This window comes from Photinus pyralis, unplaced genomic scaffold (genome assembly GCF_008802855.1).
Source record: "Photinus pyralis isolate 1611_PpyrPB1 unplaced genomic scaffold, Ppyr1.3 Ppyr1.4_LG1, whole genome shotgun sequence".
In the NCBI taxonomy this organism is placed as follows: Eukaryota; Metazoa; Arthropoda; class Insecta; order Coleoptera; family Lampyridae; genus Photinus; species Photinus pyralis.
In genome coordinates this window covers 2,917,143-2,984,475 of record NW_022170249.1, presented here as the reverse complement: position 1 = coordinate 2,984,475, position 67,333 = coordinate 2,917,143, and the positions used below count along the sequence as shown (strand labels likewise).

The following is a 67,333-nucleotide window of genomic DNA, read 5'->3' as shown; positions in this document are numbered from 1 at the left end:
TACCTGATCGTGTCGATGTTTGTATTCTGTTTGTGCAAGTCGTGTGCATGCCGATATTATATGTTGGATTGTTTCTGATGTTTGTGAACAGAGTCGACAAGAATCGTTTGTCACTGTTTTGTCTTTATGTATGTGTTTTTTTATAGTTGCGTGTATTAATGACCTGGTCTTGTATTGCTAACATGAAACCCTCAGTCTCCGGGAAGATATCACATTCAGACAACCAAGTGTGCGTTGCTATAGAATCAATACAATCCTGACTAACCTCTTGCGGAAATCGTCCATGTAACGGCTTTTGGTTCCATGTCTGTATGTTATTTGTGATGTATGTAAGTTTGGATTGAGGTGGGAGTATATTAGTTTCGTGTAGGTTAAGTGGTTATTATTATGGTCGGTGTTTCTTGTGAGAACTCAGGTCTAGCCTGGTTAACTAATCGCACGGATTAAAATCAAGTAACGATCAGTGTCTGTGTCTGTGTCTGGTGAAGTTATGTAGGGTCAGAGTTGTTTAGAGCGGATGTATTATCTTGTACGGTGAGTGTGTTGTTTGTGTTGAGTAGTGCTTCAATTTCGTGCCTGATTTGTTCCTGTGTGTCTAATGTAAGGAGTGTATTTTTAATAATAACTCTACGTTGGTCTGCAATGCGTTGTTCTGTTAAGTGTGCTAAATGTGGGTATTGTGTAATGAAAGCGTGATATAGTTTACCTCTGTATGCTGTCCTGTCCGTTTCCATCTTCGTGATCTCCAGATACGTACCAAAAATGAAGCGATTCATCCCTTCGTCCCATTTCATACGTCTTTTGGAGGTTTCCTTTGCGCTGGTCCCATCCACAAGCGGCTGAGAAGCAGGCACAAAGGTTTTTATAAAGGTTATTATTATTATTATCGGTGTTTCTTGTGAGAACTCAGGTCTAGCCTGGTTAACTAATCGCACGGATTAAAATCAAGTAACGATTAGTGTCTGTGTCTGGTGAAGTTATGTAGGGTCATTAAAAAAAAAAAAAAAAATCACACACGTACATTGGACATCTAGGGATAATGTAATTCGTACTTACCAACATACCTATTGATGGGCACAATAGCCAACGCTATCAGGAAAGAGGAAAACAAAACAAAAACAAAAAATCATTATAATAATTCCTGTAATTTTATTAAATGGAGTTTATTGTGTAAGTGTTTCTTTGGCTTTGCGTTTGGGTTGAATACGAGTGGGTTGTGATAACGTGGTGTGTTTCTGTGAAGAAGGAGTTTTTTGTTTTTTAATTGTATTTATGGTGTTTCTTTGTTCCTGAGGTCGTATTTGTGAGGTTGCTTGGGTTTTTGGTGGAGATATTGCAGTATTTTGTGAGCCTGTGTTAAGGTTTTTGCGTTTCGGTTGTATACGAGTGGGTTGTTTCTGAGAAGAAGGAGTATTGTGTTTTTTAACTGTGCTAGGGCGTGTAACTTTATTGGATGGACCTGTCTTTGTAGTACATGTTGCGTTACTTGTGTTTATGGTGTTTCTTTGTTCTTGAGGTTGTATTTGTGAGGTTGCTTGGGTTATTGATGGAGATATTACAGTATTTTGTGAGCTAGTAGTGCTGTATAGGTTTCTGCGTTTGGGTTGAATACGAGTGAGTGGGTTGTGATAACGTGGTGTGCTTCGGTGAAGAAGGAGTTATGTGTTTTTTAATTGTGCTAGGGCGTGTAACTTTATTGGGTGGATATGTCTTTGTAGTGCATGTTGCGTTACTTGTATTTATGATGTTTCTTTGTTCTTGAGGTTGTATTTGTGAAGTTGCTTGGGTTTTAGGTGGAGATATTTTAGTATGTTGTGAGCCTGTAGTTCTGTTAAGGTTTTTGCGTTGCGGTTGAATACGAGTGGGTTGTGAAAATGTGGTGTGTTTCTGTGAAGAAGGAGTTTTGTGTTTTTTAAATGTGCTAGGGCGTGTAACTTTATTGTATGGACCTGTCTTTGTAGTGCATGTTGCGTTACTTGTATTTATGGTGTTTCTTTGTTCTTGAAGTTGTATTTCTGTTGTTGCATGGGTTACTGGTGGAGACATTACAGTCTTTTGTGAGCCTGTAGTGCTGTTAAGGTTGTTGCGTTTGGGTTGAGTACGAGTGGGTTGTGTTTGTGATAACGTGGTGTGTTTCTGAGAAGCAAGAGTATTGTGTTTTTTAGCTGTGCTAGGCCGTGTGGGTGAGGGCGTCTTTGTAGTGCGTGTTGCGTTACTTGTATTTATTGCGTTTGTTTGTTCAGGAAGTTGTGTTTGTGTGGTTGGTTGAGTTAAGTTTGGAAATATTACAGTATGTTGTGTGTCATGTGAGTCTAAAGTGCTGTTTAGGCTTTTGCGTTTGGGTTGAATACTAATGGGTTGTGATAATGTGGTTTGCTTCAGAGGTGAATCTCTGATTGTAGTATATGTTGTATCATTTGTTGTACTTGTTTGTTCGGTAAGTTGTATTTGTGTGTTTGTTTGGGTTAGAGGTGGAGATACTACAGTATGTTGTGTACCGTGTTGTGAGCGAGTACTGTTGTTTACATGTATACGTTGTGGATCATTTCTGTATGTAGTATCTTGTGTTATGTTTAGAAATTTACGAACAATATGGCATGTGTTGATAATGCCTGCTTTTTGTAAATGTTTGTATGTGTTTTTGTCTAAACCTAATAGTTGTAAATTGTGGTGTATTGTCTTTGGTATAACTCCAGTAGCACTAAGAATAATGGGAACTATAACATTAGATTTCATTCTCCATTGCGTCTTAAGCTCGATAGCTATATCGGTGTATTTGCGGTGTTTTTCTGCATGTGTTTTAGTTAAGTTGTTAGTGTTGGGTATGGCAATGTCTATAATACAAATGGATTTTTGCGTTTTATCAATAAGTGTAATATCTGGTCTATTATTGTGGATAGTTTTGTCTGTGAGTAGTGTCCTGTCCCAATATAATTTGTGTGTGTTGTTTTCAAGTATGATCTGTGGCGTGTATTTGTAATATGGTGTCTTATCTGTTATGAGATTGTGTTTAAGTGCTAATTTTTGATGTATGATTTTAGCTACCTGATCGTGTCGATGTTTGTATTCAGTTTGTGCAAGTCGTGAGCATGCCGATATTATATGTTGGATTGTTTCTGATGTTTGTGAACAGAGTCGACAAGAATCGTTTGTCACTGTTTTGTCTTTATGTATGTGTTTTTTATAGTTGCGTGTATTAATGACCTGATCTTGGATTGCTAACATGAAACCCTCCGTTTCCGGGAAGATATCACATTCAGACAACCAAGTGTGCATTGCTATAGAATCAACACAATCCTGACTAACCTCTTGTGGAAATCGTCCATGCAACGGCTTTTGGTTCCATGTCTGTATGTTATTTGTGATGTATGTAAGTTTGGATGGAGGTGGGAGTATATTAGTTTCGTGTAGGTTAAGTGGCGTGTAAGATTTGTCTGCATATGTTACTGTTTTGTGTAGGACTGAAGTATCTGTTTTATTATAAAAGTATTGTCGCAAATTGTGTATTTGTGTTTGGTGCAAGAGTTTTATATCTGTAAGTCCTCTACCTCCTTCCGAACGAGGAAGGTAAAGTCGTATAGTAGAGGAGTGAGGGTGATGTATATGGTGTTTTGTTAATAGTGTACGTGTGTTTCTCTGTATTTGTTCTAAATTTGTATTTGTCCAACGTATAATCCCAAAAGAGTATGTAAGCACTGGTGTGGCATAAGTGTTAATAGCTTGATTGTATTTCTACCGTGTAATTTTGTTTTAAGTATACTGCGTACTCTTTGTAGGTATTGTGTAATAAGTGTTTGTTTTATACCCGTATGTTTAATGTGTGTGTTTTGCTGAAAACCAAGATACTTGTAAGTTTCATTCTCGTCCATGGAATTTATTAAATTACCCTGTTCTAGCTCATAATCTAAAAGTTGTCTTTTACCAGCTGTGATGTGTTGTGTTTTACATTTATCGATTCCAAAGTCCATTTGTATGTCACGTGAGAATGTTTCGGTAATGTGTAGAAGGTGATTAAGTTTTATGCTTGTGGAAGAGTATAATTTAAGATCGTCCATGTAAAACAGGTGTGTAATGTTGTGATGTATTTCGTGGTTGTGTTTAATATTGTACCCAAAGTTAGTAGTGTTTAACAAATATGGAGCAAGACAAAACCAGAGCGGACTTAAAGAATCGCCTTGAAAAATTCCTCTTTTAATTTGTATTGGGTCGGTAATAAGTTTTGTGTCGTTTAGTGTAAGTGTTTATTATTATTATTATTATTGTAAGTCGAATTATTTATATAATTTTTAGTTACAAACTGTACCATTATTTCCTTTCTTACAATTTTTTTAACTAAAGTTTCTCAAATGCTCCGCACTGTTTTGATATCTACCTTGTGTACTCAAATCAGAACAATAACACATGATTCTTGCCGACTCTATTCATAAACATCAGAAAAAAAAAGGAAAAGGAAAAGGTCGTCGTGTTTCATTCCTTTGACATCCTTGACTATAGGGACGCCGGAGGCGGGCTGCTCAGGACTCAGGAGTCAGGCTTGCAGAGCCTCTTCAGCCAGAGAACGGGAATGTAAGGATAGGTAAAGTTAGGGATGGGAACGGAAGCAACGGAGTTAGGGTGCTGAGGGGGCGAGTACTGCTCCAGCATTCGCCTCGTAGTTTTCAACATAATGCTAGCATTATGCGAAGCTACGTATGTCTGAGGAAAACCCCCTGACAAAACCCCAGACAGAGCAGTCGGCAGCGGGATTCGAACCCACAACCTCCAGAATAGCATCGGTGAGCGCAACCACGGCGCCACGTGCCTCGGTCATAAACTTCAAAAACAATCCAACACAATATATTGGCATGTGCACGACTTTCACAAACGGAATACAGACATCGACACGAGCAAGTAGCTAAAATTATACATAGAAAATTGGCTCTTAACACCCTGTATATTCAACTTACGAGGATGCACACAATTTTGAGAGTTTGCAACCACGCAATTTTTAGGAGGGGAAAAGCTGTCTGCGCAATCTGGAAAGCACAAACCTTAGACTATGAAAGAAAGGCACAAACGCTGGTTACGTTTGGCATCTTGTTTTCAATTGCGATGGCGAGTAATCTTTGCATTTCTTTATATCGTATCGTATTTGTGTTTTGTATGCAGCATTTGATATTTTTGTGAGTTTCAATCTTTGTTTTTGAAATTGATTTGATTTAACCTTAATGCAGAATCACATAAAAGAGTCGTTTTAAATCTTAAAGACACAAAACCATACCACAGACAACATATACTATATATGTATATGTTGTCTGTGTCCATACTAATTTAATAGAACAATTGTAAAAACAGCGACTAGTTTCGACCAACGGTCATCTTCTGGCTATAATATCCGTTACAGATTTATGAAATTTGCAGGATTAAATTGCCTTCTCACTATTATGTAAATTACATATAACTTATTTAAGATTAGAATATAAAACCCAGGAAAACCAAGATATTTTGAAAACTATCAGAGATAGGTAAATAGGACATTATTATCAAAAGTTGAAGGTTGTTGGAGGGGCTAAATGATGCCTGAAAAATATACAGGGTGTTTTTTAATATAAAGTTTTGCGACTTTGGGCCTACCAAAGAAAACACCCTGTAAGCTATATTTTTAATGTTTCATAGTAGATGTATTAATTTGAGTTTTACTTAATCCAGGATAAAAATTATAAAACGTGGAATCAAAATTTAAGTAATAATTTTGATAATATATTTTACTGACGCTTGCAAATGCCCATTTTTTTCTTAAAAATCGAATTATCTTTAAAACTACTAGCTTTTTGGATATTAACAATAGAATAAAAAGACGTACAATTACACGTAGAATTCAAAAATGCGCATTCAAATACAGGGGGTTCTATTAAAAAAGTACCATTTGGGCGCCCTACTTTGTGGGCGCACCCTGTATAATTCCAAATATTTTTAAAATGTGGAGAATATTCAACCATATCATAATACAAAAGCACTCTATCGAAAAATCTTACCTTCAAGGCATTAAGTTACTCCGCGCAATCGTTGACTCACCCTGCACAATTGATAACCATTACATTTAAAACACAAGTGCGTATTTAATTATTTATTACCTCGATAACGATAAAACTATACAATTCAATTTGATTATATGGCAAACAAAAAAAGCTTCTAGAAAATCTCGAATCAGCATATCATATTTTATACGAAAAATGAGTTACATTCGCTTTCATTCCGTATCGTCGGTGACTATCCGGTTGACTTTATCATTTTACGGCGTCTCGATAACGATCAAGTAAATTCCCTACATTATTTTCAACTCATAATATATGCATTGTGTTCATATTTAAATTTTCAGAAGAGAACAGTGAATGGGGGTCAATAGCTAGGGCAAATACCCAGAGTACTTACGCGATTACCAAATATTCATTATTAGGTAGTTCAATGGAGAGAATTTACGTTTTTGTTTCACCAATTGATCCTAATTAATTTAATACAATCCGCCTTTAGAAAGAGAACCCAATGCTTCGAGGGTGAACGCAACCAAATTCATGATAATCTCCGAATATTTTCGAGTGCGCTATCGATATCTCACGAGCGCTCCATTTAAACGTCAGAGACTGCGGAAAATTATGTTAAACGCCGGGTCGCAGTCGTAGCTGTACGTGGACGCGGTTTTTCGAATTTTAGTTTACGCACAGTAAATTAGTATAAGATCGTTTAAATAAATTTAAGAGACAATGCCAAATATAGTTAACGAAATTAAATTAGACTTTAAAGATGTTATGCTTCGCCCAAAGAGGTCTACGTTAATGAGTAGAAATGATGTGAGTAATTTATTTTTGAATTTTTATTTTTAAATGCTAGCTAACGATTGTATTACTAGTTTTGTTAAGGAAATAGTAATTACCTTTTTTTGAGAGTTATCGTTGTAATTAATTAACGTGTGTGCGTGTATTGGAGCCCTGAATAATAATTAGTTACGTTACGATGCAACTTTTCTGTAATTCACCAAAATTATTTTCAATTGAATGTATATTATAGTCTTGCAGAATTGGCAGTCTGCGAATCCACTGCGTTTTATTTTGGCACATGCGCGAGTAGCGACTACCCTCACGCTATTTACACACTGACATTTTTATCACAAACCCAATACAATGAGCTAATTATCCTGTCTGCCCCTGATTTTTTCCGTGTTTCACGGCTATTGAAAAGCATGAGAACAACGTGCGCACTTCTATACATGCCAGTCTGAACAGTTGATTGGGTCCCGCCAAAATCACGCAAACAAATTTATTTCCCGTGGCAGCATTTTAATTGGTTTGCCTTCATGTAACGTAATACTGTAGCCTTCAGATTCAATGCTAATGCCTCATATCGCAAGGACATGAACACTAGCTTATCATTTCTAATATTACTATGCCATAGTGCAGAAAAATAATTGGAGATTATCTGCCGGCGCCAAAGTAGGACTGCAAATTAATCGAAAATTTGTCACACCTTAATGGCGTTAGTAGGCGTGGATGATTTTATGATTTTTTTGTTATTCTGAAACGCATAGTTAAGGCCGCTTTATGAATAATTGAAAAACAACGGAAAACTAAACCTACATTTTTCAAATAAAACTGATGTTCAGTGACACAATGGTAACAGATGTCTGCTTCCGTTTCTGCCAGTGCGGAAGTTCTGCATAGTTTTTCACTTTCCGAGATTTTTCAAATATCGCAAGGTGCGCTGTGCGCTTTGATTGGCACCGAACGGAAGGGCGCGGGCGGGGTTTGTCGACCGTCAGATGTTTTCTTTCCCAGAATATCTAACGGTCCCCTTTGTCTTTCGGTGATCTTTAGCGAATGTCACGGCTTAGTTACATTGATAAAGGTTTTCGCCCTGAGGTGATTGATTAGTGCATTTTCCAAAATGCCATAGCCATGCGAGCTTTGTTTTTCTTTACGATCTATGGTTAAAATGTCAAAGAAATGTCTCCATAAATAAGAAGGTAAGTAGTGCGCAGTCTGCCCATGCGCACATCTGATTTTTCGTATATGCGGTACGATTGCCTTTCCTAGAAGTATCTGTTGTTACAATATCAACAAAATATATTAATAAATGAGAAAGTTGATATTGCGCAGCCTGCGCATGCGCACATTAATCGTCAAGATTTTTCTTTGCTCACGAGTTACAAGCTACCGAATTCAAAAAAACTTGAAAACTATTGTAGTCAAGACCTCTGACGGTCAGACGGACAGAAAGTGTGCAATAGCCCACCCAACTTCGTTGGAAAATGCGCTAAAAAATTTCAAACCCTTTACTTTCCGAAAGTTTGGCCCCTTCTCCCCTTTTAAAATCTGAGATTCAAAACATAATGCTCTGGTTCGATTGAAATCTAATAAATATGCATGTGAATTGCTTTGATTGATTATATATACAGGGTGTTAATACTAAGTCGTTACACCCGAAAACGGCAGTAGAGCTCATTAAAACAAACCACTTTTGTTAGTTCCAATTTTTGATTTGGTACCCCCGAGGTGCCCCGGTTCGAAGTTATTGGCATAATTTTATTTTTCGAAATACCGTTATATGTAACTCCCTTATTTTAAGGACTATTGAAAAAAAAACAAAACAAAACTATCTTTCAGCTCTCTAAAACATATTTTTTATTTTTTCAATTAGCGATCGATCAAAACCAAGACTAAACTCGAGACCTAGTTCGAGACTAAACTTAAAAAAATACTTTTTTTTGATAACCACCTTATCGATTTTTGAAAGCAAAACATTTATAAAAACGTCCTAAACATTTTTTCAATTTTTTTAAAATTTCGATTTCCAAAATGGCCCCCCTTCGCAGGATAGATTCAAAAAAATATTTAGGAAAAATTTTGTAGTAGATGTGTAGGGATTTTATAAATGTGTGGCTTTCAAAAATCGATAAGGTGGTTATCAAAAAATGTCACCAATAACTTCTAACCGGGGCACCAAATCAAAAATTGGAACTAAGGGTTCTACTGCCGTTTTCTGGTGGAACGACTTAGTATTACCACCCTGTATAGTTATTATCGAGGGTATTATAATTATACAAGTTCATAATGAGGTTAATGTAACGTTAAAACCACCAGGCGAAGCTTGTGATAATTCCAATTTAATTGTAAAAATCAACAATTCTCGCCAAGTGACAGACTTATTATTGAAAATACAACCACTAAAAAATATATTGTGCTGGCCTTGTAGGAGCTGTGACGCTTCGAATAACGCAGGATGCTTAGAAATCAATATCCAATATACCAATCGGAGTTTTGGCTAACCTCCGTACTGTACGAGTACCTGTACCTACTTGGCACTGGGTCACGTCATGGTGATGCAGGTAACTAATCAAAAGGCTACATCATTCGCAATTTCAATAAAGAAATAAAAACGTGAGCACGACATCGTTCATTAGAAAGGTACATTTCTCTGTTCGCAGCAATTTATTTATAATCTTAATCGATATCAAGTAGGTGCAGCTTTTTATTCGAGACTCTAATAGTTTGTGAAACTGTTTTCAACACAATTCTCTATGTCCATGAACCTAGCAGAGCAAGGTCAGCAGAACACAATCAAACATATTGCATAATTAGGTGCTAATTAAGTGCCCTATTCCCGAATTAAATGCTCCTTTTTTTAAAAAATTATTACATGTTTTGCCAGGTTCATATGAACTCAGCAGAGCACTAACTTCAAAACCCAAGAAAATGAAAAGTGAACTAACTAATAATTAGGTGCTGATTAGGTGCTAAGTAAGTGGCCTGTTTTTAAATTCTGTGTTCTTCCTTTTTTTTAAATTTTACTTCTACTATTTACATGATTTAAGCAGACAGGCACTGTGTTTACAAAAACAAATACAAAAATTGTTCGTACAAATTTTACAAAGGCGTACTTCGAAAACAAATTGCTATATTGTGCGTTGAATTATGAAAAGTGCAAGCGTAGCACGGGCACGGGACGTAGGATGCTATGTGATACTTGATAATTAAGATAAAACCTAATTATTATTTAGTTCACTTTTCATTTTCTTGGGTTTTAAAGGTAGTGTTCTGCTGAGCTCATATGAACCTGGCAGAACATGTAATAATTTAAAAAAAGAGAAGCATTTAATTCGGGAATAGGGCACTTAATTAGCAGCTAATTATGTAATATGTTTGATTGTATTCTGCTGACCTTGCTGTGCTAGGTTGATGGACATCAATTCGCTTGTTATTTTATAGCTATCACAGTGATTTCGCGTCTTTTTTTATTGATTTAGCTTTAGGTAGATTTTGATTAAAATATTGATCATGATTGTTTAAATCAAAAAGAGAAAAGTGAAAAGAAATTTGATTCGGTTCAAAGGACCAATATCTTAAAGTGCTCTTTTTTAAAGTTCATTAAATCACATTTTAAGACTGCTCCAATCCATTCGATTTGCGCAAAATACGTGGACAGTAACTCCGCGGTCAGTTTCGATGGTTACGTCGCATATTATTTTAGTACAATGGGTGCATATTAGTACGAGAGCGGTATAGCATCGACTTTGGCGAATACACCGCATCCCCTCGCATTGTCATTACATTTTGTATTGTAGGCGACATTTCGGTTTCGGCGATTGTGCTGCTTTACCTCGCTTTAACATAATATGGATGTGCCACGGCGCTGGTCAAGAGATTTTTTCTTTGGAAAAATCGATCTTCAGGTGTTGAATACGTGCTATTGAGTTATTGTATTATTTCCCTTTAAAAAATTATACAGGGTGGAAATTTTCTCGAAAATTAAATGTATTTTCAAAACAAGACTTTTTTAAAAGAAGCTTTTTATTGTATCCAAAATTATAAAAAGTTTGCTACTAATTTACGTACTTTTAATTTGTAGCTCGAGGTGTAGTCAGTAGTGTACTTCTACAATCTACATGGTCCAGGGAGGTATATTTTTGAATAGCAATATTGCACCCTTTTTATGCGCCCTATCCAAAAAAGTGTACGTTTTAATAATAAGCAATAAAAAATAGTGATTGCTATTTAAAAAATGTATGCCCCTTTGAACTTGCGGAAGCACGCTACTGACCACAAAGTACGTAGATTGGTAGCAAACTTGCTATAATTTTGGATACCATAAAAATCTTTGAAAAGAATGTTGTTTTGAAGATATAGTGATCCAGACAAAATATCCACCCTGTATAATTAAACCGAATTATATAATACTGCGTCTAAAGTCTAATGTAGAAGTACGAGAGAAGGAATGCTAACTTTATAACTGATTCACTTTAATTGATTTAGGTACGTAAGTTCATAGGACGGTGCAATCGTCCACAGGCTAAAATTAAATAACCTTGCATTTCTAAATTACTGCAAGCGACTTTCACATTAGCTCGTCAATTATAGTGTGAATCCAAGGTCATATAGTAATGCGGGTAACTTTTGAGGGCATTTTTCAGCAAATACGTGTATGAATTCCATCCGTCCGTTCTTTGGAGAGTTTGAATTCTTAGCAGTGAAACCACAGAAAAAAGCTACGATGTAATAATTTGTCCTGGCTGTTTTATAATAACAAAGAATATAATTATAACGTAACTCTTTGATAATTATAATATTCAACCATCTTCAATACAAGGATCGGTGTGGCTGTCTTATAGGTACGCTACATATGCCACAGCGAGGACCGAAGGGAAGAATTCATGAGCAACATTGAAAGTGCAAAACGGCCCAATGAATGATATGAGGCATTGTGTCCACAACGAAACTGCTATGTAAATGAAAGGGTTTTACACTACTACTGTGCGATTAAAAATGAGTTGCTGTCGAATCACCTTTGGAACTTTTGTTTACATGGGAAATCGTATTTAACTTGAACTTCCAAAGGCGACTCGACAGCAACTCATTTTTGATTACTACTACTTATCCAAAATGATAACCAACAAGAATAAGAGGCCAATATGCACGTATTTAGCTACTCTACTGTGCATAAATGAACATCTTATTATTCTTATTCTTCTCAATGTTTGACAAGGTTATTTCTTCCTGAGTTAAAGGGGGACGTATACTATCGAAATGTGGACATTTATTTATATGGATAAACATGCGGATGTAACGGACTGGCAAAACGCTATAGTTTCATTGTTGAATGTGTTTTTCATTTGCTTCTATCAAAAGGACCTACTTTTGAAAATGGAAACTCGGAAAAATCTATGCGGCTCGTTTAGTGCAAAGGAGTCCACCTTCGGACAGTCGCCATATTGTCGAAATGGAGTGCGAGGTGAGGCGGCGCGGCCGCCGAAATCAATCGTATATCCAAGAAAATGAGATTTCCCAAAGGGGGTACGAAGTTCGCCGGGTCTGCTAGTAAAATATAAATACAATTCTATACGATGAAAGTAGCGCTTCAACGACCAACTCGCCAACGACTACTAATGTTGTCTGCTCAGTGAAAGTTAAAAGTCTCTACCGTCAGAGCAACCGTCGAGAATCTTGTTCATCTTGTTTATCAAGCTATTTCGAGTCCATTTTGTTTTAAAGACGAAGTGAAAACTAGATTATTAGGATTATTGAAAAAGAAATAAAAGGTGTAAGCAATTTTAAAATTTTCTTATTTTTAATTATCAAGTATGTCTAAACAAGATAAATACAAAAAATATGTTTACATTTTTTACTGTAATTAACAATACCGATCTCCCTGGGTAGTACGATTCGAGTACGGACTATCCTGCCTTGTTGTTTCCTCGGTTGTTTCCAAACAAAAATTGACGAGAAGGAGTGGATGGAAACGTTCCTACCTTCGTCAATGGAGGCGGTTCCGGCTTTTCTTTAAGTTTCAAACGATTGCACCAAGTTACGCAATGGACAATGAAAATGACATTGAACAAAGTTATCTACGCACAAATAGCGAAAGGCGATGCCGGGATTTACGTAATTCGCGAATCATTTCTTCCTGATGATAGGGCTTGTTTAAAATCAATAAACTAAACAAATATAGAAAACGAGCTCCTGGGTGTGGCTATAAGCATGTGCAAAACCAAATTTTAAATCTGATGTTAGTTTCGCTTTTATTTAAATTAAATTTCATTTAATTGCTTCCATAAATAAGTTCTATTGGCACTGCACGTCCTACACAAAACCAAATTTGGAAAATGGCGCTACATTTGCTTTTTTTTCCAAGTGGCTATGTATCGAATTTCATTTAAATACCTTCATATTCACGAACTCCGATCTACAAATTTGATAAAGAATCCATCTACTAAATTTTATCGTAATCGGTCCATTCGTTATCGAGATATCGTGTTAACGGACGGACAGACGGACAGACGCCGCAAAATTATAAACTCGCTAGGAGCTCGTTAATAATGACAAATTTCATAAAGCAATACTATTTGCTTTGTAAATTCCCTAAGAAATGAAAAGTCATGTTACAGAGAACCTATTTCACAACAGTACAGCGTATATGGCACACTAATTGATAGTTATAAACCCACCCCTAATGGATACGGGACACAACTTTTAGACAGCAGATGTTTCGTCTTTTCATTCAAATTGCCAGGTGTGCAGTTCTGAATTATTCAAGGTGTAAATTGCGAATTCTGTCGAAACTTAGATACCTAGAGTTTATAACGTCAATTCGCAGAAAAAAACGGTGGAGCACCTTAAATTTGTATTGAAAGAAAACCAAATATTATTTGAACCCCTTACGTGGGGTGGGTGACCCTTTAAGAATGTTAATGACGCATGAAGCCGTGTGATACGTAATTTGAAAGCTTATTCAATCCTCTGACAAAACCTAGCCTAGTTTTGCAAAAACCGGTGAAAATTATTTAGTATCCGCCTATCCGGATATCAGCTACTCTCTTGCACCAAAGATTCACCTTCCATCGCCATATTCAGTGTCTGTACCTTTTGACGTATTTCTCATAGCGACGTAAATTTGTGAATAAGAGGAACCAACCCATCCAGTACAAAAAGTGGAGCCTCGCAGTACTGCTGAAGCAAATACGATACTCGACATTAAACTTAATCAAATTACCTACCTTCTTATGCAGAGTGAAGCATAATAAGAAACGCATGACCAAATTTTGTTGACAAACCTCCCTAACACGTTTTCCTTTTTCCCCTACGTCGGTCCAAATCGGTCTAGTCGCCTGGTTTTTTTACATACTCATATGTTACACCGTCTTACCTTTATAAACAAGTGTTTGCCTCTGTTGTACAAATTAGCATTAGGAATTCACCCACACAAATTGGCAAAAAGGCAACCTAAATGTGAATTTGGACAACCATAACGTTCATTCTTAGCACCAAGTGTAATTCCTGATTATTAACGAGCTCCTAGCGAGTTTATAATTTTTCGGTGTCTGTCCGTCCGTCCGTTTGCACGATAACTCATAAACGAATGGACCGATTACGATGAAATTTTGCAGGTGATATCCGCATAGCTTTAGCCGTATAAAACGCAATTCCAAAAATTGAGCCTAATCGATCAGCATTCACAGTGCCCTTTGCGCATCTCGACCATATACTGACCGAATTGCAAACTTTCTTATTTATGGAGGCATTCAAATGAAATTTGATACATAGCCGCTTGGAATAAAAGCAAATGTAGCGCCATTTTCCAAATTTGGTTTTGTGTAGGATGTGCAACGCCAACTTTCTTATTTATGGAAGCAGTTAAATGAAATTTCATACATATACACTTTAAATAAAAGCAAAACTATTTGGTTTTGCACATGCTATAGCCATACCCAGGAGCTCGTTTTTGCTATATTTGTTTAATTTATTTACTGAATTTAGCGATACCTAGCAGCGGGAGCGCCTTAATGGATTTTATACGATTCGATTTTTTGTTTAATTTTTTCCGATTTTGGGCGAGTGGTTCCGGAATGCGGACCTGCCATTTCAAAATGCGTGCAAAAATTGACGGCACCAGTGAGTCCTGTGAGTAACGCGTTTAGTTCAGATTTCATTAATTTTGCTTTTGGCGGTGACCTTGAAAGGTAAATCAAGGTGAAACAGAAGTCCGTTCGGTGATTCACTCCTAAGCATTTCCCCCTCTAGTGTGCTATGGGGTGATTTCGGAAAATCTCGTTCGGTCGTCCGCTCTGGAAAATGGAGGTAATTTCGATCAATGTTTTGATTCAATATTGCCTCCATTTTCCGGAGCGGACAACCGAGCGAGATCATGATCTACTTCTCTTGGAGAGAGGGAGAACCAATAACTTTTGCATACCCTTAAAATAATGACCTTGAAAAGTTATACTATGCTGCCATCGAAAAATAGACCGCAGAATAAAAGGCACAATAAAATTATTGCGCATCCATGAACTTATATTGTTTATTTGTGACCCCTTACCGAGATAGGTCACAATTCCTCATACGTTGTAAACGGAGTGTCGGGAGGGGGTACTTACAAAGCACGAGTGGAACGTCTGGACGAGACATATTTAGCTTTAAATGGAGTCCCGAATTCTTGTAGCGGGCTTTAAATGTATAAAGAGCTTCCCTCGCCATTAATTATTTACCAAGTGGCGAAACATCAATAACTTTTGCATACAGAGTTGTGCACAACAAATTTTTAAACATTTATTTTAATTTACGTGAGCCGATTAATTGCAAATAGATATATAAATCTATCGTCCACTACAATGTATAAGGTAAATAAGCAATGCTAAAAGGTATACCTACTATAAACGAATAAATATTAGTGCACGCAGCACGAAGGAAGGTGGTAAGTAATCTAAACAAACACCAATGCCAACTGTGTAAAAATTTGAAAATGGGCCAAATTTGATCTCTGGGGTCTCTGACTGTAACAAATTATAAACATTCTGCTTCTTACTTTGCTCCTAGGGTATTTATTTATCTAATGGTCAATGTAAGCTCTCCTCTACCCTCGAAAGTACTTGGCGCCCCTCACTAATACAGGTATTTGTTTCAGGTGGACTTATATAGAAAAATTACCTTTAGAAATTCGAAACAAACCTACCATGGAATACCAATCATGGCGTCTAATATGGATACAGTGGGCACCTTCGAGATAGCGAAAGCTTTATCCAAGGTAAATATTTGATGTTAGTCTTTAGTTTGCGCGATTTTCTTATCTCCGTTGTAAAGGTTTCAAATATAAGTATATGACGCAATAGACTACTAAACATACTAGATGAACACACTTTTACTTCGATAAAATTATTTCCAATTGCACATTTTCACCTGCGCACGGATAAATGTTACCTATGTTGCATTAGTCTACGTCTTATACTTATTTATAAAACCGTCGACTTTAGGCGTATGGTATGTTAATGTTATACGCAAAGAATTCAGACCGAGTCGTGGAATTGCCCAATATACACGGTGTTCCTTTAACAAAAATTATTGCCGACGTCATACTTTTAAGCCACCATGTATATAGGTATATAAAATGTTTAATGCAAAACGCATAAGTGTCCAAGTGAAAATTATATAAGGTCAACCTTCACAATCGCATATTCTCAGCCACAGGTAATTAACATATAGTAATAGGTAGTTTGTATAATTGGCGATTCAACAAAAAGTAGCAGTGAGAATACAATTACGAATAAGCAATATTAATGTTCAAAGTAATAAAAATTATTGTTCACATTAAATGTAGGTACTTACGAACGGATTGAGTAGGTTATAAAAATTTGCCGTCGAACAGCAATAATCTATCCCACATCCATTTTGATCATTTAGGAATTGTTAGTCTCTAAGGCTTCAGAAGCTGTGTCAGATCTGTTGACTATTTCATATATACTGCAAAATTTCCTAGTTAATGAAGTACTTAAAACTTAAATAAAAATAAGTAAGTTTTTTTGTAAGCATTGCCCGCATTGGGAAATTTTGCTTTGTATTTGAAGCTACGAATAAGTGGGTTAAACTGACAAATTGCGATTAAATTTTAATTTTAAATAGGCTTGACCAGGCAAAACCTGATTGGGGCGAGGGTTAAGTCGCATCAAAATATACCCCCATAAAAATTGAGGTCATTATCGAATTTATTTAATTTGTTCGTTACTGTTTAAGTTGGTCTGCACCAGAAATAAAAGTATTTCAACCAAATCCGTAAACTTTTTATAGCCGCATCCAGGTCCAATAATAAGAAAGTTAGCATTAGTGCCTGCTTTAGTGGGAACCATGGTCTATAATAAAAACTATACACCATGGTTGGAACATACTGTAAATTATGATGTCAATAAATGGAAATAAAACTATAATTACTTTGGTTTTTTTTATAGCACGGTCTATTTACAACACTGCACAAATATTACGGTGTCGAAGAATGGAAGAAATTTGCGGAGGAAAATCCCGATTGTTTATCAAACATCGCCGTAAGTGCCGGTATGAGTAACAGCGACTACGATAGGCTCTCTCAAATTCTGAATGCGGTTCCCGGGATCGCATTTATTTGCTTGGATGTCGCAAATGGGTATTCACAAGGATTTGTGGAGTTTGTGAGGAAAGTTCGAGCTGCGTTTCCCACGCACACTATAATGGTAAGCGGTTAAAGATTTAGCAAATAAGATTGATTCTTCCTTCCCTCGCCCTTTCCTGTCATGAGTGGTGATGTTTTTTAAGGATTTGTCGTCTAATAGTTTTAAAGCAAACCTCTAAAATTGTCTTGTACTAACAATCCGTAATAATTTCGTAAATTACCTAATGCTTGGTAATTAGCGCATTTTTTAAGAATGTCTGCCGTTTTGAACTACTTCTAGGGGAATGGTCCTAGAGTCCTGGAATGTTTTGCAGCAGGTAGCCTCTAGCTATACCTTGAAGGTGTACCGAATGGCCATCAAATTTCGCTGTCTAAAAGAGCCCCCCCCCCCCCACGAATTATTTTCCTGAGATGCTGTTTTTGAAAGTAAAACGTGCATAACTTTTACATACGACAACCAATTGATCTCAGATTTGCATACCCATGCCTTTAGTGGTGCCAAGTTAAACTTTATCAAATTGGGGGGGGGGGGAGGGGCGCATGTTCTACCGAAAGGTCTCGTCGAAATAAATTGGTTTGTACAAACGAGTACTTTCCCGTGCGACTCTTTTTCGAGATCAGTGAGCGAGGGGGCTTGAGGGGGGGGGGTTCTACCAACTACTGCCCTTCTTTCTGTCCTCTTATCAAACTACGGGGTGGAGGGGGGGGGCTAGTTTTATCCTTCATTCCTTCATGGTACTCTAATGAAAGGTCTCAACGAAAGCAATTAATTTCTACCAACCATAGCCCTCCTACTCGACCTCTTATCGTGATCGGGTATATTCCCTTATACCTCAAGAACGGATTGAACGGATGAAGAGGGTACTCACAAAGGGCGATTGAGACGTCTGCAAGAAATATATCCATTGGTGATGTCAAAACAAAAGAATAAACTATAGCGACTTTACCTAGGTGTTTCAGTAAGTATTTCGTTTCTTATTTTACAAAATTCCTAGTCCAAGATGGCGCACTCTACAACTGATTTCAACAAAATTTGGGAGGTATGTGGGGAATTTTCTTCAAGAAAATGACGAATGCAACTGCAACGCAATACCTACTTGTGAACGGACAGCAAAAAATGTTAAATATTATTAAAATTTGCTATGTGCACCGTGTCCAAGCTAAGGGTGTCTACCATGTGGATCACCGAAACTATAGAAGATGCGACGATGGTCAAGTTAGGGAAAAATTGCCCAATTAAACGGTTATTATCATGCTTTAAAGAAAACCAGAAAATTTCGATTACGATTTTTTTATATGGTCCGAAAAAAAAGTATACACTGTATTGTAGCATTTTTTATTAACAATACAACGATGTACACACAAAAAAAAAAAAAAAGTTGGGAACTGTTGGTTTCAACGAGATGGTGCGCACGACGCTCTAATCGTGCGAGAACACCTATCTGACAAATTTCCTGGAAAATTGGTAAAACGCTTCCAGAGCGAACTCTATGTATAATATGAAACTACTAAACAATAAACATTCCAAAATTGTGAAACCTTACCACCTCTCGGGGAGACAAAACCACGTAGCAGAGGGCTTCGCTCGTATAATGGTTTATTACGAAAGTTCACTACAAAGCTCAGGAGTGAGCACTTCCAGGGTGATTTTTGTTTATGTTTATTAGGTTTTTGTGATTCATATTTAAAGCCTGTAGCGGATAGAGGTCTAGGGTTGAAAAAACGTTGTACGTAACGTATGATCAAATCTGAGAAATGTTAAATAATATGAACTTTTTGAAAAAGAGAATTTTTTCATTCGGCTAGCTTACGATTATTAATCTGAAAAATAAAAATACGTCCCACTCCTAGTCAACCACTTACATGCAATTTTCAATAAAATTTTAAAAAAACACCTACAATAATTACAGGGCACCCTGTTGGGTTATTTCATTTGAATTTAGTATTATTTTTCCTTTTGGTTTGTTTGTAATTGCATAATTTTGTGTAAATTGTTTATTTAGATTTGCTGTAGGTATTTAATTGTGTAACGTGAAATTGCGTGTTAAAATGTAGGCACATCTGGTTGGTTTGCAATAAGAAGTTTTGTCATCGGAGTTTAAATAGCGCACATGTTATGGTGCTGATAACAAGAGATGCAGATGGCCAACGATGTGCCCATTATTTTCGGCGTAAGTGGAGACGCATTCCTCCGCAGCCGGTGTTATCTAACCTAATTGTATTGGCGCATTATTTGTAAATACTGAAGGAAGGAATTTATTCCATGATGGGGTTCCCTTAAATATGCGAGACAAGGTAAAAATGAGGCTGCTGTTGTTAGCGACGGTATAAAGAGCGTGTAATTTGAGGCGTTTGGTGCTTTTAATTTTTTTGAAGATGCAAGTTAGTCAGTTTCGAAATGTGTGTAAAAGGAGTTAATCAGTCTTAATAAAAGATTTAAATTATCGTCCAATGAAGTGGTAAAAGTTTGTGTCCCTATACAGAAAAAGTTAGAACGACTGGGAGTAATCAAAAGCAGTTTGCTTAGTGAAAGTTCAAAGGTTCTACCGTCAGAGCAGCGTCCGAGAATCTTTTTCACCTTGTTTATTAAGCTGGTTCTAGTTATCGAGCCCAGTTTTTAAAGACACAGTGAAGTTGCTTGAGCGAGTGTTTTTGTGTCTTTGATAAGTGTGTCTGAATATCGCTAACCATTCACGGCCAGATTAGTTGGATTCAGTGGCGGCGCGTAGTGGTGTGTCTTGGGGGTGCACAATTTAAAAATGGGGCCACGGGCAAAAAGCCGGAGGCGAAAATTTTTTGAGTGTCACTGCAACACGAAGTTTTTTGGGCCTATTAAATGGCATAAAAAAGCGTATTGATTTGATTGATTTGAATTTTCTCGATTTGTCGATGGCTGCGGAGAGAAAGTTCCAAAGCACCACAAAATTTTATACGGTCTATAATTTTGGATAAAACATACCTGTTCTTTTTTACTTCCTCATTACGTTTTTCGATACTCAAACGGTATGCACTATTTAACTGCTGCCTTATATCTTGCTTACCTAATAAATTAAATCTCAATTTAGCAGATATATGATGTGCCTTTGAAGATTGATATTTTTTAATTTTTTCGGATAAATGCGCCAAGTCTGTAAAGCAATTCTTTGTCCATTCTGATGCCTCATCACCGAGCTCATCACCAAACAACAAACACGGAAAACAATAGACTATTGTTAAAGGTACAACCGCATAACCAGTCAGGTTTTTCATACATGTCTATTTTAAACGATCGTTTATTCTTCCTTTATTGATTTTCGATATTTCCAAACTCGGTTTTGGGCGACCCGCATTTTTTATTTTAATTTGATCTTCTAATTTTAGTAAATTAAATTTAATAATTGTCTTTAAATAATGAACGGTAACGTCGCAACGTTACTTGTTAAAACCGAAACGATCAACACGCTCTACTTCGCAGTCCAGCGAATACTGGTACACAATGAGAGTGTGCTCTTGCTATACTTTACAACTTGGACCTTCGCGGGGCGCACGGGGAAAGGCGACGTAGCGTTTGAACGAATCAGAGATCGTAGCTAATCGTGCACTGCACAGGAAGGCGGAATGGGAATAATTCTTAATACACGTTCAGCGGTGTGTCAGTGTACCGTTAGGTTTTGCATTACAGATAAGATAAGTGAACTATTTTTATTGCGAGATACGAACGTGCAAGAATGTTAAATACATAAATAGAATTGTTATTGTTTTCGTTTTTTTAAAATGATTTTTGGGAGTGCACGTGCTCATGTGCACTTATTGAGAAACCGCCACTGGTTGGATTATTTAGAAGAAAAAATACTGTATTTAATTTTTTTTAAATTTATTGAACGCGTGCGTGCGGGGTAATGTGTTTAAATAAGCTTTGTAAGCTTCTATTTCTAATCTAGGAATTTATTTTAATTTTTTTCATTTAATGTGTTTCGGAATACATTTTGGTTATTGTCAGTCAATTAATTCTGTTTATTCGAACTCATTGTGCGACCCGGATAGAATGTCAGATTTTTTCGTACTCCTGATTTGATGAAAATTTGCGTAGTAAATTGTGTGGAATTTTCGGAAGTTCTTAGAGAACACTCGGATCTCCAATTATTAATTTAGGTCAATATTGGGACTTTTATTTGTAGCAGATACCGGAAGTGTACCTACGAGATAACAAAAATTCTAAGTTTCAATTTTTAGCGCATTTTCTAAGAATTAAAAAAAATGTGCTATTGTTTGCGTTTTGTCCGTCCGTCCGGACCCACTTCTGCCGTTTCGAACTACTTCTAGGGGAATGGTCCTAGAGTCCTGGAATTTTTTGCAGTAGGTAGCCTATACCTTGAAGGTGTGCCAGACGGCCATCAAATTTCGCTGTTTAAAAGGCCCCCCCCCCCACGAATTATTTCCTGAGATGCTGTTTTTGAATGTAAAACGTGCATAACTTTTACATACGACAACCAATTGGTATAAATTGTGCACAAATCTTGTGCAGATAAAGCGCATTTTTTTTAACCCTCTTCCGACAATCGTTGTTGAGGTATACGGGAATGTACCCGATCACGATAAGAGGTCGAGGAGGAGAGCTATAATTGGTAGAAACTTTCGTTGAGACCTTTGATTAGAGTGCCAAGAAGGATAAAACTAGTTCCACTCCCCCCTCCCTCCCCCTCGTACTTTGATAAGAGGACAGAGAAAAGGGTAGAAAACGGTTCCTTTCGTTGAGACCTTTAATTAGAGTACAATGAAAGAAAATAATTTTTTAACCCCCCCCCCCAACAAATTTTTTTAATTCTTAAAAAATGCGCTAAATACTAGAACAGATAGTACTATAAATGTGCGCTAAACTTGCGAATATATTTAAAACTCTTTAATTTTCATTACGTAAAAATTGCCTAATGTAAACAAATTGCCTAGGAGAGATTTTAGATTGTTTACCCTCTGAAGGCCCCAAACCCACATTATAGTCGATAATCTTGGCTCCTCCGCGCACTACATTATCATTCATCGACTCTGTTCCAGTATCTAAAATATGGAAGAAAACCGGACATCAAGTCAAAACTAAATATTAGAATCACAATTTGTTTGATGCGTATCGAACATTAATTTGTTATACTTTTAGATATAGGAGCCACAAGATGAATATTTATAGCCACCATTTTAAATTCCTGATATTTTTTGCAAAGGGTGGGTAGTTTAAGGACTGTACACGTCTAAATCGTTTTACTTTTACCAAAAAGGAAACTACGTAAAATTAATCTCAATCACTAATTAAAGATTTTGATTATGGATTTCTAATTACCTACCGGATAAATTTAGGTGACCAGCTTGAAGATTATCAGCAAGATAAAAGCAACGCTCGAATTACGATCGCAATTAAACATTAATTAGACAGGGTTAACCAGCTAAAGATGTCATTAATTTGGGTGATGTGAACCATTTTCACCAATACACCCTGGAACGGAAACGCTTCCTCGCGCAGCTAGGGTTTCCTGGAAATAATTGCTGGCATCGGCGCCCGATTGTCAGGCAACACATAATGCAGAAGGAAGATCGTAGTAGGTGGGCTAATGGGCAGTGATCCATTATGAGCGCTCTTAGTTTTTAGCGCATTTTCCTTTGAACGATATTGCCCGCACTTTGTCCGTTTGTACCACTACTAGTCCTCCAGTGTAAGTGTTGTGGTTTCTTTCTTATATACAGTGGGTAGCACAACCCCAAGACCAGAACGACAAACGATTTTTTGAATTGGTCACTTTCTTCCCGAGTTATTACTGATTCTGTGCGGAGAGTATTCCATCTAGCCCCCTGTCTTTATTACCTTTTAAAATATGACAACAATAAATTCTTTTATTGCCACCTGTTGGTTGTCTCAGTATTATACCAAAATGTTACCTAAGTAATAGATAGTGTAGTGTGGTTTTACAACAGAATTCTTCTGCTTTCAGGCAGGAAATGTAGTAACTGGTGAGATGGTAGAAGAACTAATTTTGTCCGGAGCCGATATAATCAAAGTGGGAATTGGACCTGGCTCTGTCTGCACTACCAGAATGAAAACTGGTGTCGGTTATCCTCAATTATCTGCCGTTATTGAATGTGCTGACGCCGCTCACGGTTTGCAGGGACACATAATATCCGTAAGTTCATTTGATATATTTTTAGTCATTGCGCATATATCTGGTTTTAGGACGGAGGCTGTACATGTGGAGGTGATATTGCGAAGGCGTTTGGTGCCGGTGCCGATTTTGTAATGGCGGGTGGAATGTTTGCCGGTCATGACCAATGCGATGGGGAAATTATAGAAAAGAACGGCAAAAAATACAAACTTTTCTATGGCATGTCTTCAAGTGTTGCTATGGAGAAACATTCTGGTAAGAATACGCACTTGTATAACTCTACTTAGTGTAGTTGTTTATAGGTGGCGTAGCAGATTACAGAGCGTCGGAAGGAAAGACTGTGGAGGTTCCTTATAAAGGCAATGTAGATGCTACAGTATTAGACATATTAGGTGGACTACGTAGTGCTTGTACATACACCGGCGCAGCAAAATTGAAGGAACTACCTCGACGTGCAACTTTTATACGTTGCACACAACAGCTTAATCCTATGTACAACTAGCTTATAATTGAGACTGCCAAAAATTTCACATTATTTGTGTAAAGTAGCAAATTGTTTTACCAATTGTGGTTCTGTAAACTATTATTATTAAACTGTAACGTAGTGGGAGTGTGCACTATGATTGAGCACAGTTTAGAAACAAGAGTGGAGAGCTATGGCTGTGTAAAATGTTAAAAGTAGCCTAATGAATTGTTAAAACTCATTTAAATCATGCCTAAGTAAAAATTTGTTTGATATTGTGTTCTAATAGCTTTATTTATATGCCTTTATCCCCAGGTACTCGACTCACAGTCCTTGTACTAAACAGAGGTGTCCCACTCAGTCATTCGACACAGTTTGTAGATACTGTAAATGTAAGAGACTGCGCTTGTGACATGGAGAATGTGGAATAATAAGCTACAAGTCCAAGGATCAATGGTGAAATGTTTAATGTTTAATTTGATAAGGCAGGATCTCGCTGTGTTTGGTGGCGTCATAGGGATGGTGTAGAAAGGGAAAAGTTCGATAAGTGTGTGTCAGCCTTTAAAGCATGGTTGCGGTTCCCATGCATATAGTCGAGAACAGTCCCGGCATTAGGTGTCATAACTCAATATGGTTACAGTTATTTACCACCCCCCGCAACCGTCTCAAACATAAGTTGGGTAAAAATTTACACCAAAAACATTAACGATACCAAAAAAAAATAACGGCATTTGTTTATACACATGATGCATTGAGGTTAAATCATGTCGTTTTCGAAAACAAAGATGGAAAATTATAAAAAAAACATAAAATGTTGCATATAAATCACAAATAAATTACAAGGAAATGCAATAAGATTACTATTCTCATTAAACAACACAAAAATATACAAACTTAAACTGGACAACGCTTTCGTGACGAAAGCTAAAATGAAAATGCCACAGAATATAGGGTATACGCTATGCTATAGCAAAGAGGCTATAGAGAAGTTTGTCTTCATGTCGCACCTTTGATGTTGTTCCTAAATAAAACTCGCGCAGCGTCTTCGCGCATAAAAATGTTTCACATCACAAGTAAGCGCAGAGCGAAAAAACGTGTTAACATATACAGGGTGTCCCTAAAAGGTCTGTACAACGCGCTACCAGGGGTTCTTAGTATCAAAATAGGACGATTTAACCCAACTTACCTCTATCCAAAAGTGCCTCGGTAAGGCGCTATCTACCGCCAAAGATTTAAAAAAAAAAATCGATATTTTTATTTTATCGGAAAATGGTTTTGCCGATTAAAATGAAATTCGGGATGTGAATGTCTAATGTAAAAAGGGTCTTTGTGATATCATCGTTTTGATTGAAGTTGCTATGTAGGTGGTAAAATACTGACCATCCACATCTGAAGAGGTCTAAAACTTTTTAACTACTATTTTGACGGTTCTGAATTTTTAGACACTGATAGACGGTTTACTTGCAAGCATTTTTTGTCTCTTGATGAATATCGCTATCTGTGATGTGCGCATCGTCATAAGTTGTATCTACAGGGTGGAACCTCTCAAGCATACACATTTACTCAGTCGCACTTAGACCTCAGATTTGGCCCTTTATACTATACGATCAAAAATTAGTTGCTGTCGAGCTTTGATTATATACTTTGGATAACGCATTCTTAATGATAGAAGAGTACAACCCGTGTTCCAATTCGTGCAACCCAGATAGCTATAATTTTTCAGTGAAAAGAAATGAGATAAAAGAAGAAGTTTGTACCAATTCGAATTGCGAATGCCAGGCGTTAATAAACCGGAAACTAATGGTGTTGTCCGTATAACAACAGCTGATTCTTTGCTTTGCTTTTTTATTTGCTTTATACGTTATTTGGGCTCTACCTTTAATTAATCGTGGTAATTCTACGTAGTTTTTATGTTTGTAAAGAGAATAGTTCATAATATGCAATTAACGTGAAGGTAAATGTTTACTCCGAAAATAGATGTAACGATTTCAACAGTCCGTTTATTCCCGCGCGAAGTTTATACCGTAAGCATGCGCATGATTTGGTACAAACATAATATCTCTTTTTTTGGAACATACATTTTAAGTGAATGCGCTATCCAGTAGTATATAATCATAGCTGTCGAGTCACCTTTGGAATTTTTGTTCCCATGGGAAATCGTACTTAACTTGAAATTCCAAAGGCGACTCGACAGCTACTCATTTTTGATCGCCCGTTACTATACTCAGTGGCATGGAAATTGCAACACCAAGTGAGTAGTAATTTTTTGACCAAATCTCCAGAAAATCGGAATCGGATGCTACGTCTCTTTTTCAAGCTACGAATTTTTTTTCAAAATTATCGATTTTTACGAATGTGTTCAATCTCGCCGAAAGTTCCGCCAACTATCCCCCCCGAGCCGGTATAACTCGAACCGTATAGATATGGCGAATGTTTAACCGCATGCGCGCACCTCGACGATCACGCTCCCCAGCCGCCCAACGAAATCTCCCACGTCCCCTTTTTTCAGAATCGATGCGAAATCGCTTCAAGAACGTCTCATAAAAATTTCAGAATATCAGTAGTATTTTTACCGAAATGAAAAATGAAAATTGGGAACTTGCCTGAATTGAATTTGCTATTAAGTTTGGTGGCACTTTCAAATCTCGGTAACACTCGTGTAGGACCGCGTAGCAGGAAAAGGTGCTACCGTTGAGTGAAGGATCTAGATCCTTCACTCAACGGTGCTACGTTGCGTAGGTATATGCTTCTTTTATGTATTGGTGCATGAAACATAATCGGGAAGGGAATTGAATAAAATGCACAAGTTTGTGCGTAAGAAATGACAAGAACAAATAAGATATATTACAGTCAGGTACCTAATCCAATCAAATGCAGTTAAACAAATTCATAAAAACGAAACACATGGCTAACGAGTATATAATGATGTTAAATTACACTTTTTTTTACAGTGCGTAATATTACGTGTAAAATTACCAATTGTTTATGTTTTTTATGTAATTTACCATTTTAAAAAAAACAACCGCAATTTTACAGTAAAATTACCAGTAATTTATGTTTTTTACGTAATTTACAAATATTTTTGTAAAATTATCTGTCATTTATGTTTTTTATATTTTTTTAAATATTCCATAAACCTTTTTGATTTTGTGAGTGTTTGAAAACAAAAACACTTGTTAAATTATATATTTTGGTGTATTAAATAAAATACCCAAGCAGTAGGTATTTCGCAATCACGCGTCGTTTGGAGGAAGAAGTTCCAGATCGCGTCAATTAGATGCTGTATCTTCATCATCAAACCAAAGTAGATTCAACGGTGCGAATCGTTTACGTTGGTAGTACCGTTGATGGTCTGTGGTAGTACCGATCAAAATGTATCAAATAGGTATTACATTTATGTAACTTAAAAAAATTACGGTTTTTTAAATAAAAAACGTAAGTTACGTAAATTTCATAAAAGACATAAATTACATAAAAAACCGACCTCGTGTAAGTTACGCGTAATATAACCGTTTTTTATGTAACTTACAAATCGTTATTTTACAATCCACATTACTACAGTAACGAGACATCATAAATGCAAGTGGAAAACAGGATTTAGTACAAACGCACTTTAAAACACATGTACGATTGAGATAAAACAACTCGTAAAATGATAAATTGCATGTACATAAAAAACATCAAAATGGCGTGACTCAGCCTCGATTACCATACTTTAAGACGAAAAGTACATATGAGGACGCCAATACAGTAAGTATTAATGTTAAAGTCTATTATTATCGCACAAGTAAAACCATATTAACTAATATAAAGAAAGGCTAATTAAAAGACCCCCTTTTCTTACTGTTAAACCAGAAAGAAAGCAACTGATACAGCAAAGAATCGGGCTGTATTAGGTCCTCTTTCGCGGAAATAATTAACTACTCATATAGAGAAACATCAAATTAGATGACCCATATGCAGCCGGGAATCAAACTGCATGCGGTACTCGCCCTCCGAGGAATAGTTAAATCGAAACATGCAGAACAACATCACACAGGCTTCAAAGGCCTCTGCGCCGTCCCGGAGACCAACTTTGGTTACGGTTGTGATCTTGATTTAGGCGGTCAATAAGAAAGCATCGTGTTGTAGTTTGTTTGTTGTTATTTGATGTATGTAATAATCTTTGCATTGCTTTATATTGTATTTGTGTTTTTTATGCAACGTTTTATAATATCCTTGTTTTTGAAATTGATTTGATTCAATCTCATTGCATCACGCGTATGAGAGATACCGTTAACCTTGATTGTTTTCAAATCTTTGTCTTTTGATGTAAATGTTATCCAATTTACGTTTATGTTTTGATTACATGGTCTTGACCTGAATCATATAAATTTTGATCGTTCTTTGAAATAAGTGGAAGTCATCCAATTATTTGATGTGTATATGATGTGTACTTGTAAACTAACATTTTCGCCGTCAATGAGGCGATCACAGGGGTGGCAACTAACTGTATAACCACATTAGTTGCACCACCTAACGCCTGAACTCACCTCTATTCTCAACTGTAGGTTTAAACTCCCTGGACGAAGGGCAAATTACCTACCTCGGGGGCGAGATCCTGCTAGCAAAAACTCTCCGGTTTAGAATCCATGTGCGATTCACTAATTTTCACATATGACATGTTGTTTATGTCGAGTTTGCTCTTCAAAGCCATGTAATTTTCCATCTTCCTTGTAACAGAAGGGTTTTATTGCACCAAAGATGTGTCACAAATTGCATGATTTGAGCCCTTCCAGTATCCTTAGGTTCGTCAGGGAGGCAGTAGAGGGCCCAAATTTGAGGCCTAGGACCGTGTCCACCCTCCTATCGTAATCCAGAAAGTACATCGAACACAAACTGAGTCAAACATTTCATGTAATGAAGTGTTTTTTATTGAACAAATCTTTGTGCAAAAAATACAAAGTAACAACAAATAATTTATATTTCTTCTAATTAATAAAGCGTATAACATATCAATATTGTTACATCAAATCTATATCGGTCATAACAACATAAACATATGCAGTTTTGAGCATGACTTAAAATATAGTTCACAAAATTCACGTAACATTCTTTATTGAAATCACAAAAACTCATCTATGCGATGCACTATGGTAAAAAAATGCATTTTATACTTATTAAACCATTATTACAAAGCCCAAATTGTACTAAAAACCTTCGATCACAATGCATACGTTAATCCTGTAAGCCAAGAAGTGAGGAGAGTCGTGCACACCATTACGAAAAGCGAGGTAAAGCTTACAGAAATAACGTTAGCCATGTAACTGTTGGTTCTTCCTCTATAATAATCTAGTTAGAAAAGTACATCTCAAACCTAGTAAGCCACCAGCAGTGTGCGTATCAGTTTTCATGGTACAAGGGTGGTCATTGAAATGTTCTAATTTTTCAGAATATGCTTTAGAAAAGAAGCGTATATTCTTTGATCATGTTTCCCACAGTCGACCATTAAAACATAATGCAAACACCCTTGTGCCATTTATTACGAATGGTGCTTTACAACACTTGGAATATAAAACAATGGCTTATAATCCTAGATTTGTTATGTGCTTAGATCATTTAAAATTTTTGTCATTATAAAAAACATTAATACAACATCCTTTATGCTTAAAATAGTCACGGAATGGGAGTACGATGTTATTTAAATTGCAAGACACTTGTTTCATACAATTAAAAATATCAATAACTTTATAAAAGAGACACAGTTTTAAAACGAGGAATGTTGAGTGCCGTGGACTTAATTTAATGACTAGTAAACATATCTAAAATGATCAAGAGCCAAGACGTAAAAGAAATATTAGAATATCATTTTTAATCTCTAAATTGGCGCTTCGGTTTCCTTGAAACCTTCACTGTGAATTGTACGACCGGCCATCTTTAACATCGCTTTACTTTCCTGATTACCCTCGAGAACGCTCATTCCGACACGTTCGCCTCTCTCCTGAGGTGTCGGCGGGGGCGAACCTAAACCCCAAACTTCCAAATGCCGGTAGTTGAATTCCTTCGAATATGACATTTGGGAATAACCGGAATAGGTCGTGCACGTCTCGCTAGTATGACCAACGCCATAATTTTGATCAAGCCATAGTCCGCAGTAATTATGTTGACCACCCATAGCCTATAATTTAACCTCCTTTGATTGATGATCAGTAATATATCATTCAAGTTCTAAAAATGACCACCAGAGGGCGTAACTGCCATCTTAAATTTTAAAATTGCATTTTCTTTAAATTTTGCATAATAAACTAAACATTCTTTTTTCACATTTTTAAAGAGAACCAGTTTATCTATCATTTTCGTAAAAACAAAAACTCAGTTATTTCAAAAACAAAGATGGCGTGGGGCGTTCAATTGTTTTTGCAATAACCTGCTTTAACTTCTTAAACGTTTGACCGATTGTAACAAATTTGGTATCGTTGAAGAGCATTCCTTGGCCAACGAGAATCAACCAAAATATAGTTAATGTAGTTGAATCCGTCTCCGCCAGGGGACTAGTTTTGACACTATGATCCAAAATCCGATGGTCGCATTTTGAAAACACTCAAAATATATCGTCAGCATATTAAATGCTTCTTGGTTTGAAATCGGCATTTTAATGGTGTTCATACGACTACTTTACCCTGAGATTCACATACCCACGACTACAGTGCCCTGTATCCATGACCACCCAAGCATGGGGCTAATGGCAGTCCATGTACTATATGGTCTAAGATGTAAACACAACAGAATAATTTACAAATTACGGCTGTTATTATTTTATAATGCATCGTGTTTCATTTGTTTAATTTTCCAAGGCCTATCTAAAAGTGTAGGGTGTTTTTCTTTCGCGCCATCGACAAATACCGGAAATACGTAAAAAGTAAATTTAAGATACAATTTAAGCATTTTAATTAATTAATTAATCTCATTTTCCCAATATTTGAGGTTAGGAACGAGATTTTGAAAAACGGAAGGGTAGAAAACTGGATTTATTCGAGCGTTGTACGTATAATTTATGGTATAACCGTCTATGATCTCTTGTCAACTGACATGCTGACTACTGAACGCACTACAGTTGTTTTTGTAATTTGGTCCTGCCATTGAACTGTCTACTCTGTAACGGCATCGATAACCAAAATCGCGTGCCGCGTAACGTAGGCTGTGATAGGTATCCTCATCCTTGTTTGGCACGTTGTTTGTATAATCATCCTTGTCTGGCACATTGTTTTGCAAAACGCATAAACACCACGTGAGTGCAACACGATGAGGTATACCTACATACCTCTATCTATCTCTCTTGTCACGGCGCCCTTGCATCGTTTGTTTACGGGCGATGCCATTCCAGTTATGAGTATCTAGTTCAATGGATCCTGCACATCATTCATGGCAAACTGTATCTGCGGGAGTCGCTAGTCCCAATCCCTGCCCTCTTAATCTTCATACATTGTCGTTAGAGCTGTGAGTAGTTTGATTTTGTCGTTCTACCTGCCCATTTGCACGTGGTGTTGCAGTCGCGTTCCATGATTTCCATGAACATTTTCAAAACTGGGGTCGTATTAGTGGCCGGAACTCACCTAAGTAACACATACTTAGTGAAATTGTCTTGATACACTGGGACGTACTGCTGTTTTCTTGCACTTTTCACGAAAGGACTAATGTGATCCATATTTACAGTACCATGACTCCATCCACCTTTCGGAATTACCCATTATTCTCAATCTTAGTAGTTATTATATATTTGTTTATCTTCATTGGTTTTAGGACGTTAAGCTTCTCTGCCAATTCCTTGATCCTTTTGTCTTGTAGTTTCATGGTTAATAACCATTCGCTTTGTTCAATTCTAATACTATTTATCTTCAGACTAGCTTCTTCTACCTCTCTACTCTCTTCGGTGTTCCAAGTCTTACGTTTTACGACTGGAATACTTACAATTGGCCCTTAGGATTATACACTGTGTCCAAGAGAAAGATGTCTATCATGGGGATCTTAAAAAGGGATTACTTCCATAGTGCATATTGTATTTAATAGCATTTGTTATTACTAAAACCATGATGTACGGCACACACAAAAAAAATAAATGTTGAAAACTGTTGGTTTCAGCCAGATGGTGCACCTTTGCACAACGCCCTAATCGTGCGAGAATACCTATCGAACATTTTTTCATTTCCTAGGAAAATTGTCCAATAGATATTCGCACACGATTAGGGCATTGTGCGTGGGAAACTTTTGCCTTTTTGTGTGATTCCTTTTTCCTTTCAAATTTACCATCCTCACAGTATTTCTTGATAAATCTTCTTCGTCTTCAGATACGCCGTCATTTTCTTCGTTATGATTATCACTGGTTTCAACAATTGTGTTTATCTGACGTAATCTAACAGTCTTCCTTATCAATTCGTCCTGTGTCAGATTCCCTTTAATGTATTCACTTCGTTTTGTTCTTCCTCAGAGTTTTACTAATAAGTAAATCTCGAAAACGACTTTATGCTCTCCTGATTTTTACAGTTGGGATGCTTTCAAAATTTCAGACGACCAGTACCATTGGCGTATATAGCGACACTGCTGGAGATTTACCCAGCTGTCATTTGACAACTGCCAGATAATATTTATATCAGCAATTTTAAACAATGTTAGAGCGGGTTTATGCAACTTCTTTATGTTTACAGTTTAATGCTTAATTCTTTATTTCTACTCCGTTATGCACAGATCTTAACTCTTAATTTCCCAACACAAGTTTACACAAGTCGGAACAATCGTGCATGCGCCATGTGCAGATTTCTCAATTCTCAATTATTGTTAATTCAAATTTGAAAGTTAGGAACTTTCAAGGTCGTGTACTAAGAATATTACATACGAATTAGCAATTAATAAATTGGAGAAACGCGATCATTAGCCATTCTACTTTTATCTTTTTAATTTATAAGAATTACGAATTAAGATTTAACTATTAAGTATAAAGAAGTTGCACTCGCCCTTTGTCTCTATAGGAAGGAAACTGTCTTCAATTAGCTTTTTGCTTTTGCATCCAGTAAGTTCAGTTCAATTTGTTCCATCTTTGTCAATTTTCAACTAAGATTTGTACCATTTGCCATTTCAAAAGGGTAACGGTAATGGACTTAGTACTTACTCAGGTGTAAGTGATTCTTGAATTTGGTTTTATTTGCCATCAATGTGAATGTTATTCCTATTTTGATTTGTTTGACATTGACCAATTATTAATGTTGATTTGATTGTTTAAACTCATTTGGATTGATTAGTGACTTCAATTCCTTGTGCACGAATCTGCCTTTTTAAGTGTAATTTACCTTTATCTCCCGTGCAGTGCAGAGGTAGATGCCGGAGTGATAAAAATACCTAGCGGCAATCATCTCGAAATACAAGCTTAGTATCCAGGACCTTCGGATACCTTCTGGACTGGACGAGATCTGGCTAACTAACAATGTATTTCATGTACTGTATGTAAGAGACTTCCGAATGTTATTAATTCACAAATGGGGAAGGTTTGGAGTTTCCTTTGAATCTACTTGAGATGGCCATTTTGTAGCTTATCAAATGTTAACGTCAGATTTAAATTATTCAAATTCAAAAGTCACTTCCTGGGATTGTTAATTTTTGTACATTGTAGATGAGATGTAAAATGTGTTTAGCGTTTTCCAATGTTACAGCTTCTGCTTTTCCAAGTACGTGTTTTTCACGCTTTTGATGGCGATTGAGCTGTCGACTTGGGTACAACACACAGTCTCCCTCGGATTCAAACTATAGTTTATGTAAACCACTCACAACTCTTTTCGCGGCACCCCGTATATTTCATACAATTCCTTCTTTTGATCCCAACATGGTCTTTTTTGTGAAGGTATACGAAACCAGCGGTTTTCAGCACACTGTCAATGGATTTTTACTTATCCCACTGCTGCTGTCACTAGAACTACGTGTTTTTTTTATTTTCACCGCAATAATTATAGATTTTCAAAACTGTCAAAAACTTCCATTTTGTTTCTAAAAAACAAACTTCTCTATGCCAAGCCTGCTATATTTTTCGGGACGTCCTTCGTCGCTTGGTGATTTATCTTCATCACAATAATTACAATAAAATTTTAGAACTCTTTGACCACAAGGTAATTATTAACATATTGTGTGTTAGCGCAATTACAGCACACGTAACTATTGAATCGGTTTCCTTTTATTTCAGTTCAGATTAATTAATGTTCGCATGTGTAGGAATTCAAAGTTATTAAGCTTTCATGTGCATCAGAAACAAGTCAATGATTATTACTACGTCCATTATAGCACATGCATTAATAGAACACACAAACTTGATTGATTGGAATGTGGTCATAGATGCGAACTCTTAACATTAATCAATGTATACTTGACTTATTCACCATCATCATCATAATTTCAAAATAAAGTCATTGCCATATATCACATGAAATATACAAAAATGTTGAACATAAAACCAGACAGACAAACTAATTATAAACAAAAACTGACAAAGAATTTAAGATGCATATAAAAAAATTAAATGGCGAAATATAAAATAACCCTACTTAACTGTGGCATAGCTTTAGTTTTACTTTAATTAAACATAAAGTCACGTACATGGGCTTCAAAATATTACAGTCAATTTAATAAATGGATTTTTCATTAATATTAATCTTTCAAGGTATTTAACTATTGACATTGAACTGCTTGATTATTAAAATACTCGTATTAGTTATAATTTTGATTTAACCTTGTATAACTCTTGAACAATTACACGGAATATCCAGGCGTTGGAAATAGATTGAAAATACAAAGTCAAAAACACTTTTGAAATAAAAGCTCAAATTTGGTACACAGACAGGTTATGACCATGGGCTTGAGGGTCAATGCGAAAATACGAATTTAAAATTACAGTAAATACTATAGCTACTACCACAGCTGACTCGTCCGTAAGCTTAGTCCATATGCTCGTCCGCCATTTTGTAGCCAACTGATATTTGCAAAACGTTGCATGTCCCGCATGTTTTGTCTTACCATTTTAAAAAAAACCATTGCATTTTAACGTTCATTAATGCATATTTAAGGTAAGATTTTACACATTAAACAGTTTTTCTGTGCAAACATTTGGACTGTCAGTGGGCTACAAAATGGCAGACGAGTCTGCTACCTTAATCAATGGTGAATATATTTTGTTTTCATCATGTACCTTGTAGTAATTTTTATCACAGTCTAATTTCTAGTAGGTAAACCAGCACAATATAACCTTCAGTATGCAGAATGTGATAGTTCAATTGACATACCTACCGTAAAAAAACAATAACAGAGAAACATTATTTTCGGGGTCTTTGTCTTTCTTTGTTAAAGTGAGAGATGAGAATATTACATTATAAAAATAATTTTTAAAAACCTTTTCTCTGTTTATTGTCATACACAAAACGTTTCCCACCAATAAATGTAAAAATACATCTTATTAAAAGGATATTACTTCTTTAATGTAACTTGCGAAAAGCGTCACCTTTACAGGTGTAGTTTAAGGGTGGAAATTTTATATTAAAGATCTGTAACATCAGTCACTTTCAAAATTCATGAGTGCTCCGCCTCCTTTAAAATAGTCTCCCTTCCTCTCATTATTCGATTATTTACACTATAGTATTCTCTACTTACCAATCCATTTGGCAAGGTTTGTTGATGTAGATTAAGATATTGAAAATGTTGATTGTATCCGGTTGATGGAAAGACGCGCATTCGAGGCGCCAAAGTAAACAAAAAACTGCTATCGTCACCAAAAAATTTAGGTCCAAGAGACCAATTTGCTGGAGCAAAACCACCGAACATGTGTCCGTTTCGATCTTCAACTACAAGCACGGATGGACCTTGATCCACTATCCGACCTGCAGATAACAATTGTGGTTACCAAAGAGTTGAACTTAGAAACCGTTTTTTTTTAGAATAGAGGTCGACTGCAATGTGCAAAAGTGATAGAGCGACGGTTAGTATACTACTAGTTTTTGTCAAAACGCGATTGCTGGCGTCCTCCATTAATAAATAATAAAGCTCACCTATTAAAGTTGAAAATGACTCCCCATGAATTTCGGAAGAAAATAGAAATCTCCACTCTAACTGGTACTGTTGAGGTAAATGAGCGTTAATAAAAACTAATTGACTTAAATCGAGTATACTAGGAAACGAAGGAATTAAATCTAATCCTTTACAAAATGGCACAAGACTGCGTGTCTTACTACACTCAGTGTTCGGCTCTTCAATTGTACACTGCGAAATATTTGTACGTTCGTTCTGTATCGTTTTATCTCGATGTGAAATACTGTACAAGTGCGTGAACACAAACAACAAAAGCTGACCGAATATCGTCGATCCCTGCAGCCAAACCTCCAACGCCCTTCTTGTGATGCAATCGCCCGACGCCAATTGATACGCAAGACTTTCTGCCAGCCGCTGGACGTTCTGCGGGGAAATAAAGCAACCGCGCGAATGCCAACTTTTAAATTGTTTTTTATTTACTAACTTTTGTATTTTCATGTACGATGACACTATGCTCTCGACATACTGAAAAAATGTTAGAAATGCACATTATGCTCCACATTAACTCGGTCCTTTACCTCTTTAACTAAAATATATGGCACATCATCACTTTCCGAATCATTCCTACCCAAGGACTGCAATAAAACTTTTAATTTTTCGTCGACAGTTCCACGAGTACAATAAACAAACAGCTCGGCGTATCTTTCCAACTCGACGGTTTGTGACCGCATCTCTCCTTTCCCGAATAGGTAGTTGTTAATGTATTGTAATAATCGAGCGTCCATTTGAGAACCCCATAATTTCTAAAAAAAAAAACCAATTTATTTTCATGTTTTTCGCGCAGTTTTTAACGAAGTCAAGAAAACCACTTGAATTTTGATTTAATACAGTTCACAGCCCATATTTATGTACCAATTTTGGGTGGAAATATGTCCAAATGCCTTGATGCACAAAAAGACTATTTTATGATCTTTTAATAATCATGTATATTTTCGTCAAGTTATTTATGCACTAATTTCTCGCCCAAAGGCTCTCTTTGGATGCCAATGAGGTGACTTTTATGCATTTTATTTGATCGTCACCTTTTGACCTAAAGATGTCAAAATTTGGTGGCCATGTTTATACATCTTTTTTCACATAAATAAAAGCTTTTCCATACAGTGATTTAAAGAGTAAATAATTCCAATGCAAAAGCCATTTTGGTATTTCTCCACATTGAGGGAGGGAGGTAGGCGATTGGTGAAGCACGCGTGGATACTTTTAGGAAATTTTGCTTTCCTGACACCTGCTTTGTTTTGTTTCCCGTTAAGATACCTTTAGTTAAGTTGTGCTTCCGTTCCCGCTTTTGGACATCGCTACCGTTTCCGTGTGCCGTAATTCTGTTGTAAGTTATTCGCCAGTGACAGACCACCCAGACTTTTCCCCCCGTCCACGCGGATGTAAAAAAAATAGTGCAGGTTACTTATGACACCTTCGCACAAACCGTACCCTTTTTTAGAAAAAGATAGAAGAACAATTTCAAGAAATATGAAAAAAACATTAGGAAGATATTTGAAATACGTTTCAAAAGTTGTGAACTTGTTAAAATTTTCGAGTTTATAGCAAATGATCGAACAACTGATTCAGGAATCTGTTATTTTAGATAAAGGAAAAATGTATAAGGATAAATCTAAAAATTTTTTCCATTATCTAAAGTAAGTGCTGGAGCAGTATTTCGATCATTTGTGTATAAACTCGAAAATTTTCACAAATTTCGAAACGTATTTCAAAGATCTTTTTAAAATATTCATATGTGTTTCTTAAAATCTCTCTTTTACCTTTTTGTAAAAAGTGTACAGCTGGTAATTTTTACTGTATTTTTAATATATTGCTAATCTTTTTTTGTCAACCTATAAAATTAAATTCAAAAATTTTTACAAATTCTGAAACATTTTTAATATCTTCCTATACATAAAACCTAAAATTTTATTTAAAAGACAGAAAGAATCTTTTTTATCAAGCGATAAAATTTTTAGTGGTACATAAATGTACAGCTGCCACGAAGAAAGAACGGTTCAGGTCGCGCAGGTGATGTCGTTGAACTTCAATAGCTTCAGATTACTTATCAGCGGCGGCGGCGTAAATTATGGAAAAAACGAAGGTATTTGTACTTATGGTATTTTTTATTAATACATATAATAAGTTACTAAGTAAAATTAATTAATCACTAAATTCCTTGTCCGAATCACCGCGCTTAAAATATTTGAAAAAGGATGAGTGCGCATTCAACCTTCAAACGTTTTTAATTTCTGGCAACTGTAGTTTTTAATGATGTATATTATAGGTTTTTAAACACGAACACAATTTAAACATTAACAACTAAATATGAACATAGAAAACATTTTTAACAACAACGTAAACATTTTGACAACCCCGTGGGAACGTCGGGAAGTCTCTTTTTCAGAGTACACCTTAGTGCCTTAAAAGAAACCTACGTTCTAAAGTTTATTTTCGACTTTAAAACATAAAATCCTGTTTTTTCCTGTTCCCGTTTACGTTTAACCGTCTATTTTTTCGCCTCTCGCAAGTAAATGGAAAATAAATATCAATCAAGTCGGTGGTTCTATTAGTTATATTGCGATTTAACATGAAAAGAGAACAATTATTTTTTTGCGTCTTTCCGTACAGTTTTTGGAAATTATCTTTTATACAAACCTTGTCCTAATAATAACAAAACACAACAAAAAAGAATTATCTCGGAAGTGATGCAGATACATACATTTCAGCGATCCATTTTTATTTATATAGATATCAATTACGACACAATTTCGAAAAACTTATTCCTAATGCGAATGATCAAATTCATTGCATTTGACTCATTGCTTTGCTTAATTTTACCCGCAATTTAAGGGAAAAAAACCATATCAGACGTAAACCAGTCATTGCATTACTAAATCCTTGACAAAACTACAATACAAAATAAATAATAAAACACAATTAACTAATATCAAATAACACTATTTTAAATTCAATCTTGTTTGTATTGTAGTTATAATTTATTATATGTAGGTAGTAAGAAAGAAAAAAATAAACTTTCTAATGACGTATCACATGACCTATGTTGCCATTTAAAAAAATTCAAGATGGCGGTCGCACTCACACCATGTGTCAAAAGAATATTTTTTAACCTCAAAAGTATGTCAAATGATTTCAAACGGAAGCGTTCTATACTCGGTTCTATATCTCAAACGGTTTGAGCGTGGGAGCTTTGGTTCCATCTTTAAGATCCACCCTGTATCCAAACCAAGGAAAAAAGAAATGCAAAAATGTTGCGATGTATGTGAGTAATGTACCCCCCCCCCCCCTTCTTGGTTTTTATATATACAGTGTGTAAAGCGATGGGGTACATATACAAGAGGGAATTTTTTTTATAAATATTGATTTATGAAAAAAAATTATTCTTCATGATATTTTTTGCTTGCTTTGAAAGTACCAATAACGTTTCGATAATCTAAAATTTATTTATAGAAATCTGGAAAAATAATAAAATTAATTTTTTTAATTGAAAGTTTGATAGCAATACGCTATCTTGATTATAATGTAGAATGATAACTTTCAATTAAAAAAATTAATTTTATTATTTTTCCAGATTTTTATAAATAAATTTTAGATTATCGAAACGTCATTGGTACTTTCAAAGCAAGCAAAAAATATCATGAAGAATAAATTTGTTTCATAAATCAATATTTTAAAAAAAATTCCCTCTTGTATACCCCATCGCTTTACACACTGTATATGAGTGATTTACACACAGTGCAGTGACAGTCTCGTGCTCTCACCAGCATGGATTAAAATATTCTTTCCTGAAATTACTACACTTTTTCTATTTTACGGCCCGTGATTTTGTGCTTTGGTCTCCCTTTTTGTAACATAGCAACACTTATTTTTCATTCAGGCTTGTTAAGCCACCGTATTCTAACAATCTTAATTCTTTGCACACATACATCAAGTTGAATGGCATGTTTGAATAATTACTTTCAGTCACATACAGGTGATAATTATTAATAATTACATTAAGAACTTATGCGCATATTTCAAATTTACACTTTATTAGCATGGATAGCCTAATAAAAATTAAGAAACTTGATTGGATAATCTTTGAATTTTAACCAATCAAGGTTGTCTATTCCAACAGGTCCTAACTGACTGACTGACTGAACATAAGACTCTACTGTAAAGTATTTCCTTGGTCTTTCCACAACAGTATCTAGTAGGTTGAGATAATAAAACTTATTTTTTATTTTTGACTTGAACGTATTGAATATGCAAGTTCAAGCTAAAAGATAATACACAGTCATAGAAATACTATTCATAATACAACTCACACGTCTTACAGTGGAGTAATGTCTTTAATAATTCAAAAGTTAAACAAGTTTTATTTGCATGGATTGAATACGTAAGAAACTAAACAGTTAGCTTAAGGGTTAGACATTTGCATACCGAAAAGGCACTCACCGTTATTTCTTCCTCTTTAATTTTATCTGAATTTTTACTTGCAAGCTTAAATGAGTTGCTAACAATAATTTGTTCATCTTTCGACAGAAAAGAGCACTTTGCAGCTAGCCTTTTGCTACTGTTTATTCCCATGACCTGCAACAGATTGGTACTAATTTTATTTACAAATTAAAATATAACCTACCTTTATTTCCCCATATGTAAATAAAGCAGATTCATGCGTTATTTAACATGCCGAATCCGTTTAAGTGTTGCGTTATCTTCTTTTTCACTTATATTTTATTTATAAATTTGACCAAGTTATAATTAATCAATCATTTTAATAACGAAGAGTATATTACACGGAAGGGGTTGTAATGTGACAAGTGACAGATTAATCCAGAAAGCAGTGAAAATAGGAGGTGTCACTGGTGAAGATAACTGTCAAGTGTCAGTGGCAGCCGTTCTGTTTCTCAAATCTCAGGGCCGGCGTAAGGTCAGTATCTGTACTGGCACGTGGCCTTGCGGCTGATCCAGATGGTTGATTTCGCATATCTAATTAGGAATTATATAATTTCACTACCTATTGTATTAAAATTTAAAAATGGTTACACAGCTTGTAAGCTGTAATGATTACACATACGCTTCCTTTACAGGATGTCTTTGCACAGTATGAGTTTTGCGTAATTTCAGATTCATTATTTACCACCATCGTTGAGTGAAAATCTGATTTCGATATTCAATGCATCATACCTAAAGGATATCGCCCCATTGTTTATTCTTTTTCTTATATTAGACCAGTGAAGTTAGAACGATTTTGTTCGAAAGTTGTAAATTTCTGCAACAGTTCGCATCGAAATGCGGATTTCGGCCAAGTGTTCAGAAAAATTAAAAAAAAAATGTATAATACTTTTTTGGAAACTTCGTAATGGTAAGGGGTTTCAAAAAATCTATTTATTATTGTATCATTATTTACAAAATTATAAAAACATATATGAAAAGCTGGATAAATCGCTTTCGGTAGCGCACACATTTGCCTTCGACATTGACCGGGGATGCACAGGTGCGGCGCTACGATTGTTGGGCTGGGGGGGGGGGGGGGGGGCGTGGACTGATCTTACTCGCGGTCGCCGAGTCCATATCTATCCTTTAAATTCCCCGCGGATGCTCAGACGTGGCGCTAAGGGGTTGCAGTGGAGTGAAAAATTGATCGTGCCGAGGAATAGCTCGAAAATCGTTACTCGGGGCAAACATTTTTCACTGAAAAATCACCCTCGCCATCCCTGGACAATCCCGAGGAATTTACTATTTCAAGTGTACATCACGACTCTGCGACCGCGAAAATCTCCGAGTAACGATTTCCGAGCAATTTCTTGGTACCGTTAATTTTACAACCCACTGTATCTCCCGGCACCCTCGTACCTCCACCCTGTGAATGTCCGGGCAATTTCGAGGGCAGATCGGGACTCGGCGACCGCGAGAACTCCGGAGTAATCATATCTTGCATAAGTCACATAGTCGTAGAGAAAGTATAGTCTTCTACTTGCGTAGAATGGCTATTATTTATGTGGATCAAGTTTCCTACACGAGCGAGCGTAGCGAGTTAGAGTGATGGAATCATCTAATCGTTATACGCTCATTGAAGAATGTATTATTCTAACTTTACAACTAAGAAAGTTAGCAACAGTGCCGACTTAATTTGAAAAATACTGTAAGTATAGAAGAACTTACTGCCGTTTTATGAGATGATCTCGAGAAGGAACGCTATAACCACATAACGATATATTGGCTTCAATTTTCGCATCGTGTAGTTTAAGTGTTATGTAATGCAAGTAGTACTCTTTGCATTTCTTTATAATGTATTTGTCGAGGTATTTGTGTATTGCATGCAGCATTTTATATTTTTTGGAGTTTCGATCTTGAAAATGAAATTTAATTTGAAATTAACTTCACTAGAGAATCACGTAGGTATTTGATACCGTTAACCTTTATTGTTTGAAATCGCGTTCATTTTTGGTGTAATGATTACTATGGTCTTTTCCCCAACTTAAGGTGGGTTCATAGCTCTCCGTTCATCCGTTGCGTTGATCCGTCAAACGGATAGTACATTTTGTTAAGGTTCATAGCAATCCGTCCACATTGTACATTTGCAAGTATAACCATAACCTAAACTTTATTTTGTACTGTACCCTCCGTGATTTTCAGTATGTGAAAATGGTACGAAAGTAAGAACACATTGCTATCTGATTATTACTGTGAAGAACGAATAGGCGAACGCTGTTAACATACCAAACATAACCTCACTCTTGTTAAAAACGGACCAACGGAAACGTAAATGTTCAACTTCAACCAACTTTTCCGTCGTAAACGGACGACGTACGTTTAAAAATTTGCTGTCTTCTGATTGGCTAACGGACAAACGGAAACGTATGAACGGAGTGCTATGAACTTACCTTTAGATTTATACCTATATCATTTTTTTAAACATATACCTCAGGTTACAGCGTTGTTTATACTAACTATAACGTAAGGGGGCTCTGTCTTAGATATTTGATGCTCACGGAAATGCATTCCTCTATGCAATAAGGTAAACATCGATAAATATACCATGCTAGCTACTACCTTGTATAACCCAACTATTCACTATAATATAAGCTATTTCGGTTTGGAAAAAAGCGCTTTACCTATCTGACCAAGATTTGTTAACAATTTATATACTTGTTTTGATTATACCTACCCATCAAAACCTTATTTTTTACTGTTTTTAAATAGTAGGTTATGGGTTCATGGAGATTTATTTATTTATTTATTATCCCTCTCTTGTTCTGGGCCCTCAACAGGCTTGCGCCCAATTATAGAGTGACCCGCATAATGCTTTTTATTGTTTTGTTTACTGTATCCATGGTAATTAAGGCAGGTGATATCAATTAATTATACGACTGACAGTAGAAACAACCATTTAGAAATTTGGAAAAATGTGATAGAATAGAGGGTTTGCACCAATGAACTTTACAATATAACATTACGTTATAATAGAAACGTACAATTTTAATCTGTCCTTTGCGGTTAACATGTTTGCGATTATTTTCTCAGTCCCGGATTAACCATTACGTAGAGTAGGCAACTGCTTACGTTGTGCCTCATTAACATTAATGGCATAAAAGATAAAATTTGTATGAGTTCGATAAAGAAGACATTTTCAAACTTCGAGGGCACGTAATGTATCTATAATTCATTATAATTATTTATATTATTTAAAGTACTAAAGTCCAACAACGCAATTAGGTTAAGTCAGTAGGTAATTTAAATTCACATGTGATTAAAGCTATTCTGCGCATATACAGATTCTTTACGTCTGATTCTCCCATTGGTTCCGTTATTTTGGAAAATAGTGTATAAATTACCATAACCATGTAAACATAACAAGACTTTTCTATAAACATCAAATTGTGTTGCACAAACTGCCTAATACATAATATAATATAATATATAATTATATTAAAAAAAATATATAGGTTCAGAAAAAAGAATACAACAAATAATTACGTTAACATACAGGGTGATTCCTATAGTACCTGCCACCGTTTGGGAGCGTATAGGGGGTGCCTAGGGGAGTATTTTGATATAGGACACTTGGGGTCGGAAATCTAAAATAAGGGCGCCAGAACCAAATTTATCTTCTGGAATTTCACGCCTGTATGTAGGCAACCCAACCGACCGACGTTTCGCGCGGAGCGATGCAGAGCGAGTTAGCGCGAGGAAGCGACATGGGAGGGAAGGAGGGAAAACGACAGTCAAAAGCAATAACGTTTACAAGTGTTCAACGTGGCCACCGTTGTTCTCAATGCACTTCCTACATCTAGCCAACTATTATTATACTATTGCCATAGTGTTTATTCACTTGATACGCGTCGTTGCAGACGGGATTTCGTGGGTTTAAACAAAATTCTGATCAAGTGTCAGCCACACATCGCCGCCTGAGATCGCTCCGTGTGCACCGCCGGCCGGTTGGGTTGCCTACCTACAGGCGCGAAATTCCAGAAGGTAAATTTGGCTCTGGCACCCTTATTTTAGATTTCCGACCCCAAGTGTCCTATATCAAAATACTCCCCTACGCACCACCTACACGCTCCCAAACGGTGGCAGGTACTATAGGAATCACCCTGTATACACGGCGCGTTGCATTTAAAAAATACCAACTGTGGGTCAAATCTCAGAAATGGCGGCCAACATTTTTTACCTTTTTTCTATCTTGCATGGGTAGTAACTAGTAAGATATGATAATTGATAACATATCAAAAAGTCAAACTTTTCGTGGTCACCCTGTATGGCAGAAACAAACGTAGTTATACTGATTCTGTTTGTAGTATGTATTAAAAGTTTCACAAAAAAGTGGCACAAGGTCGCGAAAACCGTGTCTCTATCTGAGAATTCCGAGATAAACTGCAGTCCCTACCAAAATAGGGCACACGGTACAAACCGAAAACTTATTTTTGTTTTGTCATACATAAAAAGTAACTGTTAAAAAAATTGTATTGGAGAATTTTTGAATATTAACTTCTACAACATTGGAGTCTTGTGAACGCGGCCATAGATTGTGTCTGCCTCTACCAATGAATAAAGAATACCTATTCATTGGCCTCTACGGTGATTTTGACGCTACAAAGTTTTGACGTTTTAAAGATAGGTTATGTTTGTATACGTTTTTGAATCATGTAAATAAATAAACCTGTTAATAATGAGTTTGAAAACTCTTTTGCGAAAAAACCTAGAAAAAAAGCAAAAAATTCAAGGTGGGTACATCTTTCCATAATTTTCAAAACAGCTTACAATTATGTGGGTCCTTATTGTACTTTTAAACAATTTCGTAATTTATTATGTAGGTATGCATTAGCACATTCTAGAGGGCAGAATTAAGAAAGGGATCCTATATCCCAGCATGTTATAAATTGTCTACAAAAAAAAACAGTATGCAATCTTTCTAGGAAGACACAACTTTTACAGTGAAATAGGGGTTCGTCATGGTAGTCTGCGATGTTCAGTATATTTACCTGTATTACATTGGGATTAATTGGATTGTGTAACACTCATGTGATAATAATGAGACCTTGTGTTTGATTTTAACAGCTATTACTTTACCGTTGATTTTTTCCAGAAAAGCAATCACCTGAGGAGTTACTCAAAGAAGAAGATGATTACTTTAAAAAATACATGAACGAATGGAACAACATCGGAAAGAAACCAAATCCGAAGGGAATCCCCCAATTTTACTGGCGACTGCCCAAAGAGAATGACGTTCTGCAGCAAAAATTGAGAGAAGAAACAAGATCAAGTTTTCTTCAGAGACGAAGTCACAATCTATTAGATAACAACGAATTGAAAGCCCTATGGATGTTACTGGATCATTATCAAACCTCTCCAAATGATCAACTCATTAGTTATTCTGATTATAAAGTCGTTACAAACTTGGCCGGTGCAAAACTGTGTCCTTATTTTACTGCTAACATATTCGCACGTCTGCAGCAGAATGATCCGCACGGTCAGGTTTCAATTATGTCACTTTTTAATTACGTCATGCGGAAAGTTTGGCTTCAACAAACACGAATTGGTCTGTCGTTGTACGATGTGTCAGGTCAGGGATATTTAAGAGAAGCAGATTTGGAAAGCTACATAGCCGACTTGCTCCCTACATTGCCCCAGTTAGAGGGGTTAGAGAGTTCCTTTCATAGCTTTTATGTATGCACTGCTGTTAGGAAATTTATATATTTCCTTGATGGCTTACGAGCGGGACGTGTTCGCATATTAGACATTTTGGTTTGTTCGTTCCTGGATGATCTATTAGAATTACGTGACAAAGAGATAAGTAAGGAGGTGCAAGAGCAAAATTGGTTTAGTGCTCCATCAGCTCTGCGAGTGTATGGACAATATTTAAACTTGGATCGTGATCATAATGGTATGTTATGTCAATCTGAACTTGCGAATTACGGCTCGGGCACATTGACACAGCCATTTGTTGAGAGAGTTTTTCAAACCTGTTTAACATATGGCGGAGAAATGGATTATAAAACTTATTTAGACTTGGTGTTAACTCTGGAAAATCGTTCAGAACCGCAAGCTTTAGCGTTTCTATTTAGAATGCTTGATTTGAACGATAAGGGTTATTTGGACGCATTTGTTTTAAATTACTTCTTTCGAGCTATACAGGACCAAATGCGGGCACTTGGTGCTGCACCTGTTAGTTTTGAAGATGTGAAGGATGAGTTATTTGATATGGTCAAATCAAAAGATCCAGAACATATTACGCTGAATGATTTATACGCATCTGGACAAGGTGACACTTTTGTTAGTATTCTTATAGAATTCCACAGATTTTGGAATTATGAAAATAGAGAAGCGGTGACAGCGGATCCTTTGCAAGATTAAAACTGTTTTTAACAAAATATTTAAAGAATAAAATATTTTTGCAATTTTCTTTTTTGTTCGCTTAAATGTAAAATCCCCATTTTCTTCTACGGGGCCAACCGTCACTAGTCCATATCGGTACGTTCGCAGTACACCTAATATGTAAGCAATGCTCATATTGTCTGTTATGGTGCGCCCTGTTCCAGTCATTAGATTTTCTCCAGAGAATGATAAATACATAAGCAACGAGTGTGAATTGAAACCGTTATCTGAGTGCAGGAAATTACATTTCGTTTTGTCTATCCTGGACTAATTTTATACTCGGCACTCAGTATAGCGTATTTTTGATTTTATGAATGAGTACCCCGACCACAGGGGCGTATATCACGTACGAAATACGGTTTTGCCTTAAAAGGATTCTTCCGATCAATTCAAACAACCCCGTATTAAAGGGGCAAGTTGATTCTCTTAGCAACTACGAAGAACGATGAGTGTTTGCGTCAGGTCGACCGACCTAAGCACAAACTCAAGAGATCAATGCAGCACTTTTTACGTGAAGTCGGCAGGTTTATGCAATGCAGCTATCACTAGTGACGTTGGATAGGACATAAGCATTGTATATAAAGTACAGACGGCTATGCGCCATGCGGTACGATCGGCTATGAACTTATACTAAACAAAATTAATAGGTCTGGTTTCAATGAATTAAACGGAAATAAGAAGAAATGTAATTCGGGTCTCTGGTCTGGGATATACAGGAATATGATTTCTATTCTTTGAAAAAAAAGGTGTTTGGTCGAGAACACACACACAAACATAATTTCTGGTGGTCTCTGACGTACATACACTCGGGAAGATGTTTCCCGGCACTTTTGAATTTCGGTAGCAGTCGGCTGGGATCGGGACGGGAAGCACGATGGATCCAGTGGTGTATTTACGGGGGGGATGAAGGGGTTATCCCCCCCCAGAAGAATTGAGTTATCATCATACCTATTAGGTATTTAGGTAATACTCCGCTCCGCCCACTTTAAAATAAAGACAATAATATATAGCTATATATATATAGAGAGCAATTTTGGTTTTGGTTAAAGTCTAAAGTCACTAAAATCTAAATATTCTGTAGTATTCACTATTCAGTGAGTGATCAGTGTTGGCAGTCAACGATTTGGCTATTCGGCATCGATCGGCAATTCGCTACATTGATGCCCAAAATAACAAATAGGTATCAGGTACTTAGTACTGCTACTGAGGTGAGGTACCTGCGTCCTGCCTTTCACGAAATGACGAATTTTAAATTTTAAAAACAGGAATTTTTTTGCCCATAACTTTTGATTGAGACGTCTAATCGAAAAAGTACGAATCGTTTTGGATTCTACGCACCCAAATTAATAAGAAAAAGTTTTTTCCCAAGAAATTTTGGTGCAGTCGATTTTTGGTAAAAAAGGAAGGTAATAACTGCCTTTTTTTTTGCCCAGAAAAAAATTGTTTCAGATCGACCGGAAAAAAATATTTTCTTATAAAATGTGCCCTGTAGAATCCATAATTTCAAACAGTTCCAAGATCGGGCTACTAGATCAAAAGTTACAGCCCTTTGAATTTTTTGTCGAAAATGATTTTTTGCCCATAAATATTAGTCCAGGAAATAGAGACTGAAAATGGACCATTTCCTGCAAAACGAGAAGTAGTTCCAATTTTTTTTGCATGTCATAAAAGAATATCTGGTGGTTAAGAATCCAAGTTTTCGACCTCCCACCCCTTGTGCTTCCCCCGTACCACCCTTAAAACCAAAGAAATTTGGTTGATTTTTTAGTTTTTCAATCATATCTTTTTATAGGTTCATTTTACAAAAAAATATTGTTATCAGAAATTGTAGACTATAAAATTCTACAGAACTTTGATATACACTAGTTTTTTGTGAAATGTTTATTAAAAACGATATGGAGCTTCAGAGTTGCTTATATTTTTAAGAATTCTAAAATTTGTATGTACCTAGATGTTTAACCAAATTTTATACTTTATCTCTATAATTATGAGTTTTATGAGAAAATATCTTGAACTTATCGTGGTATACATCCCCCTACGCTGCACCAAAGGGAATGCATAACAATTCAACTTTCAACCCTTGCTAGTGGGGATATTTGAATCACTGTGAGGCTTTCTAATATACGTTTGAAACAAAAAAATTATCTTACTTCAGTTCAGCTTCATCCTTCATCATCCTCCCCCCCTCCCCCCAACCGCGGTAGGAATAGATATGAAAGAGGAATAGAAAATATATGTTATAATAATAAGCGTTGTACTCTCTGACTAATTTCACAATCGCGCCACAAAAGCGTTTAAAAGCGAAACTAAACTGACGTGAGACATTTTTTTAATTTCAAACGTATATAATTAGAAAGCGCTACAATCTCACAGTGATTCAAATATCCTCACTAGCAAGGGTTGCAAGTTTCATTATTATGCATCCCCTTTGGTAAGGGTGCAGGGTAGAGGGATTTATACCATTATACCACGATAAATTCAAGATATTTTCTCATAAAACTCTTAATTATACAGATAAAGTATGAAATTTGGTTAAAACATCTACATAGAAATTTCAGAATTTTTAAAAATATTAACCAACTCTCAAGCTCTATATCTTTTTTAATAAACATTTCACAAAAAACTAATGTATATCAAAGTTGTGTCTACAATTTCTGATAACAATATTTCTTTCTACAGTGAACCATTAAAATGATATGATTGAAAAACTAAGAAACCAACCAAATTTCAGGAGTTTTGGGGGTGGTACGGGGGAAGCACAAGGGGTGGGAGGTCGAAAACTTAGATTCTTAACCACCAGATGACTGTCTACAACATGCAAAAGAAATTGGAACTACTTCTCATTTTGCAAGTTAAAACCAGACATGTCTCTGGTTAAAACCCTCTATTCCCTGGACTATATACCTATTATTCAAAGTTTTCGTTGACTAATTAAAGCAAAAGCAATAAAGGGGCCTGTCAGCAGTAAGAATGTGACATGAAATTTGAAAATTAATATCTAGTTAGTACAATAATGAATAAAAAATGGTTACTACCTCTAGATGCTCTTTTTAAAACAGAACAAACAAAATAAACATTGAGTTGACTTGCGTAACTCGCATCATAGGGATTTCAATGTAATATTCATAACATACGATTATTGGCTCGCCAAATTATCTTAGGGCAAAAATGTATTAAGGTTTTTGTAGAAAAAAATATTTTAGGTCAATCAACCGTATTAGTTTTCAATTTTTTTCATATAAAGGCGGAAAATTGGAAAAATAAAACCCGCATCTTTTCCAATAATCTGCGAAAGGTTTGGACGCCCGTTTTACAAAAGACCAATGATCAGTACTGACGATCCGTCCTATCCATTGTTTTAAGCTGTATATCGTTCACATATTGTCGGACCATCGATCGACCGATGAAAAAGCACGGGCATCGATTCTACCCGTGGCGTGTGCGGATCATCGGGCATTTAATAAACGGAAATTTTCACATGCTCGCGTATCATTAGTTGCGGTTTGGATACAGTATGTCGTTACTTCTGAAATACATACTGACGGTAGATGATACTGATGAATGACATAGTGATTTGTGAAAACAATTTAAATTCGACTGATGATCGCTCTACCGATCCTCGTCGATCGGTCATCGTTCATTTGTGAAATATACTCATTTCCCGTCACTAGAGCCTTCTCTTGCAATTCCAGCTTGTTGCAGTGCGATACAATAATTAAAATTCAGCACTCCCAAATTTTCGGTCGATGCCGTCCGATATTTATCTCGGACCTTGACCTCGCTACGGTCCTGCTTGATTTCTATCAACGCCCTCTAGTGTAATAATGACGCAATTGCGTGTTGCGCGCGTTCCTCTTATCATAGATCTTCTATGTACATAGTGAGGCACAATTTGAATTTTTTTACCATTACCACATACAATAAATTATTGGTGATGATAAAGGCGATTAGGGAAATAAATTGCAATTTTTAAATGGAGCTGTAGGTTCGGTGTTAGAAAGGCAATATCAAAAATAAAGTTTAAAACTTTGTCACCCTGAGGCTCGTTTTGGCTTTGCGCTAATGACATAATGTCCCTACCTAAAAGGCTTGTTTGAATGCGAATATTTAGACTTAATTTATGAATATAAAAACGGGCGATTACTTATAGTTCATACTTCCACATAACTGGCAAGTAGCGAAATGCAGCACTTCTAATTATAAAAATTAACGTGAAAGCTAAATTGCTTGCGAAGAATGTCACATACATTCGTGAGTGATTCAAATAGGCAGTTAAATGCTCAAAATATGAGAACCAAAATGTGCTCTAAATACAAATAGGTAAATCATGCTTTTCGAAGATTATATGAACTTGTTTCGTTTGTTATGTTGTACCACTATAGTAAGATCTTCAACATCAATGGGTTGAATTTTGGGTCTTCAAATAGATTGAAACCATAAAATGTAGAACGAACAATTAAATCTGCGAGACCTTGTCTTCTGCGAAGTGATTTTATGATAAATGTTTGACCAAGTCGACTTTAAACTCGTAGCATGTAGGGGCAGTAGTTTTGGTGAATGGTCGGAGGAATCACCATGTTCCGACCAAGACATTATAAAATTGGACTGAAATATGTACCTAAGGATTTTAAGTTTTCTTGCACTTCTACAATACCTATAGGTATACCTAAGTACTTAAAGTTATTGAAATTAATAACTGGTAGCGTTTGCACGTGGACGACTTTAATCCAGTTAATCAATTAAAACAATACATTTGTTTATGATAAAACGATAGGAGAAATTATAATTTTGCAATTTTCATAGAATTTCTGTAAAATTTTAGATTTTAGGTAATCATCATTTTAGTACTACCGCGCATTCGTATGCGCATTTCGAATGGCGTTTAGTTGTTATTGTTCATAGCGTATAAATTTTTGTAACAAAATTATGGACGATTTGACGAGCTTTTCAAAAATCGCATATATTTTATTAGTGTCCTGAGGATTGGTTTGTTAAGTGCAAGTGTTTGTGCACCTTCATACTGTGTCGGATTATTTAAAAAGTGTGTCACTAAATATGGGGTATGTAATGTGTGCCTAAAGCAAATCAATTTCCATAATTGTACTTTTTTAACGTTCTTGCTTACGCTCTTTCGAACGAATTTAAAGTAAAAACGTCGTAGTGTTTATTACATGCCGTCTTATCACGAAATAATTGTGCTTTAAAAAGTATTTGACAAAAGGCACATGGAAATATACACTCCCCCGTCTCGCATACAAGATGGCTGCAACCAGTAGCAGAACCCATCTTTTCCTTGCCATTAGGATTGAATTATTTTCTTAAGAGTGTAAACAAATTATGCAAGAACCTTAAATTTTACAAATATTATTAATTAAGAAATTTTCCCGTGTGATTCCATTAAAAAAATGTTAAAAAGTTGTATTTCTTCAGTATGTCCATTTGTTGCAGTTTCTTCTTGGTGTAAAATATTTTGTAAATTTGATGGATTTTGGCGATCCTTAAGATGGTAGAATGGTACGTTGAGACGCAATTACTATTTTTTGCCTTCTAATTGCCACTTTTAGATGGCAGCAGATAGCGATGGCTATAGTGTAACAACAGTAGTGACATGCGAAGGAGATCTCTGTGATCCGACCTTTTCGAAGCGACTAGATCGAGTCTTGGGTAGTCTTCAAGATATATTAGGTGGAAAGGTATACGTTTGCAAACTGGAGCCCTGGAATTCTGTAAGGGTAACGCTGTCGATCCCTCGCGAAGCAGCTATTCGGCTGAGACATCTCGCAAGTGAAGGTTCTCAACAACTTCGCGCGTTGGGAATACTCAGTGTTCAAGTTGAAGGTGATCAAGTGATTTCGCTTCGTTTAGCCGGCCCCGAACCTCAAGAGGTTATCTTGAGAACGACCGAAGGTATGTGTCTGTTATTTAGAATTTCGTTTTTATCGCTTTCTTATTTTGCGATCGTGAGATGGTCTGACACTAACAAGAGATATGGAAGTGTACTCGGGATTCCGTTTCAACGTTCAAAAAGTGTACCTATTGTATGTATTTTCGATTACGCAACACAATCTCTTGCTTTCACATACGATGCTTGAAAATACAATTGTTGTGTAAAGTAGCAATAGAAGGGGATAAAAATAACAATCAGATTTGTTATTCATTTTCAACAGGATAACGCGAGGGATAACGTGATATTAAAATTGGTATGAAATCAAGCCATCTAAAGTTCAATTTTTTTTAGTAATATACAGGATATTTTCAACAGAATCCTAAATAGTTTAGGAAATTTTGTTACGAAATGGAATAATAGAAAATGGCAAATATTCCTATACCTATAATGGCGGCACATTTTTATGCAAAACAAGATAGGTATATCAGCTGTAGAACAGCTCTACCAATTTTATATACTATACATTTACATTAGCTTACATTCCCAAACCAAGGAGATAGGAGCGCCATCATGGCACAGGTGGCAGAAAGTACATAATGTTTGTTTTGTTTTCCTTTAATAAAGATTTAATCTACCTATTCTACATTTTCAGACTTTGCACATTGGCGTTATTTAGGCAAACCTAGGATTTTTGCTATTTATTTCCTGTTATCATCCATTGAGATTGTTAATTGTTGCTATCTTAACCAACTATATCGAGGACAACACCTCAAGCTATAACAAGTTTATTTGTGGAAATATTTCGCCCAAAATATATGCAAAAAAATAATAAAAAATATTGTAAGACAGAAATACAGGGTGCTGAAAAAATTGGAAATCTCAGCTTTACAGGAACACCCTCTAAAGGTGAAAGATTTTAAAAAAATCTTTATAATTATGTCTTCAAGATGTTGCCATTTGAGAGTCGGTGACAACAAGCATTTTAATTGAGTAAGTAAAATCGAACGTCATAAACAGTTATTTTAAAAAAAAATTAAAAATTGCTGATTTACACAAAATTAAATACCTCAATAAATATCAAAGTTATGATTTACTCGTCAAAATGAAACTCAAGATGGCGGATACTGACAATCAATCGTCCATTGGTCCAAATGGTTAATTCGCAAATTAATTCAAATGACTTGTTAAAAAAAGTCTAAGTGAACATTAATTCAAACTTCCTCCAATGGGAACACATTGCATTATCTGATATTGAAAAAAGTTAGCTTGCGGTTGATGCTAATATATAATTTATTTGTTTATATTTTTTATTATGAGCTATAACCAAAATCGCATAGAAAATAAAAACAAAGAAAAATAAAATAAATAAATTATATATTAGCAACCACCACAAGGTAACTTTTTCCAATATTACATTACAACTAATAAATACAACAATGGAAAACTTTATAAAACACATTATCTACTCTGAATTCATTACCAGCTAGCATATGGCAACCAAAAGCGAGTAGCAATAAACATCTGACAATCATGCAGTGTCTAAAACACAATAAACTGTACCGTGCGCGTGCGTTGGGGTCAGGGAGTGGAGTTTTTGGCGATTTTCTCGAAATTTGTTTATTTTTGATGAGTTTTACGAAAATTATGCAACCTCGTGCAGCGTTGTACGATGCAAAAAAAAAAGAGGTTTTATCCCCCTGGAAAGGAGGTGATATTTTTCGAAAATCGTGAATATTTTGCAACTTTGCACACCCAAAAAATTGTCGCCGTGTGAAGGGGTCGCGCTACAAGCAACGCGCGTTTGTGTAGCGGAAGTCCACAACAAATCACGCATACGCGCCACAGCGCCGCTCTGTGTGAACGCCACACTACAGCGCTTTAAAAACGCCTCGTGAGAAGGAGCTTTTGCTTCCTCTATGCCTAATGTACACTGCCAAAATTTTAACGAAATCAAAATATCCGTTTTGGCGAAGAAAAATTTTAGTTTTTCGCCGTTTTTTTTGTAATAAAAGCTATAGTTTTTAAAGGTTGTTCACAGAAAAAGAAAGTCGTTCATATAATTTAATTAAAAAAATGTCCAAATATCCGACCCGTTATTTTTGCGTTTCGGTACGCCTAATATACATATCCGAAATTTAAAAAAATCTATCAAACGATTATCTGGGAACGTTGCTGTGTGTATGTACGTATATACAGTGTGGTCGCGGATTGTGTGCGTATAAGGTGTATATGACAATTTTTTTAGAGTTGGAGTTTGAGTCAAACTATCAAAAAATGAGCCAAATCAATTAATATAGGTACAGGATGGTTTTTTGTCGAATTGTAAAAATTAGTCAAGAGCAAACTGTCTTTATTTTAGCAGATATAACACAAATGTATTAAAAAAGTTGTTTAGGAAGACTTTCAATTTTCATACAAATCAGTCTGCTTTGATTTTTGTTACAAACATGAGCTCAAACGTATAGTGATAAAAAAATACAAGTAGGCTGATTCGTATGAAAATTGATAGTGTTACATTTGTGTTGTATATCTTAAAATAAAGACAGTTTATTCTTGACTAATTTTTAAAATTCGACAAAAATCACCCTGTATTGTATATTATTTGATTTCATTTTTTTAATATCTTAGTTTGACGCAGGAGCGATCTTCAGAACATGAAAATCCAACTCTAAAAAAATTGTCAAATGCCACTTATATACTCAATCTGTGAACACACTGTACATACAGACGGGAAAAAAATTATTTTTTAACTGTTGCTTAAAATGATCTAAAACGTCGACATTTGATGAAACGTTGACAGGTATTCGCAATAACCACCTAGCTCAAGCTAGAAAAATTTGATTAGACTGTATTATTGAGCAGATATTTATTTACAGCGTTTCCTTTGCACATTTTTTTTAAAGTCGATAATAGAACTAGTGGCACCAAACAAAAAACCAAAAAACAATTTTTTGAGATATCTAGTTATCCATGCATTGTTCAAAAATCGAAAACGTCATTAAATTGAGCTGGTAAAATCGCAATTCTTTCCCCATTTAATCGCCTTTCTATCCCTGGTAGTTTCCAAGTTTCCCATACTAAACATTGGAAAAAACTCACCCTGTATACTTATAAGGCGTTCCATTTAAAATGAGCAAGTTGACATCAACTTGAATATAATTTACACAAATTCCTTTTATGCATATTAGTATGGTATCAAATTTTCAAAATATTCCTAGCTCTCCTTTTGGAGATGTAGGTAGCCGGCTTTCGTTGTGGGACATCCTGTATATTACAGAAATGACCTAAAGCTGATCTAAATAGCGGCATAGCACCTCGGTGTGATCCTACGGGGTCATTGGATTTGACTCATTTTCAATAGGCTTGGTACACGTGGCCTATACCGGGTGGTGCACGGTAAGTAGGAACATAGGGATTTAACATGGGAAATTAGTTTTATGCAATATTCTGCCCTCCTGTACATTTTACAGAAAAATCTGTAGAGTTTAAAGTTGTTCAGAATTAAAAGGTGCATACAAAACTGTTTTTACATGTTTTATTAAGCGGCAAAGCAAAGCGATGCAAGCTTTAATGAGGAGTCGATGGTGTCCTTCTGTCCGTGAACACGATAACTATCAAACGATTGGACTGATTTGGTTCAAACTTTGCACAGTTAACATACAGGGTGAGTTTTTTTTCATTTTAAGCATTAGGATCTCCAAAACCGTAAGTAAGTTGTAGTTTTAAGAGCTTATTCAAGATATGCTTTTGTTTTTTGAAAAAAATCCACAGTTTACTAGATATGAGCTAAACCGATTTAGTGATTTTTCATTTACCTGTTGTAGAATCGTTAGTATTAGAAATACACAAATATGCAAAGAACAAAAATTGTAGATTTTTTTCGCTTAATAAGGTACATTTATTAATATTTATTCTTCTTTTATAATTTTCGAGTTATAACGCAAACTTACATTTTTTTAAATGGTAATCATAGTTGGCTGTGACATTTTTAAAAAGTGCATTTTTTTCTGTTTACAATGATATACCTAAGGATCATTTTACAATGATATTAGGATCATTGTACTTACTTTGACAAATAAACATGATATAGAACTGTTTGTATTATTAAGAGTAGTAAAAACAGATTTTGGCATGGGAAACATTTTTGTTCTCTTAATTACTGTCTATTATAATATTTAACTTGCAGTTAGTTGTGCGGCGGGGCACCGTTGTGTTGAAACCAGCGTAAATTACGTCGTGTTTCCAAATCTAACCGATCCTACATATCTTGAAATTCATTTGATAGAAAATGAAGATAATACGAAAATTACTGCAGGGCGTTTATTTATTAAAGTACATTTAGCAAGCCTTGTATCGTTATAAAGAGAAAAATTTGTCCTTTTTAAAAATGTTAAAGCCATGACTACCATTAAAAAAAATTAAACTTTGTATTATAACTCAAAAATTGTAAGATCTAAAAATAAATTAGTATGTTCATCATGTTAAACATTAAAATGTCTAAAACTTTTATCCGTGTCATCTTGTTGTATTTCTAATAATAACGATTCTACAACAGTTAAATGAAAAATCACTAAATCTGTTTTTCGCTCATATCTAGTGAACTGTGGATTTTTTTCAAAAAACAAAAGCATATCTTAAATAAGCTCTTAAAACGACAACTCCTTCCTCATTTAACCGACTCCGTATGTCATATGGTTTCCGAGATCCCAATGCTTAAAATGAAAAAAAACTCGCCCTGTATATACCACATGTAACAAGCAAATTGAAAATGGGTCAAATTCAATGACTCCGTGGGGTCACACCGAGGTGTTCTGTCGCTTTTTTTAAACGCTCTTTATGGGTTTATTAAGCTGTTGGTATACCCGCAAATTTAAAAACAAATTTCTACATTTCTGTTATTAGTAGCAATTCATAAAACAACAAAAGTCGTGGCTATTGTTACTAATAACAGAAATGTTGAAATTTATTTTTAAATTTGCGGGTATACCAAAACCTTAATAAAACATGTAAAAACAGACGGTTTCAGTTATCTACATCCAAAAACGGCATCTTCTTTGATCAATAATTTCTTTCCCAGATGTGCTAAAAATACGGGACCAGTGTCAAAATTCAAGTTTTTTAAGAGCGCTTCGTTTAAGATAAGGCCCAGCTCAATCGGACGGGTATTCTCAAACTCGCTAAAATGTCAATAATTAATTAGCTTACTTAATTGGACGCATCCCAACTCCAATAATTGTGATCCAACTAACACCTCCTTAATTGGATTTTAAGTGCAATAAGATACCATGCTGATGTCATAGGACATTCCAATTTCTAAAACAGAACTAAATATGTTCAGAGCTATGGTCTTTGTAACAATGCAGGTAGCTTCAAGGCAGAAACTTAGCTACCTAATTTTATCCATGAACCAAAAATAAACACTTTATTTATTACGGTTTTTAAATATTAGGCCATGGATTCATGGAGGTTTTGTTTCGTTCATTGTGTCCATGGTAGCCGATAATCAATAAAAATGGCTGATGGTAGAAACGTATCATTTGAAATTTTTGAAAAATATTGACGTTAAAAATATAGCGTGTTGCATTTTAAAAAATACCAACATTGGGTCAAATGGCACAAACAGTGGTCCAAAAAGTGTTATTGACTACGCCACTGGATTCTACATAAGAACATTTAAAATAAACAGTTAAACTTTTCTTGTTCACCCTGTATCTCAGTAACAAATGTAACTAGATTGATTTTGTTTTGTGGCATAAAAAGTTTCACAAAAAAGTGACATATGGTCGCGAAAACAGCTGAGATACACTGCAGTTTCAACCAAAATAGAACACACGGTAGAATCAGATTATTCTTACTTTAGTCTAAACGCTACTGATCTGCCACATCAAAAATGCGCTTAAGTCTATAGTCCAGGCCCCAGAGGGTTTGACCTTGCAAATTTCTGAGACAAAGAACCATGATGCAGGGCTTATGTATTTTGGGTCGCTGAATCCGAATTTGACATTTGCACAAAAATGACGCGGGAGCAGCCATCTTGGAAAAATGGCGGAAAATCGGCGGTTTTTGCACAAAACGCGAAATAACTCATTTGGTATCGGTTTTTTGGCGAAGAAACATCAGTAATAAATTAAAGTACATAAAATTTCCTTTGAGATAAGCCCTTGATGATGAAAATCGGATAAAAACTAACGCCACTACAGTGCGACGAAATTGTGGTTTTTTTATTTTTTATACCCTTATTGGCTGTTTCGTCAGAAACTCAACATTCGTTATTCAAATGCATAATTGGGCAGCATTTAACGAAAGAGAACCAACTTTTTTGCTACCGTTCAAAACCGTGTTTCTCCATCGAACAGTTCATCCAGGATACGTGGTTTGGAATGTAGCCAAAAAATTGTTTTTCGTGTATTGCCGTCAAATTTTGCTGTCGGATTTTCCTGTTGATAGAACATAACGTCCTGCTGCCCAATCAAAAATCTTCATTTGGGGCCTATCATCAGATCCAGCAGTGGCGTGGAATAAAAAAAAACGCTCTTGATTGGGGTTGGAAGCAGAGCAAAAATGGCCTCATACCAATTACCGCCTTGCAAAACTCTGCCCCGGAAAAGATCTTAAACAAAATTTCATGCAAATGTAAAAAGGGATGTGGCAGAGCGTGTGGTTGTAGAAAGGCAGGGCTGCAATGCTCTCTTGTTTGCGCCAACTGTCATGGCTCCTGTGAAAATATCCCAGGTGACACGCTGGCCTTAATGGAGGAAGAGGACGGAGTTGACGACGATGATGGTGAATTGACTAGTTTTACAGAAGACGACGATGAGGCGTCTAGCGATGAAGATGATACATCAATACCTCAACAGACAGCCCTTTTGAAACTGAATCAGAATTAGGATCCAGTGAATCTGAAATCAAGTTCAGAAATCCCAGCGTCTCCAAAACGCTCAAAGAGGATCGTGCAGCTGTCCAAGGCCCAGAAATTTCATCTGATGCGACAGAACCCGAGGTGTTTGATCAACCCGGTCCATCAAGTCGGAAGAGATAAAGATAAAGAGCAGCCACTACAACACACCAACGTCGTGGATGGATTCGGCTTAGGTTGCGTCAATTCAGTCACTCTACAATCATCATTTTGCGACAAAAAAAAGGTCTAAGAGTTTGAGTTGACACAACCTGGGCGGCGGGGGTTTTAATGAGTAAGGCCTTTTGAATCATTCAATGCAGAAATCATGTAAATTATGAATAAAAATGTTAAAACTTAGGTATGATCTTGATACTCATTACCCCGTGAATGCGATTAAAGTGGAGGACTGCAAAATTCAGCAAATTTTTGATTTTATAGAAAACGTCATTTTTGGGCCGAAATTCGTCGCACTGCAGTGGCGTAAGTTTTTATCCGGTTTTTGATCAACAAGGGCTCATCTCAAAGGAAATTTGATGTACTTTAATTTATTACTGAGGTTTTTTCGACAAAAAACCGATACCAAATGAGTTAATTCGGGTTTTGTGGAAAAAACGCCGATTTTCCGCCATTTTTCCAAGATGGCGGCTTCATTTTTGTGCAAATGTCAAATTCGGATTCAGCGACCCAGAAAACCTTGCATCTTGGTTCTTTGTCTCAAAAATTTGCAAGGTCCCTGTTTTGAGCTCTAGGGCCTGGACTACTAGTGGCACATCAGATTTTTTTAATTTGTTTTTTAATTTTTCGTAATTGGGTAGGTTTAAGATTCAGATTCAGACAATGTCATTCGAAGGTGAATCACAGTTTTCTTAATATGCGTGTGAGCCTGAGAGGTTAACACCAATACTAGCCATCCTTTTCTAACAACTTGTAAATTTAAGCGACATAGTCAAAAGTACGTTTATTCTTATGATTACAAATTAGTACAAAGTCTCTTGTTTGTTGGAAAGATGCATTCACTCAACAAACTGAAAGTTTATTTTTGTGTAAACGGAAATTTTGTTTCAGATGGAAGCAACACACCAAGTACTAGTACGAATACGCCCGTACGAAACATGGTGGAGGAAATACCTGTATCAACACCAGAGGTTCCTACTTCGGCAGATAAAATCCAATTTCGTTCACCAAATGTACTGTGCCCCACGGATACTGTAGTTCCAAAAGTGCCCTCGCAAAATTTGGCATCCAATTCTCTTTCAAGTGCAAGAACGTATACTGGTCCATTTCCTTTTACAAGCATGAATCAGGCCATACATAGTAGAGATAATTTACCTATAGCCGCAAATTACATACCACCGCCGCCTCCGCCGTATCCTGGAAAGCAACCGCCTATCACTATTTCTAGTCCATTATTGGTGAACTTGTTGCAAAATGAGGGCAATAGCTTGAAATCTTGTAAAATAGAGCCAGAAAATGTTCCAAGTATAGGCAGTAGTTCAATTCAGGCAAACGGAAGTATCGCTTCTACCTCCAACTACAAACCACCAATTTCTTTGACTAACCAAGAGACCACATCAGTGAAAGTACCTTCTTCGCCCGGAAAATTTCTTCAGAAATCCATTCCGGCTACAATAGTTAAAACCAACAGCGTTATTACATCATCGCCATCATTACCAATTCTTCATACTGCAGCTGCTTCCGGTTATACACCGCCTGTTATGCGTCCTACATTATCAGCTTCTAAAACTCAGTGCAATACCCTATCATACCCAAACATTACACAAAATAGCCGTTTACCAACTACGATACAGAGTGCTACCACAACATCATTAACACCGACCAACGCCACCTTTAAAATGAATATGGTACCTCACCCAAATATGCAGAAGTCTACAGTGCCGAGTTCCAGTGAGCCGGAAATAATAAACAACTGCGTCGCTAAAACGGTCAGGTCAACCACCACTACCAATTTACCAATGTTTAATCCAAACATGCCAGATCCTTGCAAGATTTCCCAAATAACCTACCCGCCGATACCCAATAATGCCACAATGAGAACCGTACCGCAATATCGACCTTGTCCGCCGCCCTATCCTTTACAATTTGAACCGATCGCTCAACCGATGCCGCAGCTTCTCGACCTGCCATCGGCACTAACAGAGCTAAAGGAAACGGATTTAGATCAAATTTTGCCCAGTCTCGAGAATGAAATGGTACGAAATTCTCCGAGTTTGCCCGACGAGTTGAGCGGCAATTTGACAAAAAACTGCAATTACCTGATCAATCCTTTAACTGGGGAAATGGAACCGCATATTAGCAGCGATACCGAAACTAACGAACACAATGATATTTTTACTGGCTTACCGTCACCGACGAGCGGGTCTGATGAGGATACAAATTCTATGAGTCGTCACGATACATCCGATCAGAGTGACAGCGAGAGCAGATCGAATCACAGCGATAGCAGCAAGAACTCTCGCATGAAGAATAGGAATCGCGAAAGGACAGGCGATTCTCCAAGCTTAAAGCCGGAGAAAATTAAATTGAGGTTGAAATTGGAGAAGTCGGAGCCGATTAATTCGGCGTACAAAGTGGATTTGAGTTTTATCAAGACTCCAACCGTCGTACCCGGTGAAGAATTGAGGGTTCCGCCTTTACACATCTCCTTACGGGGACGTAACCACGCGGTGATAAATAACAGAAAGAAGCTTAAGAGTAGTTCGGAAGATAGTGCCTCCAAGTCTAAGGTTAGGAAAATTCAAGACCCAAAATTTAAAAAAAACTCCACCTCTCCCTCTCCATTGCCAGGTGACCAGTCGGAAGGCAATACGAGTTCGTTACTTCCTGTTGATTATACAAAAAACTGTGGAACTGAATCGCGTAAATTGAAGAAGATGAGGTCTGTTAACGAACACAGAGAACAAACTTTAATGGCGGGCGGTCACTTACTGGACAAGGAGATCGGAAGACTTCCGCATTTAAAAGAGCGAAGGGGTAGCGATCCCGAAGTAGCTCATTCTGTGAAACCGTACGCGGACTGCAATGGAATCTTACCCAATGACAAGAAGAGACGGTTAAGCCATACTGACCCGGTAGACACCGATTCTCAGTTGTTTGTTTTGGGTTCTACAAACATCGGTACCGTGGCTACACTTCCCATGCAAAAGCCGAGAAAAGAGAAGGTGAAATGCAAAGACGTGTGTAAAGTGAAAGAAATAAACAGGAGTAAAAATTTTGTAAAAAATCTCCCGGAGAAGGTAACGAAGCAGATATCATTACCAACGGGGGAAATTGATATGGAAGCAAAGTTTAAACAGAGGTTGTTAGAAGACTCCGAAACGGGTGTACCGAGGCCGCCCCACAGGACGGAAAATGTACAAAGTTTAGATAATAAGATTTTTCAGCCAAGTAAGAGCGAACTTGTCCAATCTCTAACGGAAAAAATTTCGATACCGGAAAAACCGCCGGAATTAAGTAAGCCCCCTTTACCAGACTGTAAGACTGATATAAATGAGAAACAAGCGAGTCGGTCTCCGAATTCCGGTGGTCAAGGTGAAGATAGCGGAATTGAGAGTATGGACGCGCTTAGTGAAAAATCACCTAATCAAGCTAGCCAAAGTCCGCATACCGACATTCCGGACACGCTGAAAACAAAACCTCAAGTGCCTAGCATCCTTGATATCGAGGCACAGTTAGCAAAAATGGAAGGTCTAAACGGAGAGGACCCGAACGAAAATCAGCACGGCGGAAGTATTAAAATGGAACAGTGTTGCGGTCTCACCTCTGCGCTCCAGGACAGTTTAAAACAGGGTACCGTTAGTTTAACAACGCTCGCCTCTCCGGTTTTAAAAGATCAACTACCGCAAGTCGAAGTGACTTTAGTTCCAATTAAACCATCTGAATCCGTTGAAGATTTAGATCCTAGACCAATTAGATTATCGCCCCCTTTGTACACATATTCCAATCCCGATAAAAGTCGTAGCTCCGAGAGTCCCAGTTTGTCGGACTCTGACAGTAATTCGTGCCCGGCGTTGATCAAAAGTAAGAGTCTGCTAGAACAGTTGCTTATCGAAATTCCCGATAACCAAACGACTAGTTCGTCGAGCCCCGTGACGAGATCGCTACGCACACGTGCCTCATCCAAGTTGAGTAGCCCCGAACTTAATTCGCCCATAGCCTCGAAACCACCTCGAATCAACGTAGCGAAGCGTAACAGGCACGAGTCGGAGAGTTCTACTAACAGCGTTGACGAAATGCGCAATAAAAAATTGAGGAAGTGTTCCGAGAATGTCTCGGAACTAGTTAAACCGTGCGTGGGCGTCGACGTGAGTAAAACTGTTAGAAAGAATACGTTGCTCGACGATAGTTCAGATAGCGATGAGCCATTAATTGAGATTGCCGGTAAGGTACGAAAGAATAGTATAAACAGTGCCAGAACTAAGTTTAAAACGACCGCAATCGCTGGAGGAATCGTGAAAGCCGCCCCAGTTAAGACGAGGAGTTCCATTCGAACGACCCCGGCATTAAACACACGGAGCAAAGGGGACAAAACACAATCTGTAATTAATAATGTAAGGCGCAAAACTCGTAGTTCAGGTAAGTCATCGTCGAAAGAGTGTTTTAGAGGCTATAATAACAAAGTTCGAATTTCAGTATCGGAAGGAGAGGGTAAGCGGAGAAAAGACGTGAAGTGACATTGCCTTGTAGGCTGTACATGCTGCAGCCCTCATTCAAACCCAGAGTTGCTGCGCCTATATACGTAACTCACACAGGAGTGCAGCCTTGAATACTCGCGGCAATAGTACAAAAGGAGCCCGCTTAAAATGTATAGATTGTGATATATTGTACATAGCTAGATAATTGTAAATAGCTGTGTTGTCGCATACACATGCTGGCACATGTAATCAACCTCTCATGCTGTAAATATATAATTTTTGAGCCATGTGAAATGTGTAAGCATTTGTATGTGTTTTATGTTTGTAGATGTATGTATATATGTACACACATGTATGTATGTAGGTATATCTATACATATTCATGCACATACATACATATAGATGTAAATAGTATTTGTATTTTACATATACAGTAATTATATAGACATTCATTATTATTAATATTATTTGCATTTTACGTGGATAAACATTAAATATTTTATTTTTAATGTATATTTTTTTATTATGGATAACTGTGAAATTGTTGATATATTGTTTATGTTGTAGCTTAATTTTTGTTTTATTTATATGATGAAGCCTTGTAGGATGTTTCTTGTTTTTTTGCGTAAAATACAATAATTTGTATTGTTCTTTATGTAGATTTGTGGAATGGTTGACGAATTATAAGCTATATATTGTTAAATAGAAATCCCTCACTATTTTTGCATGTCCAGTTCTTTTACCTCTATAATGGAATTTCCTAGAATTGTTATAATTTTTCTAATAAATTTCAAATTTGCAATGATCTTACCATAAAAAGATTACTCATTTCATTGTAATCGTTTATGTTTCGTACCATCGCATCTGGTGGATTACATAATGGTATGTGTGTTTTTGACGCACCTCCTGAATAAGTAGGAACAAACAAAGACGTCCCTATCACTTGCAAAAGCTATAAATGTGGTCAATTTTTTAACTTTGCACATAATAAACATACTTTCACACTAATAATACATACAAGTACAAATTGCTATAACTGAAAAGAAAAAAGATTGAAATCTAGGAGTAGTTTTAATTACAGCTACTACTAAATAAATATGCAGATTAACAACAATTTTTAATATTAAAACTTAAATTGTAGATGGTTGTAGTAGTATCGGGAATATTGGTCTTGCCGTTTGATGCAGGTATTTGTACAAAGACTTGCTTGAGAAACAGGACGTGTTCGTGAGGGGTTTTGGAAAAGAAAGAACTTGGATTCCGGCTACTATTGTTTAAAATAGATTCCAGGCATCTCATCCCCACTACTTTGTGACGTCACAAGGTCATGGTCTTAGATTTTGTCCGAAGGCCATGACCTTGAGTTTTGAACCAAAGTCGTGGTCTTGGGATTTCCCAACGTAACAGTTGTGGACTTGGTGAAGGGGATTTCCCGGATTTATGAAGGCGGACATTCGCAGTCGAGGCAGGGACGTAACAAGTGAGGCGCGGGCCCTGGTGCAACACCAAACGAACAGGCCCCCTCAGCATCATTAAAAAAAGTCAACTTTAACATACCGAGTGTCGGGTGAATATTTTAAAACTGAACATGGGAAAGACGATTTTTGCAGATCGTTGCTCCCCATGCTTAGAGGGTTATAAAAATGACAGCAATCAAAAGATTTTTTTCTCATCTATAATGATATACGAATTAGTTTATTTTCAGGTGTATTTCTCACTATTTTAGCAAAAATTCGGCAATAAATCCAATTAGCAAAATCGCATGTTAAGCCATATAGTTATGATCCAATTGGAAATTTTCTAAGGTTTTCATGGAATGGGACGCTCATTAAAATCCACGGAAATAAAATATAGCGTACTATATCGCGTCCGCACCTTCAGATGCGTGCGAACGCGCTATAGAGTAAATATTTGCGCTGTAAACGTTGTTTATTATAAATACTTTTTCTTCAGTTTTACAAAAAAAATTAATGCCAGTTGTCATAAACTGATATTGATTTCGACGTTTGAATCTGCTTTTTGTTTTACTAGTCATGGCTTAACATGATTTTGCTATTGCATTTTTGATAAAATAATGAGAAATACACCTGAAAATAAACTAATTCGTATATCATTAGATGAGAAAAAAAATCTTTTCATTGGTGTCATATGCTTATAACCCTTTAAGTTAACATGGGGAGCAACTATCTACAAAAAACCTTTTTCCCATGTTAATTCTCTATGTGAGTTTGGCGATATATTCACCCAGTATACGAGGTGTGGCAATTAAATTCCGATAATTTCTAAATAAAACACAAGCAAATTAAGTGAGCAACAAAACTTTATTAACTCCCTTCACAGTAGTCACCTCCCAACTCAGAACAGCGTTTCCAACGTTTCTCCCATGATTGGAAGCACCCTTGATAGTCCTCCAAAGTTAGACCTTTCAAGACAACGGTCGTAGCCTCCTGGACGGCCGCTACACTGCCATGGTGGGTTCCTTTGAGGTGACTCTTCATTTTAGGGAACAAGAAGAAGTCACAGGGGATCAAGTCGGGGCTGTAGGGTGGATGCGGTAATGTTGGGATTTTTTTTGGCCAAATATTCGCATTTGTTTTTTTTGGATTGTGACAATTTTGGGCACCATTTTCGCGTACAGCTTCCGCATGCCTAAATCTTCATGTAACATCTGCCGAATTGGTGTCATTATTTATATTTAACTCGTATGATAACGCACAAAGGGTTAGGCGGCGGTCAGACAGGACTAGCTTGCGAATACCGGTCGACATTTGCGTCTGTGCGTGTGAGAATTGGCGGCGCCCCTGGCCGTGGATCGTCATCCAACGATTTTGAACCGTTTTCCCATTCAAAAACACGTGGTTGTGACAGACACTCGTCTCCATACACCTGCCGTAGTTTTCGTTTTCTGCAGGTTTTTGA

General features: G+C 36.4%; 4 protein-coding genes across 6 annotated transcripts; 3 read left to right on the top strand and 1 right to left on the bottom strand.

Moving 5' to 3' along the window:
• Nucleotides 1-6,617: 6,617 nt before the first annotated feature.
• On the top strand, nucleotides 6,618-24,304 carry LOC116182967 (GMP reductase 1-like). Its single transcript, XM_031503547.1, has 6 exons — nucleotides 6,618-6,827; nucleotides 15,925-16,044; nucleotides 17,240-17,497; nucleotides 23,394-23,582; nucleotides 23,633-23,816; nucleotides 23,864-24,304. The coding sequence occupies exons 1-6, from the start codon at nucleotides 6,741-6,743 to the stop codon at nucleotides 24,061-24,063; spliced, it is 1,038 nt and encodes a 345-aa protein (XP_031359407.1). The 5' UTR covers nucleotides 6,618-6,740; the 3' UTR covers nucleotides 24,064-24,304.
• A 5,320-nt stretch (nucleotides 24,305-29,624) lies between these two features.
• LOC116182905 (MTOR-associated protein MEAK7) lies at nucleotides 29,625-40,998 on the bottom strand. Its single transcript, XM_031503466.1, has 6 exons — nucleotides 40,739-40,998; nucleotides 40,555-40,689; nucleotides 36,639-36,863; nucleotides 36,081-36,585; nucleotides 35,686-35,912; nucleotides 29,625-30,181 (listed from the first exon to the last, which is right to left on the bottom strand). Exons 2-6 carry the CDS (start codon nucleotides 40,684-40,686, stop codon nucleotides 29,882-29,884), a joined length of 1,389 nt encoding a protein of 462 aa, XP_031359326.1. The 5' UTR covers nucleotides 40,687-40,689; nucleotides 40,739-40,998; the 3' UTR covers nucleotides 29,625-29,881.
• Nucleotides 40,999-44,944: 3,946 nt separating this feature from the next.
• LOC116182921 (serine/threonine-protein phosphatase 2A regulatory subunit B'' subunit gamma-like) lies at nucleotides 44,945-47,004 on the top strand. Of its 2 annotated transcripts, none has more exons than XM_031503490.1 (2): nucleotides 44,945-45,326; nucleotides 45,694-47,004. In XM_031503490.1, exon 2 carries the CDS (start codon nucleotides 45,745-45,747, stop codon nucleotides 46,954-46,956), a length of 1,212 nt encoding a protein of 403 aa, XP_031359350.1. In that variant the 5' UTR covers nucleotides 44,945-45,326; nucleotides 45,694-45,744; the 3' UTR covers nucleotides 46,957-47,004. The 2 variants fall into 2 exon arrangements, with proteins under 2 accessions (XP_031359350.1, XP_031359346.1); XM_031503486.1 differs by having other exon boundaries at nucleotides 44,948-45,326; nucleotides 45,689-47,004.
• A 4,834-nt stretch (nucleotides 47,005-51,838) lies between these two features.
• On the top strand, nucleotides 51,839-64,988 carry LOC116182768. 2 transcript variants are annotated; one of them, XM_031503312.1, is made up of 5 exons: nucleotides 51,839-52,037; nucleotides 52,426-52,491; nucleotides 52,542-52,884; nucleotides 60,828-64,355; nucleotides 64,413-64,988. In XM_031503312.1, the coding sequence occupies exons 2-5, from the start codon at nucleotides 52,489-52,491 to the stop codon at nucleotides 64,451-64,453; spliced, it is 3,915 nt and encodes a 1,304-aa protein (XP_031359172.1). In that variant the 5' UTR covers nucleotides 51,839-52,037; nucleotides 52,426-52,488; the 3' UTR covers nucleotides 64,454-64,988. The 2 variants fall into 2 exon arrangements, with proteins under 2 accessions (XP_031359172.1, XP_031359180.1); XM_031503320.1 differs by lacking the exons at nucleotides 51,839-52,037; nucleotides 52,426-52,491; nucleotides 52,542-52,884 and adding exons at nucleotides 53,212-53,343; nucleotides 53,399-53,462; nucleotides 53,517-53,854.
• Nucleotides 64,989-67,333: the final 2,345 nt, after the last annotated feature.

What these genes read in the sequence shown, in the direction of transcription:
- LOC116182768 (XM_031503312.1), top strand. An exon ending in TATCTTGAGAACGACCGAAG is followed by an intron (nt 52,885 to 60,827) that starts GTATGTGTCTGT and finishes ATTTTGTTTCAG; the next exon opens with ATGGAAGCAACACACCAAGT. An exon ending in GCGCAAAACTCGTAGTTCAG is followed by an intron (nt 64,356 to 64,412) that starts GTAAGTCATCGT and finishes TTCGAATTTCAG; the next exon opens with TATCGGAAGGAGAGGGTAAG.
- LOC116182905 (XM_031503466.1), bottom strand. Translation starts at nt 40,686, where the DNA reads ATGGGAATAAACAGTAGCAAAAGGCTAGCTGCAAAGTGCTCTTTTCTG. An exon ending in TTAAAGAGGAAGAAATAACG is followed by an intron (nt 36,864 to 40,554) that starts GTGAGTGCCTTT and finishes TTTTTTTTTTAG; the next exon opens with AAATTATGGGGTTCTCAAAT. An exon ending in AAACCTTGCCAAATGGATTG is followed by an intron (nt 30,182 to 35,685) that starts GTAAGTAGAGAA and finishes GTTAAATTATAG; the next exon opens with GCTATGGGTGGTCAACATAA.
- LOC116182967 (XM_031503547.1), top strand. Translation starts at nt 6,741, where the DNA reads ATGCCAAATATAGTTAACGAAATTAAATTAGACTTTAAAGATGTTATG. An exon ending in CGTTAATGAGTAGAAATGAT is followed by an intron (nt 6,828 to 15,924) that starts GTGAGTAATTTA and finishes TATTTGTTTCAG; the next exon opens with GTGGACTTATATAGAAAAAT. An exon ending in TTCCCACGCACACTATAATG is followed by an intron (nt 17,498 to 23,393) that starts GTAAGCGGTTAA and finishes TTCTGCTTTCAG; the next exon opens with GCAGGAAATGTAGTAACTGG.
- LOC116182921 (XM_031503486.1), top strand. Translation starts at nt 45,272, where the DNA reads ATGAGTTTGAAAACTCTTTTGCGAAAAAACCTAGAAAAAAAGCAAAAA. An exon ending in AAAAAAGCAAAAAATTCAAG is followed by an intron (nt 45,327 to 45,688) that starts GTGGGTACATCT and finishes GATTTTTTCCAG; the next exon opens with AAAAGCAATCACCTGAGGAG.